General features: G+C 46.3%; 1 protein-coding gene across 2 annotated transcripts; it reads right to left on the reverse strand.

Annotated features, from left to right (window-relative positions):
• Nucleotides 1-9436: 9436 nt before the first annotated feature.
• LOC309547832 (uncharacterized protein) lies at nucleotides 9437-39236 on the reverse strand. 2 transcript variants are annotated; one of them, XM_082247838.1, is made up of 9 exons: nucleotides 39106-39236; nucleotides 36600-36785; nucleotides 35376-35484; nucleotides 35163-35260; nucleotides 29019-29069; nucleotides 27155-27215; nucleotides 22294-22394; nucleotides 21755-21821; nucleotides 9437-10131 (listed from the first exon to the last, which is right to left on the reverse strand). In XM_082247838.1, exons 1-9 carry the CDS (start codon nucleotides 39223-39225, stop codon nucleotides 9683-9685), a joined length of 1242 nt encoding a protein of 413 aa, XP_082103964.1. In that variant the 5' UTR covers nucleotides 39226-39236; the 3' UTR covers nucleotides 9437-9682. The 2 variants fall into 2 exon arrangements, with proteins under 2 accessions (XP_082103964.1, XP_082103963.1); XM_082247837.1 differs by having other exon boundaries at nucleotides 29019-29072.
• Between the last annotated feature and the right edge of the window lie 32853 nt (nucleotides 39237-72089).

Consider the following 72089-nt stretch of genomic DNA (forward strand, 5'->3'; position numbering starts at 1 on the left):
TTAAAGAGGTCCTGTCATGCTTATTTCTATTACAAGGGATGTTTACATTCCTTGTAATAAGAATGAAAGTGATTAAAACATTTTTTTTAAGGGACAGTGTAAAAATAAAAGGTAAAATAAATTAAAAAAATAAAAAACAATTTAATGCGCCCCGTCCCTCCGAGCTTGCGTGCAGAAGCAAACGCATACGCAAGTTGCGCCCACATATGTAAAAACGGTGTTCAAACCACACATGTGAGGTATCGCTGTGATCGATAGAGCGAGAGAAATAATTCTAGCCCTAGACCTCCTCTGTAACTCTAAGCTGATAACCTGGAGACATTTTTAAAACGTCGCCTATGGAGATTTTTTTAAGTCCCAATGTTTGTTGCCATTCCACGAGCGTACGCAATTTTGAAGCATGACATGTTGGGTATCTATTTACTCGGCGTAACATTATCTTTCACATTATAGAAAAAAATTGGGCTAACTTTACTGTTTAGTTTTTTTTTTTTAAATGCAGTGAAATGTATTTTTTCCCAAAAAATTGCCTTTGAAAGACCACTGCACAAATACCCTGTGACAAAAAGTATTGCAACGACCGCCATTGTATTCTCAAGAATCTTTGCTAAAAAATAAATATATATATATATATATATATATATATATATATATAATGTTTGGGAGTTCTAAGTCATTTTCTAGCAAAAAATACTGATTTTAACTTGTAAACAACAATAGGCTTGGTTCTTAAGTGGTCAATTTGCAGGGATTTCCTCTCACTTCCTGTTTGGCTTTGGGACAGGAAATTAAGGGAAATCTCAATGGGACACAGATGGCGAAAAAAAATCTGATAGGGGTTGTAATCCTCCCTCTATCCAAACTGAAAAGAAAAAGTTTTGCCTAAAGTTCTACTTTAATCCCACAATTACCTGTGGATCCTGCTAGTGAAGACCACCTAATGCAGCTTCCTGTGATGGTGTGACAACCATGCTGCGCTGTTCCTGAGAGCCGAGCTGTGGAGATGAGAAGATGCATGGCTTTCAGCATTGTCCTTTCTGATTTATAAGCCTGTAGCTTGTCAATTAGCACCCGGCCACACCTAGTCCTGCCCACTGCTTTCTGGATTGGCTGCACTGAGACCCGCCCATTGTGAGCTGCAGTGTCTGGGAGGGAGAGAATGTGAGACACAAATGGAGGATTTGGCTCAGTCGGGGAAGGTAGAGGAAGATTTTTGTGTACATTGTGCAGCTTATGCATCACATAGTAACTGGTGTAGGGACTGCTTTGGACTTCCCAAAACATGCAAAGTGGGCGCTATGGAGTCTAGAACCGCTAGCACAAAAAGGCAAATATATAACCTCCTACAACATAAATAAAATGTGTGCAGCACTAAAGTAGATTTTATTTTTACTGTTTTGGACTGCCATCTCGGATCCTTTAGATGTAATTTAAAGTGGTTCTAAAGCCTAAACATTTTTTTACCCCAATGCATTAAAGCGATTGTAATGTCTCGTTTTTTTTTCCTATAAAAATAACATACTTACCTGCTCTGCTGCCCCAGATTTGAACAGGGCAGCCTAGATCCCCCTCTTCTCAGGTCTCTCGTTGCTGCTCCTGGCGCCTCCCCTCTCCTATCGAGTGACCCCACAGCAAGCAGCTTGCTATGGGGGCACCCGAGCCGAGTCACAGCTCCCTGTGTCCATTCAGACACGATGCCCTCCCCCCTCTCCCATAATTGGCTAGCTGACTTTGGCGGCAGCCAATGGTACCACTGCTGTGTCTCAGCCATTCAGGAGGGAGAATCTCGGACAGCTGAGACACTCGTGGACATCGCTGGACAGAGAGGGACCTCAGGTAAGTGTTAGGGGGCCTGGAGCACACCAAAGTCTTTTATCTTAAAGCATAGAATGAATTAAGATAAAAAAAAACTTCTGACTCTACAACTCCTTTAAGTTAAAATGTTTAGGCATCAGCATCCCCCTTCAACCCCCCCCCCATACTTACATGAGCCCTCATTCGATCCAGCACTGTTTTACCACTTGCCGACTGCTCACTGAGCTGGTACTGCGGCAAAGTGGCTCGATTCCGTCCAGCGACGTAGACCTACATCGCTGGACTCCTCCCCTTGTGGGCGCTGGAGGCTCGCTCCCGCTGTATTCAGTCACAGCGGGAGTCGGGCCAGGGGAGGAGCAGTGGTGATCTGCGCTGCTCTTCCCTGATCGTCGGGGATCTAGTGTGGAGATCCGCCCGCTTGTGTAAACAAAGCGGGCGGATCTCCTAAGTGACAAACAGTGACAGATTGCAGGGTTCAGCATAGCTCAACATCCGATCTGTCCTTGTCTCACTCAGTCACCTCCCCCCACACACGTCAGTAAGCACCAGGCATACATTAACCCCTTGATCACCAAGTTAACCCCTTCCCTGCCAGTGTCATTTTTACAGTAACAGTGCATATGTATAGCACTGATTACTGTAGTAATGTCACTGGTACCCCCAAAAGTGTCAAAAATGTCAGTCAAGGGTCCGATCTGTCCGCCGAAATGTCGCAGTCCCGCAAAAAAAAAAAAAAAAAAAAATCGCAGATCGCCGCCATTACTAGTTAAAAAAAAAATGACATAAATTTCCCGTAGTTAGTAGCTGCGATAACTTTTGCGCAAACCAATCAAAATACGCTTATTGTGATTTTTTTTTTTACCAAAAATATGTAGCAGAAAACAAATTGGCCTAAAATGTTGAAAAATTTTATTTTTACATTTTTTGGGGGGGAATTTCATATAAAAAATGTGAAAAATATTGTTATTTTTTTCAAAATTGTCGCTATTTTTTGTATATAGCGCAAAAAGTAAAAATCGCACAGGTGATCAAATACCACCAAAAGAAAGCTCTGTTTGTGGGGAAAAAAACACATACATTTCATTTGGGTACAGCGTCGCACGACCGCGCAATTGTCCGTTAAAGTAAAGCAGTGCCGAATCGCAAAATAGGGCCTGGTCAGGAATGGGGTAAAATCTTCCGGTCTTAAAATACACTCATTGAGAATTTTTTTGACAAAGACATGTAGCTAAATACATTTTGGCCTAAATATATGATAAAAATTGAATATATTGGATATTTTTTAACTGTCAAACTAGAAAAATATTGTTATTTTTTCAAAATTGACACATTTTTTATTAATATCGCAAAAAAAGAAAAGCGCAGAGGTGATCAAATACCACCAAAAGAAAGCTCTGTTTGTGGGAAAAAAAGAACGTAAATTTTGTTTGGGCACGACCGTGCAATTGTCAGTTAAAGTCGCACAGTGCCGAATCGCAAAAAGTGGCCTGGACGTAAAGCAGGAAGATCCTCCGGTCCTAAAGTACTTAATTTGCAGCTCTTCTTTTTTCTCACTGGCTTTGCTGGGCACCAGGAGCCATTGGCTCCCAGTGCTGTCAAACAAATCCAGCAAGGGGGGGGGGGTCCTGCTGTCTGTATCGATGGAAGCAGCAGTGGGGCTTGGGAGTGAGCATGCACAAGTGCCCCAATGGCACTGCTTCCCATGGGGGGCACTGTACAGACAGGAGGGGCCAGGAGTGCCAGCGGGGGGACTCTAGAAGAGGAGGTTCGCAGCTGCTCTGTGCAATTCTATTGCACAGAGTGGGTAAGTATAGAGATAATTGTTATTTAAAAAAAAAACAAAAAAAAAAACCTTTACAATAGCTTTTGGTTAAAGCTAATAATCAATAAAAAGCCATCTTATACACGCAATACAAACAATGCATCATCATATTGGAATGTCTTTTCTAAGTAGAAAGCTGCACTGGATGTTAATAAACAGATGATGGCAAACAATGTAGTTTAGCTCCTCTCATTTGTTTCACCTGGAGCACAGTCATACTTCAGGGCTGCTGTAAAACCCAACTCTGGGTTAAACTTGCCTTATGTTAAAATGTTCCCCCAGTATTGGTAAATAAAGAAGGTGTAAGGCTGCAATGCTCACCTTTAGCCCCCTTTAACACAGGGCAGATCAGTCTTGACAGACTCTGCTTTCTCAGTGGGGATCGCTCCGTTGATCCCCGCTGAGCAGGTGGATGACAGGTCCATCTCCACTCACTGTGCAGAGACAGACCTGTCAAGAGTCCCGCTGCCCTCTATGGGGAGATCAGATGATTTAATCCGATCCGACCCGCTGGACAGATGGCAAATGCAGGGCTGCCATCGGGGGAGGGCGGGGTTGACAACCCATACACATGCAGGGGGCCCAGGCCCAACTAACGAGAAAAAGTTGTTGCTGATGTAGTAACCAGCAATTGCTAAAGCAGGGTGGCTGCAGAGTAAGCTGATGCAGCCGAAGAGATGTCTCTGCTGGATTGGGATGTCTCTTTGCTGGAATAGATTCATTTTCATATATTAAGTTGTAAGAGTGTTAAAATAAAATTGGGTGCACTGAAGGACTCGGTGGGATGGCCAGTGGGTGGGCCCTGGGGAATGTTGATTGTCAGGCCTGGAGGGACCCAGGCTTAAAGCTGTGCAAGGGGCCCTAAAAAAAAAAAAAAAAAAAAATCATGCCCACCAAAAGGCCCCACATCCATTATTTTAGATAAATGTAAAATGTAGAAAATATTATATATAATGTCATCTTCTTCCATAACTCACCAACAGACCAGTCCACCAAACACCCGCTGTCTGTCCTCCTGTCACTCCTGTGTCTGCTGCGGCCACTGCCCCCTAGAGGATCCAGCCTGCCCTGCATGAGATGGAGTGCGCTGATGTCTGACATCTGTCATTGCGCACACTACGATTACGTGAGAGACGTTTCCAGGAGGAGACGCTCTGCCTCCTCATACTCATCAGTTTGCACTACAGGCCGCAGTATGAGATGGGGAAATGCACCACACGATGACACAAAAAACTGCTGAAAAAAAAAAAATCTTGGGCGTCAAAATTTGCTGCCCCTCTCAAAGTTCTGCCTGGGTCCAATGGACCCAGCTGGACCCATTATAGGGCCGGCACCTGGCTCAGCTTGTCAGTTTTTCTGGCAGACCCAATTGGATCCTCCATTCTCCTCTATGGAGCGGCAGGTATAAAACAGACATGTGCCCATTTACATCCAACCCAATCCGCTAAAAACAGACAGATGGGGATCCGTTTCCCATCTGTCTGGTGGGTCAGATTGGATTGCAGTCAGGTGTAAATAGACAGGTGGTCCGTTTACATCTGACCGCCCATAGAGGAGAACAGGCTGTGTCCATGTCTGCTTTGCATAAGCAAAGGGGACCAGCCATCCGCCTGCTCAGCGGGGATCAGCGGACAGATTCTCCGCTGAGCAGGTGGACTACTGGCAGAGCCCAACCTAGGGGCCTTAGGGATAAGAAAAGAGTCAATAGGTTGGGGTCTAGGTTAGAGATCGACCAATTATCGGCAAAGCCGATATATCGAGGGCCGATCTGCACTTTCCCCGATATATCGGAATCGGCCCCTGAGGTTACCAATATTGCCGATATTTCAGAAAGTGCTGTACCAGAGTGATGCTTGCAACTAGAGGCATCACCCCGCTACCGGCGTCCATAGCCGACGGTCAGCTGTCTTGTAATGACAACCGCTGCGGCTGAGAAGCCGCTCGGCTGTCATTACAAGGAGTGGGAGGGGATGCCCCCCTCCCCTTCCGCGGCTCGCCCGCATCTCCCGTCCCACCGGGAGACCCAGGCAACCAGCCTGCATGGCCGCCAAAGACCTGATCAAAGCAGCATTCGGCTCTGATCGGGTCTCCATGCAAAAACCCGGAAGTGATGTCATGAGTGGCATCACTTCTGGGTACTCGGCACCAGATTCAAAAGGGACGTGTGTAGTGCAGATTTTTGGGTGGTAAAGCAGATCGAGGAGAATGGGAAGGGATAAAGTGAACAGGGAAAAAGGTCAGGGGACTGCTGACTTACTGCATGGTTGTGCAGGGAAGGTGGAGAAAAGTGTAGATCACTGGAGAAGATGAGCTGGAACCAAGTGAGACCAAGGAAGAAGAAGGTGAGTGTACAAAGGCAAGCAGCCACTACCAGCGCTATGAGGTCTTCTGTAGTGTAGAACAGCAAGGACAACGGTAATTCCACAAACTGAGCTGATGCTGCCCTCCTCAGACAGGTTAATCCGATTGATACTACAAAAACAAAATAAAATGGAAAGCACACGCAACTAGTGCCTTACCAAAAGATATTTATTCAATGAGAAGATCAATAAAAAATGAATACTCACAAGGTGGAAAATAATAGTAAGCCATAAAAACATACAATGCTGAGCAGTGTGGACACACATGTGCCATATTCACCTCAGGGGGATATACAGCTGACGCGTTTCAGGGGCACACCCCCCTCCCTCAGAGCTAGGGGAGTAGTGTGGCTCTAAGGAAGGGGGTGAGGACCCGAAATGTGTCAACTGTAAACCCTGTGATGCGACAAATACTAGTGAGCCATAAAAACACACAATGCTGAGCAGTGTGGACATATGTGCCATATTCACATCAAGGGGTATACAGCTGATGCATTTCAGGGGCGCACCCCCCTCCCTCAGAGCTAGGGGAGTAGTTTGGCTCTGAGGAAAGGGGTGCGGACCCGAAACCTGTCAACTGTAAACCCTTGTGATGTGACAAATACTAGTGAGCCATAAAAACACACAATGCTGAGCAGTGTGGACATATGTGCCATATTCACATCACAGGGTTTACAGTTGACACATTTTGGGTCCTCACCCCCTTTCTCAGAGCAAAACTTCTCCCTTAGCTCTGAGGGAGGGGGGTGCGCCCCTGAAATGCATCAGCTGTATACCCCTTGATGGGAATATGGCACATATGTCCACAGTGCTCAGCATTGTGTGTTTTTATGGCTCACTAGTATTTGTCACCTAGTGAATATCCATTTTTTTTTATTGCTCTTATCATTGAATAAATGTCTTTTGGTAATGCACTAGGTGCGTTGCCTTCTATTCTATTTTGTTTATAGAAGAAGGTGAAGTAACACGGGAAGGAGAACATGCTGATGGCGGGAGAGGAGTAATTAATTGGTGCAGGAAGAAGGAGAGATAAGACAAGGTTCGAGTGACTGGAACTGCAGTATTGGGGAATCATTGTGCATATGTGGGATAAGATCAGTCTCTCCTGTCAGGCAGGAGAAGCGGCAGAAGCTCCCTGTGCATCCCTCCATCTCCTCCCCCTCACCCCACAGCTCAAGAGCGTCGGGGGAAGGCTCTTCACTGAGCGTCCATGCTGCCCTTCTTGCCGTCTTGGGGCTCCGCCCACAGTGGCGGAATGCAAGGGTCCGGTCACAAGTGCGACTGATGTGACCCTGGTAGTTCCGCCACTGGTTCATGGCCTATAATACACTGCAAGTTCACTGTTGTGCAGTAAGAGAAGAAATACAAGGGGCTGTTCAGAGGTTAAAAAAACACATTTATCTTTATTAAAACATACTTAATAGAAAGAAATTAAAAGAAAGAAACATTTCATTGTCAATAAAAGACAATTACCGCCGCCCAGAATGTAACAAAGTGGACATACGCTTCAGTCTTTCTGACTTTAATAACTAGGAAACTAAGAAAACTCACACAGGTTCTTACTCTTTAACCACTTCTGGACCGGAAGATTTTCCCCCCTTAATGACCAGGCCCTAATTTTGTGTTTCGGCACTGCGTTATTTTAACTGACAATTGCGCGGTCGTGCGACGCTGTACCCAAAAAAAATTTGTTCTTTTTTTCCCCACAAATAGCGCTTTCTTTTGGTGGTATTTGATCATCTGTGCGATTTTTATTGTTTGCGCTATAAACAAAAAAGAGCGACAATTCTAAAAAAAAAAAAAAAAATATTTTTCACATTCTGCTATTATGAAATTCTCAAAAAAAAAAAAAAAGTAAAAATCTAAATTTAACATTTTAGGCCAATTTGTTTTCTGCTACATTTTTTTTTTTTTTTGATTGGTTTGCACAAAAGTTATCGCATCTACGAACTAGGGGAAAGATTTATGTCATTGTTAGGTTTTTTTTTTTACTAGTAATGGCGGCAATCTGCGATTTTTAGCGGGACTGCGACATTGCGGTGGACAGATCGGACCCGACTGACATTTTTCACACTTTTGGGGGTACCAGTCACATTACTACAGTAATCAGTGCTAAAAATATGCAGTTACTGTAATAATGACACTGGCAGGGAAGGGGTTAACACTGAGTGATCAAGGGGTTAAATGTGAGCCTAGGGGAGTTATTCTAACTGGGGGGGGGGGCATGGCTTCTGAAATGACCATAGAGACATGTGATCTTACATAGAAGGATCACAGGTGCTCTGTGATCATTCCAGAGAGAAGAACGGTCAGCTGTGTTTACAACATCCGACCGTCCTCTCTCAGCAGGGAACGATTGCGGGTGGCCGGCGGCAATCGGAGCCGCCTGCCCCAGGCATTGGAGTCCCAGCTGCTGAGTTAAGGATTTACTGCTGCAGGCAGCCCCTCCTGCGCGAAACGACGTAGACCTACCAGAGCGTGACCAACGTAGGTCTACATCTTTTCGCGCAGGAGGGGCTGCCTGCCGCAGTAAATCGGCGGTGGGCGGTCCGGAAACGGTTAAGAAAATGGTTTGGCCAGAGTTCCACTTTCATATTGGAGGTTGGTACCATACCACTTAGGCCCCTTTCATGCGATCGGTTCCGATTGGGTCTGGCTGTCAGTTTTTCATCCAGACCCGATCAGATCCTCTATGAGGGCTCCCAGAATGCACCACTGTATAGCAGATGTGAACTATGCCAAGGCAAAAGGTAAACAACACCTGATTAAGAAAGGAGGCAAAAGATGAAATTAAAAAAATGCATTTTTAATTACAGCTCCAATAATCCAACAGGTAGTCCATGTACTCCAAATAAAGTGGCTCTAAAACCAAAAATAAAAAAACAAAAAAATGCTGGATGGAGTGAGAGAGATTTCCACTCATTTCCTGTTGTCAGTGCAAAAAAAAAAAAAAGAAGAGGAAATTTTTAATGATTAATTTTTAATGTTCTAATGACAGTTGAGGAGAGATTTCCACTCATTTCCTGTTGTCAGTCCAAAAGAAAAAAAAAATGGACATTTTTCTATGGGAACACCTGTTCTAATGACAGCTGAGGAGAGATGTCTGCTCACTTCCTGTTGTCACTGGCATAGAAACAGAGTGGAAATGTCCTGATGGGGACACCTGTACTTGTGACAGCTAAGGAGAGAACTCTATTTATTTTCCAGTTATGACAGGAAGCGAGTAGAGGGGAAATATTCCAATGGCGATACCTATTCCTATAGTGGTGGATTGATTTTGACTCACTTCCTGTTGTCACTGAAAAAGAAATAGGAGGGGAAATTTTCCTACGGGGACACCTGTTCTTATAAACGGCTAAGGAAATTTTTCCCCTCTGTTGTGTCTCTGAAACAGGAAGTCCAATGATGACAAACACAAAAAAATGGCAGTGGCTTTATTCTTCCCCCACTCTATTCATAGGTTTTGGTTGGGGTGCCATTGTAAAAGTCCAGTAGTGAAGGTAGGAGCCTCTCACAGTGACCAGTGCAGGTGTGCAGACCTGAGAATCCAACAACCCAGATCTCACAACAGGAGTCTCCGAGGGATTTCCGAACCCATCTTATTTACCTATCAGTAATGGAGGTTAGGCTGCATGCCCTGAGTAGGCCGAAATACAGAATCTTCATTTCTGAGCGGAGCAAGCCGCTAATTCAGACTTAAAGTCATTTTGGCAGCGGTGCAGCGTCTCTGATGACGCAGGAGGTTGCAACTCTGGGAGAAGGAGCGCCCACACTTGCCGCACACGAACGGCCTCTCTCCCGTGTGGACGCGCTGGTGTTTGACCAGTGTGGACTTCAGGGCGAAGCAACGTCCGCACTCTGTGCACTGGAACGGCTTCTCTCCGGAGTATCGGACGATGGTAGACCTGACCACGAAGCTCTGTTCCCCCATGCAGGGACTGGATGGCCTGTCCAGGTGACAGTGCTGGTGCTTAAGGAACGTTGACTCCGACTTGAAGGAGAGGCGGCAGATGGCACAGGAGAAGTGGTGGTTGGCACTGTGTGCTTTCTGGTGGAAGGAGAAGTCTGAGGGGTCGGTGAAGCATTCATCACACTCCGTGCAGTGATACAACTTTACTTCCACTTCTGACCGGTCTGTCAGAGATAAAATGTACAAAAGGTCACCAGATTAAATGGTTTAGATCAGTGGTTCCCAATTGCCATGCCCCCCCCCCCCCCCCCCTCTTCTCAGGATAGCGCACACATGCAAAAGCAATAACTATCAAATATAACAAGGCAACTAAGACCTGATCAAAAGAGTAAAAATGGGGATTTTGTCCCACCATATGGCCATATCGTGCTCAAGCCCACCACTACGTCAAAGTACCCCATTATCAGTGGGTCCTACACTATCCAAAAAATGAGGGATAAATCCAACCTCTCTAAACCATTGGAGATAATTACTCCTTACAACGGATTTATCCCTCATTTTATGGATAATGCAGGACCCACTGATAATAGGGTACTTTGACGTAGTGGTGGACTTGAGCATGATATGGCCATATGGTGGACTAAATCCCCATTTTTACTCATTTTGATCAGGTCTTAGTTGCCTTGTTATATTCGATAGTTATTTCTTTTGCATGTGTGCGCTATCAAATATAACAAGGCAACTAAGACCTGATCAAAATGAGTAAAAATGGGGGATTTAGTCCCCCCATATGGCCATATCGTGCTGAAGCCCACCACTACGTCAAAGTACCCCATTGTCAGTGGGTCCTACACTATCCATAAAATGAGGGATAAATCCGTTGTAAGGAGTAAGTATCTCCAATGGTTTAGAGAGGTTGGATTTATCCCTCATTTTATGGATAGTGTAGGACCCACTGATAATGGGGTACTTTGAGATAGTGGTGGGCTTGAGCACGATATGGCCATATATATAAATCCCCATTTTTACTCATTTTGATCAGGTCTTAGTAGCCTTGTTATATTTGATAGTTATTTCTTTTGCATGTGTGCGCTATCCTCTGTAGTTATATATGTATATTGGTTTTCATAGCACCACCAGCTTTAGAGATGCATGTTCAGGGTGTGCCCCCCCCCAACCCTTTGTTTGTTACCCCCTCTTCTCAGGCCTCCAGCTAGCTGCAGATTCCCTAACCTCCTACAAAGCCTCCCAGATTCTGTAGGGCTGCCCAACCTCCCATAGTGGCTTGGAGTACCCCTCAACCTCTCACAGTGCCCCCCAGGCCTCATAAGAGCCCTCAGTCCCTAACAATCTCACACAGTGCCCCCAATATGCAGTCTTGCCCCCCCAACCCTTTGTTTGTTTGTTTGCTACCTCCTCTTCTCAGGCCTCCAGCTAGCAGCAGATTCCATAACCTCCTACAAAGCCTCCCAGATTCTATAGGGCTTCCCAACCTCCCATAGTGGCTCGCAGTACCCCTCAACCCCTCACAGTGCCCCCCAGGCCTCATAAGAGCCCTCAGTCCCCAACAATCTCACACAGTGCCCCCAATATGCAGTCTTGTGCCGCCCCCCCCCCCCAATCCTTTGTTTGCTCCCCTCTCTTCTCAGGTCTCCAGCTAGCTGCAGATTCCCTAACCTCCTACAAAGCCTCCCAGATTCTATAGGAGCTTCCCAACCTCCCATAGTGGCTCGCAGTACCCCTCACAGTGCCCCCCAGGCCTCATAAGAGCCCTCAGTCCCCACAGTGCCCAACAATCACACACAGTACCCCCAATATGCAGTCTTGTGCCCCCCCCAACCCTTTGTATGTTTGTTTGTTTGCTACCTCCTCTTCTCAGGCCTCCAGCTAGCTGCAGATTCCCCAACCACCTCTACAAAGCCTCCCAGATTCTATAGGGCTACCCAACCTCCCATAGTGGCTCGCAGTGCCCCCCCAGGCCCCATAAGAGCCCTCAGTCCCCACAGTGCCCAACAATCTCACACAGTACCCGCAATATGCAGTCTTGTGCCCCCCCAACCCTTTGTTTGTTTGCTACCTCCTCTTCTCAGGCCTCCAGCTAGCTGCAGATTCCCCAACCTCCTACAAAGCCTCCCAGATTCTATAGAAGCCTCCCAACCTCCCATAGTGGCTCTCAGTGCCCCCCAGGCCTCATAAGAGCCCTTAGTCCCCACAGTGCCCAACAATCTCACACAGTGCCCCCAATATGCAGAGTCTCGTGCCCTCTAGTCTCCCCATTGCCCCAGACTTCTATGGACACCAGCTTCCTCCAGAAACCCCATCCACCAGAGATGTCCACAGCTTCCTCCAGAAAGCTCATCCCCTACAGGGCCACCAAATCTGCTGCAGAGCTCCCTAGCCCTCTTCAGAATCTTGAAAGAAAATGACACCTTCATCATAGGAACACTGCTCAATGACAGTGTATGGATGACTGCATGTGCAGCTGCTATTCCCCGTTCTAGACAACGTGGTCTTTTAATATTTTAACTGGTGTGGTGAAGGTCAATATACCAGATTAAATGGTTTAGATCAGTGGTTCCCAATTACCATGCCCCCCCCCCCTCTTCTCAGCATAGCGCACACATGCAAAAGAATTAACTATCAAATATAACAAGGCAACTAAGACCTGATCAAAATGGGGATTTAGTCCCCCCATATGGCCATATCGTGCTCAAGCCCACCACTACGCCAAAGTACCCCATTGTCAGTGGGTCCTACACTATCCATAAAAATGAGGGATAAATCCGTTGTAAGGAGTAATTATCTCCAATGGTTTAGAGAGGTTGGATTTATCCCTCATTTTATGGATAGTGTAGGACCCACTGACAATGGGGTACTTTGACGTAGTGGTGGGCTTGAGCACGATATGGCCATATGGTGGGACTAAATCCCCATTTTTACTCATTTTGATCAGGTCTTAGTTGCCTTGTTATATTTGATAGTTATTTATTTTGCATGTGTGCGTTATCCTCTATAGTTATATATGTATATTGGTTTTCATAGCAACACCAGCTTTAGAGATGCATGTTCAGGGTGTGCCCCCCCTCCCCAAACCTTTGTTTGTTACCCCCTCTTCTCAGGCCTCCAGCTAGCTGCAGATTCCCTAACCTCCTACAAAGCCTCCCAGATTCTATAGGGCTTCCCAACCTCCCATAGTGGCTCGCAGTACCCCTCAACCCCTCAGTGCCCCCCAGGCCTCATAAGAGCCCTCAGTCCCCACAGTGCCCAACAATCTCACACAGTGCCCCCAATATGCAGTCTTGTGCCCCCCCCACCCTTTCTTTGTTTGTTTGCTACCTCCTCTTCTCAGGCCTCCAGCTACCTGCAGATTCCCCAACCTCCTACAAAGCCTCCCAGATTCTATAGGGCTTCCCAACCTCCCATAGTGGCTCGCAGTACCCCTCAACCTCTTACAGTGCCCCCCAGGCCTCATAAGAGCCCTCAGTCCCCAACAATCTCACACAGTGCCCCCAATATGCAGTCTTGTGCCGCCCCCCCCCCCCACCAACCCTTTGTTTGCTCCCCTCTCTTCTCAGGTCTCCAGCTAGCTGAAGATTCCATAACCTCCTACAAAGCCTCCCAGATTCTATAGGGCTTCCCAACCTCCCATAGTGGCTCGCAGTACCCCTCACAGTGCCCCCCAGGCCTCATAAGAGCCCTCAGTCCCCACAGTGCCCACCAATCTCACACAGTACCCCCAATATGCAGTCTTGTGCCCCCCCAACCCTTTGTATGTTTGTTTGTTTGCTACCTCCTCTTCTCAGGCCTCCAGCTAGCTGCAGATTCCCCAACCACCTCTACAAAGCCTCCCAGATTCTATAGGGCTACCCAACCTCCCATAGTGGCTCGCAGTACCCCTAAACCTCTCACAGTTCCCCCAGTCCTCATAAGAGCCCTCAGTCCCCACAGTGCCCAACAATCTCACACAGTACCCGCAATATGCAGTCTTGTGCGCCCCCAACCCTTTGTTTGTTTGCTACCTCCTCTTCTCAGGCCTCCAGCTAGCTGCAGATTCCCCAACCTCCTACAAAGCCTCCCAGATTCTATAGGAGCTTCCCAACCTCCCATAGTGGCTCGCAGTACCCCTCAACCTCTTACAGTGCCCCCCAGGCCTCATAAGAGCCCTCAGTCCCCACAGTGCCCAACAAGCTCACACAGTACCCCCAATATGCAGAGTCTCGTGCCTTCCCAGTGCCCTCTAGTCTCCCCATTGCCCCAGACTTCTATGGACACCGGCTTCCTCCAGAAACCCCATCCTCCAGAAAGCTCATCCCCTACAGGGCCACCAAATCTGCTGCAGAGCTCCCTAGCCCTCTTCAGAATCTTGAAAGAAATGACACCTTCATCATAGGAACACTGCTCAATGACAGTGTATGGATGACTGCATGTGCAGCTGCTATTCCCCGTTCTAGACAACGTGGTCTTTTAATATTTTAACTGGTGTGGTGAAGGTCAATATACCAGATTAAATGGTTTAGATCAGTGGTTCCCAATTACCATGCCCCCCCCTCTTCTCAGCATAGCGCACAAATGCAAAAGAAATAACTATCAAATATAACAAGGCAACTAAGACCTGATCAAAATGAGTAAAAATGGGGGTTTGGTCCCACCATATGGCCATATCGTGCTCAAGCCCACCACTACGTCAAAGTACCCCATTGTCAGTGGGTCCTACACTATCCATAAAATGAGGGATAAATCCGTTGTAAGGAGTAAGCATCATGGTTTAGAGAGGTTGGATTTATCCCTCATTTTATGGATAGTGTAGGACCCACTGACAATGGGGTACTTTGACGTAGTGGTGGGCTTGAGCATGATATGGCCATATGGTGGGACCAAACCCCCATTTTTACTGATTTTGATCAGGTCTTAGTTGCCTTGTTATATTTGATAGTTATTTATTTTGCATGTGTGCGTTATCCTCTATAGTTATATATGTATATTGGTTTTCATAGCAACACCAGCTTTAGAGATGCATGTTCGGGGTGTGCCCCCCCTCCCCAAACCTTTGTTTGTTACCCCCTCTTCTCAGGCCTCCAGCTAGCTGCAGATTCCCTAACCTCCTACAAAGCCTCCCAGATTCTATAGGGCTTCCCAACCACCCATAGTGGCTCGCAGTACCCCTCAACCCCTCAGTGCCCCCCAGGCCTCATAAGAGCCCTAAGCCCCCACAGTGCCCAACAATCTCACACAGTGCCCCCAATATGCAGTCTTGTGCCCCCCCCACCCTTTGTTTGTTTGCTACCTCCTCTTCTCAGGCCTCCAGCTACCTGCAGATTCCCCAACCTCCTACAAAGCCTCCCAGATTCTATAGGGCTTCCCAACCTCCCATAGTGGCTCGCAGTACTCCTCAACCTCTCACAGTGCCCCCCAGGCCTCATAAGAGCCCTCAGTCCCCAACAATCTCACACAGTGCCCCCAATATGCAGTCTTGTGCCGCCCCCCCCCCCCAACCCTTTGTTTGCTCCCCTCTCTTCTCAGGTCTCCAGCTAGCTGCAGATTCCATAACCTCCTACAAAGCCTCCCAGATTCTATAGGGCTTCCCAACCTCCCATAGTGGCTCGCAGTACCCCTCACAGTGCCCCCCAGGCCTCATAAGAGCCCTCAGTCCCCACCAATCTCACACAGTACCCCCAATATGCAGTCTTGTGCCCCCCCAACCCTTTGTTTGTTTGCTACCTCCTCTTCTCAAGCCTCCAGCTAGCTGCAGATTCCCCAACCTCCTACAAAGCCTCCCAGATTCTATAGGAGCTTCCCAACCTCCCATAGTGGCTCGCAGTACTCCTCAACCTCTTACAGTGCCCCCCAGGCCTCATAAGAGCCCTCAGTCCCCACAGTGCCCAACAAGCTCACACAGTGCCCCCAATATGCAGAGTCTTGTGCCTTCCCAGTGCCCTCTAGTCTCCCCATTGCCCCAGACTTCTATGGACACCGGCTTCCTCCAGAAACCCCATCCACCAGAGATGTCCACAGCTTCCTCCAGAAAGCTCGTCCCCTACAGGGCCACCAAATCTGCTGCAGAGCTCCCTAGCCCCCCCTTCAGAATCTTGAAAGAAAAATAATTTTGAAAGAAAATTATACCTTCATCATAGGAACACTGCTCAAGATTATGTTGAATGACTGAGTGTATGGATGACTGCATGAGCAGCTGCGATTCCCCGTTCTAGACAACGTGGTCTTTTAATATTTTAACTGGTGTGGTGAAGGTCAATATACCAGATTGTATTTACTTCTACTTGTGATGTGGATTTTTTAATAAAGTTGTTTTTTTACACCAACCGTTCTGTCCTATCAGAGTGGCCTATTTGTGAGAGAACGTTTCTTCCATTATTTTATGCCTGGTCTCACTAAGGTTGGCCTAAATCCCATGGGACACAGGGCAGCTGGCCACACACACACACACACCACAATCTCATTGACTGTAGCACGAGGGCCCTCCTGGCTGTACAAAAAGGCTTTGCCTGGCGATAATTCTCCAATGAGCATGGAGCATGAGATTTAATATTCAGAGAGAGCTGGCTCTGACTCAACAGGGGGCATGTTGGACCTCTGCAGAGAGACCACTGCTTACACACAGGGAGCAAGGTTTCTTCTCTACAGCATGCTGGCAGGGAGCAGGCTTTTCTATTTATGCTGTGGCTGCTATCTAAAGAAAATGGACTGTAAGATTTTGCCTTTTCTTTTGATGGGCCTAAAATGTATTTAACTAAATTTACAGTGCCTTGAAAATGTATTCAAAATTCCCACATTTTGTCATGTTACAACAAAAAACAGAAATGTATTTTATTGGGATTTTATTTGATAGACCGACACAAAGTGGCACATAATTGTGAAGTGGGAGGAAAATGATAAATGGTTTTCAAATTTTTAAAAAAATAAATATGTGAAAAGTGTGGCATGCATTTGTATTCACCCCCGAGTCAACACTTTGTAGAACCGCCTTTCCCTGCAATTACAGCTGCAAGTCTTTTTGGGGATGGCTCTACCAGCTTTGCACATCTAGAGAGGGACAGTTTTGCCCATTCATCTTTGCAAAATAGCTCAAGCTCTGTCAGATTGGATGGAGAGTGTCTGTGAACAGCAATTTTCAAGTCTTGCAACAGATCTTCAATTGGATTTAGGTCTGGATTTTGTCTGGCCCATGCTAACACATGAATATGCTTTGATCTAAACCATTCCATTGTTTAGGGTCGTTGTCCTGCTGGAAGGTGAAGGAAACTTGAAATTATATTCCTGGTCTATGTTTAGTTATTAACTATAAAAGGTATATATATATATATATATATATATATATACATATATATATATATATAGAAGTAAAGTAGATCCTGCACACATATATATATATATATATATATATATATATATATGCGCGCAGGATCTACTTTGCTTCGTGCATTGTAGTGCACAGTACTATGTGTTCTGTTCCAATCCCTAAACTTACCCTCTACCCCCTGTGCCTATCCCAGCCCCTAACCTCAACCCTGGACCATAGCCAAACCCCTAACCAAGCCTAACCCCTATGCTTGACCTCTAACCCCATCTCAACTCCTAATCTCTAACTTCTGACCCTACCCCTTAACCTTATTCCAACTCCTACACCTAACATCTAACCCCTGTGCCTATCACAACCATTAACCTTAAATCCCTGACCCTATCTATACCCCTAACCTTAACCTCCAACCCTCAAACCTATCCCAACTTTAACTTCTAACCACTGATCCTATGCTGACCCCTAACCTTAACCTCTAACCTCTGAGTTTATCTTAACCCCTAACCTTACCCTGTATCCCCTGAGTCTATCCCAACCCCTTACCGTACCCTCTAATTCCTGACCCTATCCCAAATCCTAAACCTTAACCTCTACCCCCTAACCTTACCCTCTATCCCCTGAGTCTATCCCAACCCCTTACCGTACCCTCTAATTCCTGACCCTATCCCAAATCCTAAACCTTAACCTCTACCCCCTAACCTTACCCTCTATCCCCCGAGTCTATCCCAACCCCTTACCGTACCCTCTAATTCTTGACCCTATCCCAAATCCTAAACCTTAACCTCTACCCCCTAACCTTACCCTCTATCCCCTGAGTCTATCCCAACCCCTTACCGTACCCTCTAATTCCTGACCCTATCCCAAATCCTAAACCTTAACCTCTACCCCCTAACCTTACCCTCTATCCCCTGAGTCTATCCCAACCCCTTACCGTACCCTCTAATTCCTGACCCTATCCCAAATCCCAAACCTTAACCTCTACCCCCTAACCTTACCCTCTATCCCCTGAGTCTATCCCAACCCCTTACCGTACCCTCTAATTCCTGACCCTATCCCAAATCCTAAACCTTAACCTCTATCCCCTAACCTTACCCTCTATCCCCTGAGTCTATCCCAACCCCTTACCGTACCCTCTAATTCCTCACCCTATCCCAAATCCTAAACCTTAACCTCTAACCCCCAACTCACAACTCCAAACCTTCTAATCCTGACCCTACTCTAAACCTTAACCCCTTATCCTGTTCTTACTTTAAAAGGTATAGTTCACCTTTACCAAAAACAAATGACTATGCAGGTAAGGAACTCCTGAAGATAAAAACAAGCTATTGGATGCACGGTTCATTTACAGTATATTGTATTGCATATAGTACATACACATTTACCACCCTCTATGTTCACTTTCTCACCAAACTACCAATTTATTTATTTCATTGTGTACCTTTCAAGCGATTTGTCCTTACCTAACATTCTACTAGCAGTTCTGCCTGATGTGTGAGCCTCCTATGTAATATTGTACTATCTATTGTGTGCTGGTCGTATAACCACTTAAGCCCCAGAAGATTTTACCCCCTTTCTGACCATGGGGTATTTTGCGATTCGGCACTGCGTGACTTTAACGGACAATTGCGCGGTCGTGCGACGCTAAACCTAAACTAATTTGACGCTGTTTTTTTCCCACAAACAGAGCTTTCTTTTGGTGGTATTTGATTACCTGTGCGATTTTTTGATCATGCGCTATAAACAAAAAAAGAGCGTCAATTTTGCAAAAATAACAATATTTTTCACATTTTTTTATATGAAATTCCCCCCCCAAAAAAAAAAAGTAAAAATCAAATTTTTTTAAAATTTTTGGCCAATTTGTTTTCTGCTACCTATGTTTGGTAAAAAAAAAAAAAATCACAATAAGCGTATTTTGATTGGTTTGCGCAAAAGTTATTGCGTTCACTAAGGGAAAGATTTTTGTCATTTTTGTTGTTTTTTTTTTTAAACGAGTAATGGCGGCGATCTGCGATTTTTTTTTTTTGCGGGACTGCGACATTGCGGCGGACAGATCGGACCCTTGACTGACATTTTTGACACTTTTGGGGGGACCAGTGACATTTCTACAGTAATCAGTGCTATACGTATGCACTGTTACTGTAAAATTTCACTGGCAGTGAAGGGGTTAACTTTTTTTTGAGAGGGAGGGGTTATGTGTGTCCCTAGGGGCGTGATTCTAACTGTGATTGGCTGTGGCTTGAGGTGTAGAACAGTGATCAACGGTCCTACATAGTAGAACAGTATGATCACCATTCCTACACAGGGAAGAATGACAGGCGGCTTTGTTTACATTAGCCGCCTGCCTTTCTTCCGGTGTAACGGAAGATCGCGAGTGACCGGCGGACATCGGGTCCGCCGGGCACACGCGCGGGGGGGGGGGGGGGGTCTGTGACCGCACGGGAGCGCGCCTCCGGCGGCTCGCTCCCTAGTGCCTCACAGGCTAGCGACTAGCCCTACGTTGCTTTGCCTGTGAGGGGCTGACCGCCGCAGTAAATAGTCGTGCGGCAGTCGGAAAGCGGTTAAAGTCGCCCCTTTTCACGAAGAATGCCTACAAAGCTCTGTCTATACCCAACCAGTATGTCAAGTCATGTATTTGTATTTTGATGCATTCCAATAAGAATAAAACAAAAACAAACGAGCTGTGCAGCTTTGACCTAAACTGAATGATGCCCTTGGTGTAGGCAGTGCCGGGAGGAGGTCATCGAGCGCCCAGGGCAAAGATGCCAAACTGCACCCCCCCATTCCTGCCTTAGGGTTAGGGTCAGGAGCCCCCATCCCTGCAATAAACCATTGCTCCCAGGGCAGCCGCCCCTCCTGCCCACCCCTGGTTATAGGAGTAGGCCATTTCCATAATAAAGAAGGGACTACATCGCTACTTTAAAAAGGGGTAAATGGGAGGTAAGGCACAAGTAGAGGAAGCTCTTTTGGGAGAGAAGTCCTGAAAACCTATATGAAATAAGTGCAAGTGGAGAGAGAGGGCGCCAACATTCTGGGGGTAAGGAACGAATATGGATAGGCCATTCACATACCTCATGAAGTCTGACTGGAAAACTCCCAGGACGTTGTTCAGACATGTCCAGCTGTTCCTGCTCACCTCCACCATTACAGGAGCAAGTACTTTCTCAGATTCAAATCCCCTCACATGGGCGCTCTCTTCCCTGACGCAGTAGCTCCGAGCTCAGCGTTTGAGAGACCACTCCTGTGATGGTGAGGGGAACAGTAATGATTGGGCCTCACTTAGAAAAGTCCTTAGCAACATCCTGGAAGTATTCCAGTTCGGTTTCATGAGGTACATACATAGCCTATGCCTATAGCAAAGGTAATATCCAATTTCGGTCAAAGCTGCACATGGCTTTTTTTTTTTTTTAATCTACAAATGCCCCTTATCTGCATTGCCAGTTTTTTGGTTAACATGAACTAACCCTTAAACTTATAACTCCTGACTGATCCTAACCCCTAACCCTATTGGAACCTGAACCTCCAACCATCCCAACCCCCAATCAGCAACACTCCCCTAAAAGCAATTCTAATCCATATATACAGTGGGTACGGAAAGTATTCAGACCCCCTTAAATTTTTCACTCTTTGTTATATTGCAGCCATTTGCTAAAATCATTTAAGTTCATTCTTCTTCCTCATGAATGTACACATAGCACCCCATACTGACAGAAAAACACAGAATTGTTGCAGATTTATTAAAAAAGAAAAACTAAAATATCACATGGTCCTAAGTATTCAGACCCTTTGCTGTGACACTCATATATTTAACTCAGGTGCTTTGCATTTCTTCTGATCATCCTTGAGATGGTTCTACACCTTCATTTGAGTCCAGCTGTGTTTGATTATACTGATTGGACTTGATTAGGAAAGCCACACAACTGTCTATATAAGACCTTCCAGATCACAATGCATGTCAGAGCAAATGAGAATCATGAGGTCAAAGGAACTGCCTGAAGAGCTCAGAGACAGAATTGTGGCAAGGCACAGATCTGGCCAAGGTTACAAAAAGATTTCTGCTGCACTTAAGGTTCCTAAGAGCACAGTGGCCTCCATAATCCTCAAATGGAAGACGTTTGGGACGACCAGAACCTTTCCTAGAGCTGGCCGTCCGGCCAAACTGAGCTATCGGGGGAGAAGAGCCTTGGTGAGAGAGGTAAAGAAGAACCCAAAGATCACTGTGGCTGAGCTCCAGAGATGCAGTCAGGAGATGGGAGAAAGTTGTAGAAAGTCAACCATCACTGCAATATAACAAAGAGTGAAAAATTTAAGGGGGTCTGAATACTTTCCGTACCCACTGTATATAGATTTCCCTTGCAAAACTTGAGGATGTTTCTGCATCAAGAAAAGCCCTGAAAATCATGCCAACATGGACACCAGCAGCAAGAAAAACCCATTAGAGATCCACACTCTTCAACAATACAAATACCAATTGGCTGGAGTTGTGCTTCAATAAACTGGTGCTGCAGATACAAAGTTCTCTATTAGTTCAGTCTCACCTTTTGTGATGTGATCTGGTTCAATCTCTTCCTCCTTACACCGGATTATTACATCTTCAGCCTCCACCTATCACATAAGAACACATTGTGCTGAGCTGATCATGAAATGTCACATGGAGTCCGGACAGGGCTGCCATCGGGGGGGGGGTAAAGCCCATGCATATGTAGGGGGCCCAGGCGTCTCGAGGGGCCCAGTCCTGAGGGATACCCGGGCTCCAAGTTGACACCTCCACTTTTTTCCATCCCTCCACCACACTGGCAACTAGTCCCGACTCTCGCTGGTGCCACCCGCTGCACTGGCTCCTGACTCCCAGCCTCCCGCTGGCCACCTCTGTCAAAATTATTGGTGGCAAGGACCCCCTGGTGTCCTAGCATTCAATCATATGCATTCACAGACCTGGGCAGAGAAGGAGAATGTAACTTGGTGGTCAGGCCCAGGGGGCCCAGGCCTAAAGCTGTGTAAGGGGCCCCAAAATGTCTGATGGCTGCCCTGAGTCTGGAATGGACAGAGAAGATGATCCAAGAAAGGATAGCTGTACCTGGTAATCCTCTCTATCTGTTCTGTTCTCCCTCTCCGTGCAATCCTGAAGATAGGGGACACTCCCACAGCTTTCTGCCCGAATTCTCTTACTGTAGCCACCTAGATAGAGAAGTATGAAGACAGAAGTGTCAGTTCAGCTTGAGAAAGTGAATCTAGGGGAAGCGTTATACTCCAGTTTTGTATGCTTGCAGCCCAAAGCAACCTGGGGATGCAAGCTCTAAGGAGCAGGGCCCTCTGATTCCTCCTGTATTGAATTGTATTGTAACTGTATTGTCTTCCCTCACATTGTAAAGCGCTGCGCAAACGGTTGGCGCTATATAAATCCTGTATAATAATAATAATACTGAAAAATAATAAGAACCAAGTGAATGATAAACTGACAGTCACCGGCTCTCTCCTGACGGCAGTGCAAGAACTGAACAATTAGCAGTCTTTGATTGCTCAGTTCTCGGTGTAGAGGCAGCGGGGAAAAGATGCACCATTGGGTTAATGCTGCATCCACCTAGGTGAGTATAAGGCCCCTTTCACACATGGGGACCATACAGATCCGCCTGTCAGTTTTTTAACCACTTAAGCCCCGGAAGATTTTACCCCCATTCCGACCAGGGTTTTTTTTGCGATTCCACACTGCGTGACTTTAACGGACAATTGCGCGGTCATGCGATGCTGTACCTAAACAAATTTGACGTCCTTTTTTCCCCACAAACAGAGCTTTCTTTTGGTGGTATTTGATCACCTGTGCGATTTTTACTTTTTGCGCTATAAACAAAAAAAAGCGTAAAGTTTGCAAAAATAACAATATTTTTTACGTTTTTTTATATGAAATTCCCCCCAAAAAAATGTAAAAATCTAATTTTTTTTAACATTTTAGGCCAATTTGTTTTATGCTACATATGTTTGGTAAAAAAAAAAAAAATATTGCAAAAAGCGTATTTTGATTGGTTTGCGTTTACTAAGGGAAAGATTTTTGTAATTTTTGGTGTTTTTTAACGAGTAATGGCGGCGATCTGCGATTTTTTTTGCGGGACTGCAACATTGCGGCGGACAGATCGGACCCTTGACTGACATTTTTGACACTTTTGGGGGTACCAGTGACATTACTGCAGTAATCAGTGCTATATATATGCACTATTACGGTAAAAAGGACACTGGCAGGGAAGGGGTTCATTTTATTGGAGAGGGAGGGGTTAATGTATGCCTGGTGCTTACTAACGTGTGGGGGGGGAGGTGACTGAGTGACACAGGGACAGATCTCAGGTTCAGCTATGCTGAACCCTGCAATCGGTCACTGTCTGTCACTTAGGAGATCCGCCCGCTCTGTTTACACAAGCGGGCGGATCTCCACACTCGATTCCCCGGCGATCGGGGAAGAGCGGCGGCGATCGCCGCTGCTCCTCCCCTAGCCCGACTCCCGTTGTGACTGAAAACAGCGGGAGCGAGCCTCCGGCGGTGCGTGAGCGCCGCCCACAAGGGGAGGAGTCCAGCGACGTAGGTCTACGTCGCTGGACGAAATCGAGCCACTTTGCCGCAGTAGAGGCACAGTGACTGGTCGGCAAGTGGTTAAAGCGGAGTTCCAGCCATTTGACTCACCTGTCCAACGGTCCAGCGATGCGGCCGCCCGAAGCCTCGATCCTCTCCCCCGGCATCACTGCTGTGGGCACCCGGCTGTTACAGTTTGCGGCTTCACAGCCGGGTACCCACTGCGCATGCGCGAGTCGCGCTGCGCGCCGTGATTGGCCGGCAATCTTCTGGGACCTCTGACGTGTCCCAGAAGATTGCAGGGAGGGAGGGGGAGAGGAGAACTTCCGCTCAAGGGCGCCGCGGCGCTCCGAGCGGAAGTGGGAGCGGGTACCTGTCAAAACTAGGTACCCGCTCCCCCCCCAAAAAAATGACATGCCAAATGTGGCATGTCGGGGGGGGGTAGGAACACCTAAAGCGGAAGTTCCACTTTTGGGTGGAACTCCGCTTTAAGGCGGATCTGAACGGATGCCCCATGCATCTCTATGGGGCAGTGGATGTCAGCGGAGACATGTCCGCTGACATCCGATCCTGTCCGTCAAATCCAGACGGATGGAAATCCTATTTTCCATCCGTCTGGCGGATCGGATCGAATGGGATCGGATGAGAACGGACAGGCGGTCTGTTCTCATCCGATTCCCCCATAGAGGACAGCGGGGACCTGACAGCTCAGTCTCCGCTCTGTGTGCGTGACTTACCATCCGCCTGCTCAGTGGGGGATCCGCAGATCGATCCCCCACTGAGAAAGGGAGCGGACAGTGTGAAAGGGGCCTAAATGTTTTTTTTTGGTTCAAAACGCACACTTCTCTTAATGGTTATGGCACTTTTGTCGAAATTAATAAAAGTCAGTTTAAAAAAAAAAAAAAAAAAAACAAACACATTATAAAACATTGGCCATTGAACTCAGAATCCAGGCTGTCCAGAGAAGGATGATCGCAGTCTCGAGTCATGGAAGGGAGAAAGCTTACTGCTTATTTTAGATTGTAAGCTCCATGAGCAGGGCCCTCCTATTCCTTTTGTATTGAATTGTATTGTAAATTGTGCTGCCCCCCTTTCCTATTGTAAAGCGCTGCGCTAACTGTTGGTGCTATATAAATCCTGTATAATAATAAATAATACTGCAGTCTCACTCCACATCTGTCTCTAAAGCAGGCCATACATGATGCAAATTTTGTGGTTGCAGGAAAGAATTTGTTCGATTACCCCATCAACACAGACAGTGTTACGGGGAAATCCCTCCTGCTGAGTCATTGTATTCTCCCAGCAGGGGGGGGGGCAGGGGAAGCTGTCCCCGCCACGAGAAGACAGTGATTATTGCTAGCGGCTAAACCAGCCACTAGCGATAATCACATGTAAGGTCCGGCAGGCTGTTTGTACCCAAGTTGATCGATCAAACAACTAGGTACAATCAGCCTGCCCATAGACAGTTAGAATCTCGGCGAACTCCTCCTAAACCGGCCAAGATTCAAACCATCTATGGCCGGCCTAAGAGCAGTGACCCGGGCAGTCTCGCTGCCAACTTGTCTGACCCCGCCCACTTCCTGGTCATGATTTATTTTGGGGAAGCGCCCCCCCCCCCTCCAGCTGACCTAGGCACACTGCACCCCAATAAAGAGCTAACAGTGAATAGAGCTGAGCTTTACTATTTCTAAATGGCCATTAGATTTCTAATAAAACTGACACTGCTTATAAAACACATACATTTAAAGCAAAATATCCTTTAAAACCACTTCCCGTCTGCTCACTAGAGCTCTACTGCGGCAAAGTGGTCTGTTATCATCTGGCAATGTAGACCTACGTCGCCAAACACTCCCCTTTCTTGGCGGCGCACGTGCGCCGCCGGAGGCTCGCTCCCGTTGTATTCAGTCACAGCGGGAGTCGGGCCAGGGGAGGAGCGGCGGCGATCGCCGCTGCTCTTCCCCGATCGTCGGAGAATCGAGTGTGGAGATCCGCCCGCTTGTGTAAACAGAGCGGGCGGATCTCCTAAGTGACAGGCAGGGTCAGATTGCAGGGTTCAGCATAGCTGAACCTGCGATCTGTCCTTGTGTCACATAGTCACCTCCCCCCACACACGTTAGTAAGCACCAGGCATACATTAACCCCTCCCTCTCCAATAAAATTAACCCCTTCCCTGTCAGTGTCATTTTTACAGTAACAGTGCATATGTATAGCACTGATTACTGCAGTAATGTCACTGGTACCCCCAAAAGTGTCAAAAATGTCAGTCAAGGGTCCGATCTAGTCGCAGTCCCGCAAAAAAAAAAAAAAATCGCAGATCGCCGCCATTACTCGTTAACAAAAAAAAACACCAAAAATGACAGAAATCTTTCCCTTAGTAAACGCAATAACTTTTGCGCAAACTAATCAAAATACGCTTATTGTTATTTTTTTTTTTACCAAACATTGGTAGCAGAAAACAAATTGGCCAAAAATTTTAAAAAATTTTGATTTTTACATTTTTTTGGGGGGAATTTCATATAAAAAAATGTGAAAAATATTGTTATTTTTTCAAAATTTACGCTTTTTTTTGTTTATAGCGCAAAAAGTAAAAATCGCACAGGTGATCAAATACCACCAAAAGAAAGCTCTGTTTGTGGGGAAAAAAAGGACGTCAATTTAGTTTGGGTACGGCGTCGCACGACCGCGCAATTGTCACAGTGCCGAATCGCAAAAAGTGGCCTGGACGTAAGACAGCAAAATCCTCCGGTGGTAAAGTGGTTAACTGACTCCTTAATCTAGGATTTCTTTTTTATTATAAAAGATCTCCCCCCCATATCTAAATCTTGTCTCCCTTTTATTACCTCTTTCCAGTTTGCTGTGCAGTTTAATTTTTACCCATTTTCCTGCTGCTGCCATCCCATGTCTGGGATGGATGGTGCCCAGTGTTATCTAACCTCTTCATGAGCGGTTACCTTCTTCAGTAACATAGGTTGCAGGTCCTATACTTTTTGCACCACCATCCTGCTAAAGCAACCCAGGTTGATGCTTCTTCATCCTACCCCCCTAATCTATTTTCCTAGCACCAACATGGTTACATGTTACATGTGGTTAGTATGCTGCTGTGGATTGGCACCAGGAAAGGAAAATTACGGTAGGTATTTAATGCAATTTTTCAATTTCCTGGTGTCAACATGGCAGCATACCAACCACATGTATGCTGCCATGGATTGGCACTAGGAAAGGAAAACTACTGTAGGTATTTAAAACAATTTTCCATTTTAGGCATTACTACAAAGAGTGATGAGCAGACAGTTATCCCCCAACAGTAGCGGACAGCGCCATCAATGAGAAATAACGAACGTTCATTAGCAAGACCATTCTAGAAAGATTACACATCTCACCTGAGGTCATGTGATCAGCTTCCTCCTGCTTACACTGCTGGGGATACAACCAAGCCCCCTCCTGTACAAAACACAGCACATCAATTCTTCACTCCTATAGAACAGCAGAACGGGCAATACAATACAACACAATACAATGGCTACATAATTGTGAGAGCAATCATAGAAAAATTATTTTTTCTTTTTCTACTTAAACAAAAATACAGCCAAAACTTTTTTGGCTGTACTTCTCCAATGGATTACAGGAGCAAAGTTCGTTCTGCACTTCTGTGACCCGTTTTCAGCCAACAGTAGGCTAAAGCACGCTGGCGGCTGATGTCACAGAGCCAGATCTGTAAAGATCCTGACAATATAGTCAGGATCCGCCCAGAAGTATCAACCTCTCAGTGAGCCGCTGGAAGACTGAGCCAGCTGCTCCCTCCCCTCCACAGCCTGGCACTCCAGTGAGCACTGGAGGGGCTGAGCAGAGAGCCGGTGGCTGACACTCCCAGCTCTCTGCTCAGAGCAGAGGGGAGAACTGAGCGATTAGTGGTGTTTGATTGTTCAGTTCTCAGCGTAGAGGCAGTGGGGGGACAGATGCAGCATTGGATCAATACTGCAGCCACCTAGGTGAGTATTTTTTTTTCTTTTGAAATCCCCATACTTCTCTTTTAAAGTGGAACTGTGTATGGATATTGTTATCTATTGATCCTGCCAGTAGTTCCATTAACAGTAACAGGCTGACAACTCTGTTTGTTCTGCAGTGAAATCACACAACAGTGTTGTCACACTGTGATCGGGGTGGTCTTAGATGGACATGTAGTTTAAAATGGACTTAACCTCCCTGGCGGTATGATTCTTTTGGATTTTAGGTGCTGAAAGCGGTACCATTATTTTGCATGTAATTCTTGTGAATGAGCAGCCCAAACCAACTGTATACATATATTATATTTATTATGTATACAGTTGTTTGGGCTGCTCATTCACAAGAATTATATATATATATATATATATATATATATATATATATATATATATATATATATATATATATATATATATATATATATACACACACACACACACACACACACATATATATATATTTACATAAAAAGTACAGTAAAACTGCAAGAAAGGGCACTGGGGGGCAATGTAATGTGATTTTTTTTTATTTTGAACGGTATCAGTGTGTTTGGTGTGTTTTACATTCGAATTTGCCGCCGGTTCCACCTCCCGGTGGACGTCACGTCGCCGGAGACGGAAGCCGGGGCTCGCAGACGATCGGGAGAGAGCTCCGCCGCCGCATACCGCTCGCAGTCTTCGCTGGATCCCGGAGAAAAGGTAAGTTAAACCTCTTCCAGCATCCAGCGATCTTCCTAGCGCTACCCCGAGTGTGACTTGGGGTTACCGCTTTTGGCTCTAAAATCTTACCCCGAGTCACACTCGGGAATACCGTTAGGAAGGTTAATATACTATTAAAGGGTCTTTTTTCCCAATAGCAAACATGTTATACTTACCTGCTCTGTGCAATGGTTTTGCACACAGCAACCCTGATCCTCCTCCTTTGGGGTCCCCTGCAGGCGCTCCCGGCTTCTCTAGCCTTCGAAACCCCCCCCCCAATCGTTTCCCCCAGCAAGCCAGGGGAGGGGGGCAATACTTGTGTGGCCTGTGTCCATAAACTTCTCTTTGCCTAAATCACGGGGTCTGTACTTTTTATTTCCAAATCTGACAAGGAGCCAGGGTGGGAGGTGGGTGTAGTAGTAACAGTCTAAATGTTTAGGGTTTCAGGCAACACTTTGCTTCTTTGCCTTCCTTAGCCATTTACTGCATTGCCATTACACACAATGCAGTTCCAGCCAGCAGTAAGTAATCAGACACTTACCCTCCGCTGCTGGGAGTTGATCTGTAAATTATAACCTTCCGTGTTGAAGTACTGCTGCCATAGAAAAATAAGAAGCCAAAGATTGGTAAGTCTACAACAGTAAGTGAATTAACATGAGAAAGTAATATAAATGTTTTACACAAGCTGAGGATGTAAGTATGATATAAACTTAAAGCCCAACGCCAGGCAAAAAAACAAAAGTTTTACCATGCAGTGGGGCTGCACGTTTTTGTCTAAGGGATTGGAGAACAGAGATATACATTAACCTGATCTTCTTATCCACCACGCAAAAGATCGATCCCTGTGGCTACCGCCCCCCCCACCCCCATGTCATCACACCCACAGACCTGCTCTGGACCTGAGGACATCAGAACAGTCCACTGCCCGATTGTGGAGGAAGGCCATTTGCTGGTGGAGCAGAGGATTTATTGGGTAGGTTTTATAGCATAAAGTAAAAAAATATATATTTTTTTTCAAAATTTTCAGTCTTTTTTGTTTTTAGCGCAAAAAAATACCACCAATAGAAAGCTCTATATGAAGGGAAAAAAAGGCATCACGTTAATTTGGGTACAGCGTCGCACGACTGCGTAATTGTCCATTAAAGTAATGCAGGGCCGTATCGGAAAAAAAGGGCCTGGTCATGAAGGGGGTTAAACCTTCCGAAGCTGAAGTAGTTAAGATTGGCTTTTTTTTTTTTTTGCTAGAAAATTACTTAAGAGCCCCAAAGCATGATCTAGTTTCTGAAAGCACAGGGCCTGGAGAATAAAATGGTGGCTACTGCAAAAATGTTTCCAGCTGTTTTCAGAGCCCTCAGATTCCTCCTGCATTGAATTGTATTGTGACTGTACTGTCTGCCTTCATGTTGTAAGGCGCTGTGTAAACTGTTGGCACTATAAAGATCCTGTATAATAATAATAATACATTAAAGCGGAGTTCCATCCAAAAGTGGAACTTCTGCTCATCTGCTTCCTCCCCCCCTCCGGTGCCACATTTGGCACCTTTCGGGGGGGGGGGGGGGGACAAGTACCCTTCCCCACTTCTGAGAGACAGTGCCGCGGCGCCATACCCTTGGAAGTTCCGTCCCCTTTCTCCTTCCCCCGCCGCCGAGCCAATGAGAACAAGCAGCGCGCTTCGCGCATGCGCAGTAGGGAACCAGCTGTGAAGCCGAAAGGTTTCATTGCCAATTTCCCTTAGAGTGAATGGCGGGAGCGGCTAACCCGAAAATCGTCTGAGGTTCTGACATCGCAGTCTCCCTGGACAGGTAAGTTTCTATATATTAAAAGTCAGCAGCTACAGGATTTATACAGTAAATGTAAAAGGGGGAAACCTCGCACTTATGGGTCAAAAATATGTATTATGTACTTATTAAAAGTGACCAAAATGGCCAAATGAATGACCAAAATAAATAAAAAGCTGCTGCTGAAAGAAAGGGGTGTGTGCCTTTAAATAATGAAAAAACCCTGGGAATCAGCGCTGCTTAGTAAATAAACACTGTGTAATAGCAAACGCTTATATCCAATAGCATACAAAGTGCTCCGTGCATCCAAAAAGTGACCATGTGCAACAAAAATTCATATACATAAAAAATGTCCACAGATTATAAATTCATCAAGTGCTGCTGTGATATTCCGAAAAGTGCTGAAGTGCTTCAATAAATAGTGTTCAAAACGTGCTTACGTTGTATTCCGTCTTCCCATAATGTGTCCCCACTCACCACAATAACTTTGGGTTAAGTTAAACACACCTCCATGATGACCACTGCCTTGCTAAAGAAGCTGAGGGTAAGGGTGATGGACTGGCCAAGCATGTATCCAGACCTGGTGGAGGAGTGCAAGGTCTCTAACATCCACCAGCTCCGTGATGTTATCATGGAGGAGTGGAAGAGAACTCCAGTGGCAACCTGTGAAGCTCTGGTGAACTCCATGCCCAAGAGGGCTAAGGCAGTGCTGGAAAATAATGGTGGCCACACAAAATATTGACACTTTGGGCCCAATTTGGAGATTGTCACTTAGGGGTGTACTCACTTTTGTTGCCAGCGGTTTAGACATTAACCACTTCTGGACCTGAAGGATTTGCCCCCTTAATGACCAGGCCATTTTTTGCTATTTGGCACTGCGTTACTTTAACGGACAATAGGGCGGTCGTGCGACGCTGTACCCAAATACAATTGATGTCCTTTTTTTCCCACAAATAGAGCTTTCTTTTGGGGGTATTTGATCACCTCTGCGATTTTTATTTTTTGCGCTATAAACAAAAATATAGGCTGGCCCCCTGCTGTGGGTGGTTTTCTGGCACCCTGCTGTGGGGCGGTTGTCTGGCACCCTGCTGTGGGGCGGTTGTCTGGCACCCTGCTGTGGGGCGGTTGTCTGGCACCCTGCTGTGGGGCGGTTGTCTGGCACCCTGCTGTGGGGCGGTTGTCTGGCACCCTGCTGTGGGGCGGTTGTCTGGCACCCTGCTGTGGGGCGCGTCTCCTTCTGGTCCAGCCGTTCTGTGGCGTACACTGTCTGAGGCGAGGGAGGCGGCGGCCTTTGCCATATCCGGGTAGAAGCCAGGACTCCGATTGTCCGAACATTTGCAGGCCTAGTGCGGGGATGCGCACGAAGCAACATGGGTCCTGGCTTCTTCTACCTTGGCTGATGACATAGCGGGCTCCAAACAGATGAGTGGCTGGCTGGCACCCTGCTGTGGGTGGCTGTCTGGCACCCTGCTGTGGGTAGCTGCCTGGCACCCTGCTGTGGCTGGCTGGCGTGTCTCCTTCTGGTCCAGCCGTTCTGTGGCGTACACTGTCTGAGGCGAGGGAGGCGGCGGCCTTTGCCCTATGCGTGTAGAAGAAGCCAGGACTCAGACTGTCAGAACATTTGCAGGCCTAGTGCGGAGATGCGCACGACGCAACATGGGTCCTGGCTTCTTATACCTGGGCTGATGACATAGTGGGTCCCAAAGAGATGAGTGGCTGTCTGGCACCCTGCTGTGGCCAGCTGGTGTGTCCTCTCCTTCTGGTCCAGCCGTTCTGTGGCGTACACTGTCTGAGGCGAGGGAGGCGGTGGCCTTTGCCCTATCTGGGTAGAAGAAGTCAGGACTCCCACTGTCAGAACATTTGGAGGCCCAGTGCTGGAATGCCCACGATGCAACGTGGGTCCTGGCTTCTTCTACCTGGGCTGATAACATAGTGGGCCCCAAAGAGATGAGTGGCTGTCTGGCACCCTGCCGTGGGCGGCTGTCTGGCACCCTGTCGTGGGCGGCTGTCTGGCACCCTGCCGTGGGCGGCTGGTGTGTCCTCTCCTTCTGGTCCAGCCGTTCTGTGGCGTACACTGTCTGAGGCGAGGGAGGCGGTGGCCTTTGCCCTATCTGGGTAGAAGAAGTCAGGACTCCCACTGTCAGAACATTTGGAGGCCCAGTGCGGGAATGCGCACGATGCAACATGGGTCCTGGCTTCTTCTACCCGATGACATAGTGGACCCCAAAAAGATGCCTGCCACCGCAGAAGGGAGACCAATATCATTAATATCGGTAAGTTTGTGACCAATACTGAATATCAGCCCCTAATAATCGGTTGACCCCTTATCTACACCCCTCAGTCTCTCCAAACTATGGAGGCTTTGCATTGAATGTAGGTGGGGTGCATGCAAAATACAGCCTGCCTAGGAACACCCACTGCCCCAGACTTACATCCACCCATCGAGGTGATATTGGTCTAACTCTCAAGAGCCAGCCCACTGCTTGCATCAGGGCTCTTGATAGGAGTACGGAGGCAGAGTATATAGGTGTGATATTTTCAGGAAGCTATGTACAGCACCCTGCCAGCCCCTCCCACTAGCTATGATCTGTCTGCATTGCATAGAGCATCACAGGGCCTAACATAAGGTATGTAAAAAAATGGAAAGGTTAGTCATTATCGTGTTTATGACGGGAAAGGAGGAAGCAGGCAAGGCAAAATATAAGCAGATTAAATGACAGCTGTTCACACCCTATGATAAACACATCAGCCAGCAGACAGAGTATCCTCTATACAAAATAATTACAGGCATACCCCTTTTTTTTTTTTTTTTTTTAAATATGGAACGCTTCACGAATTTGCGTGTCATCCTTTGCGCAGGGGCCATGCTAATCTTCTCTGTATCGTTCCAATTTTAGTATATGTCCTGCCGAAGCGAGGACACAGGCATACCCCATTTTTAAGTATACAATGGGACCGGAGCATGTATGTTAAACAAAAATGTTCTTAAAGTGGAGCAATACCTTTTTTCACTTCTCAATGCATGTAAATACACTAGCTCTAGGGGAAATCTTGGTCAGCTTGGCATGCCACTCCTCCCGGTTTTTAACAATAGCATCTATGGGAAACCTTGGTCAAATTGACATGGCACTGCTCCCGAACCATAAGTGACAGGGACACTAAACTTGGGGAGCATGTTAAGGGGACCCAGGACTATGACATGGTAGATTACCTAGGCAAGCAGGCTGACCCCAAAATCATTCTAATGTTGTAGACCCGGGTCCCCTCTCGGTGCTCCCCAAGTTTGTTGTCTCTGTCACTTCTGTTTCGGGAGCAGTGCCATGCCAAGCTGACCAAGATTTCCCATAGACACCAATATGTCTGTACTCGCGAGTGTATGTAAAGAGAGGGTAAGAAAAGCGGGGTATACCTGTACATAAATGTTAAAAACAGGAATCCTGCAAACATAAAAGATCCATAAAAATGTACTTTCTGGTAAGGTAACTAAAACAACATGTGTATAGGCTGAAAACAGACTATATTTACCTCTTTGACCACTTTCCGCAAAATCATGTACCTGTACGGCATTTTGAGGAATTGGTTGTACCGGGGTGACCCTGCAGCTAGGAGGTATCACCCCGGTATCGCTTTTTAGAGTGGACGGTCCACTTTTAATGTGAGAACAACCGATGCAGCTAAGCAGCCGCTCGACCGTTATCACACGCAGCGGGAGGGGACGTCGCACCGCTCCTGCTGCCCAGGTCTCCCGTTCCATCGGGAGACCCGAGCGACCAGCCGGCACATCCGTCAGCTGTCCGGAGACCCAAACAAAGCTAGGATCAGCTTCAACCGAGTCTCCTATGTAGTAACCTGGAAGCAACGTCACTTTCGGTTTACTCAGCAACCAACTACGCCGATTTAAAAAAAAATCCAAAGTATTCAAAAATGCAGATTTTGGCGTTTTGAATACAAATACTACTACTAATAAAACTAGTACTAATACTAGTGCGGAGGAGGGGCTTGGTGTCTTTTAGACCCCAGATCCCTCTATAAAAGAAGAGTACCTATCACTGCCTATATTACTGGCACAAGGGATGTTTACATTCCTTTTGACAGCAATAAAAGCGATCCTATTTTTTTTTTTTTTAAGGAACATTGTAAAAAAAAAAAAAATATATACAATAATATGTTTAAAAGCATTACTGCGTACTCGCATGCCAAAAAAGATGCATTCGTAATTCGCACCCGCAAATTAAAACAAGTGTTCAAACCACAGGAGAGGTATTGCCACGATCGTTAGAGCGAGCGCAATAATTTTAGCAAATTAACTCTGTAACGTAATCGTTAACATTTTTAAAAGCATCGCCTATGGAGATTTTTTTAAGTACTGTAGTTTGTCGCCATTCCATGAGTGCGTGCAATTTTAAAGGGTAACATGTTAGGTATCGATTTACTGTACTTGGCGTCACATCATCTTTCACATTATACAAAAAAGTTGGGCTAACGTTACTGTTTAGTTTTTTTAATTCAGGGAAGTTTATTTTTTCCAAAAAAATTGTGTTTTAAAAGACCGCTGCGCAAACACCGTGCGACATAAAATATTGTAACGACCGCCATTTTATTCTCCAGAGTCTCTGCTAAAAAAAAAAAAAATTATATATGTATGTATGTATATATATATATATATATATATATATATATATATATATATATATATATATATATTTATATTAGAGGGCTCTAAGTAATTTTCTAGCAAAAAATACTGATTTTAACTTGTAGGCAATGAATGTCAGAAGTAGACTCTGTCTTTAGGTGGTTAGTGAAGATGAGACCAATACTCTGATTCTAAGAATTTAGAGACGATACAAGAAAAGTCTGGGAACACAGCTAACCAGAATACCAGATATCATCGCACTGTCCTGTACCTCATAATCCTGAGCCATCACACGGTTATCTCCTGCCATACGGTCCTGAGGATAGGGGGCGCTCCCACAGCTTTCTATGGTCTTCTCACTGCTGTCACCTGCAGGAGATACATAGAAAGGCAGGTTTAGAAAACCCAACAATTATTTTAATGCCCATTTATTAAATCTGTGCCTCTATATAAACGTGACTGCACAGGAAGACATAACTCTTACCCACTGAGCGGGGAGTCTGTGGGGTATCCATGTCGCTGTCCTTATGTAACCCTAAATAAGCCCACTCTGTCAGGGACAAGCTGGACACACCTTCACGCTTTACTGAGACCTGCAATGTAGAAGTGAGGTTTAAAGAGAGCCGGTCACCACTAACGCAATATCTGTCTAATCAGTCTTTAACTACTGTACATCTGGGGGTGTGTAGGGAAAGGGTTATTGAGAGATGTCGTTCTGGGGGCGGGGGGATAGGGAGTGTAGGGAAGGGTTCTTGGGAGATGTAGCTCTGGTGTCATGTAGGGAAGGGGTACTTGGTGATGTAGCTGTAGGGGTGAGTATGGAAGGACTCTTGGGAGATGGAACTCTGGGGATGTATATGGAAGGGGCTCTTGGGTAATGTAGTTCTGGGGGTGTGTAGGGAAGAGATTCTTGAGAGATGTTGCTCTGGTGGCATGTAGGGAAGGGGTTCTTGAGAGATGTAGCTCTAGTGGCATATCGGGAAGGGGTTCTTGAGAGATGTAGCTCTGGTGGCATGTAGGGAAGGGGGTTCTTGAGAGATGTAGCTCTGGTGGCATGTAGGGAAGGGGGTTCTTGAGAGATGTAGCTCTGGTGGCATGTAGGGAAGGGGTTCTTGAGAGATGTAGCTCTGGTGGCATGTAGGGAAGGGGGTTCTTGAGAGATGTAGCTCTGGTGGCATGTAGGGAAGGGGTTCTTGAGAGATGTAGCTCTGGTGGCATGTAGGGAAGGGGGTTCTTGAGAGATGTAGCTCTGGTGGCATGTAGGGAAGGGGGTTCTTGAGAGATGTAGCTCTGGTGGCATGTAGGGAAGGGGTTCTTGAGAGATGTAGCTCTGGTGGCATGTAGGGAAGGGGTTCTTGAGAGATGTAGCTCTAGTGGCATATCGGGAAGGGGTTCTTGAGAGATGTAGCTCTGGTGGCATATCGGGAAGGGGTTCTTGAGAGATGTAGCTCTGGTGGCATGTAGGGAAGGGGGTTCTTGAGAGATGTAGCTCTGGTGGCATGTAGGTAAGGGGTTCTTGAGAGATGTAGCTCTGGTGGCATGTAGGGAAGGGGGTTCTTGAGAGATGTAGCTCTAGTGGCATATCGGGAAGGGGTTCTTGAGAGATGTAGCTCTGGTGGCATATCGGGAAGTGGTTCTTGAGAGATGTAGCTCTGGTGGCATGTAGGGAAGGGGGTTCTTGAGCATGATTCTTAAAAAAAATAATCACCTTTTTGGTTTCCTTCTGAGGGGTCACCATGGGTTGCAAGTCCATTTGGTCATAGCTGCTATCCTCTGTCCCAGAGTGAGGAGAAGACTCCGGCATGGGGCTCGCGGTCTTACTTCCTCTATCCGGCGCGGAAGGGGCGCTGCCATCTTTGAGGTGATCACATGACTTCCTCACGACAACAAAATCCTACACAATAACCCACAGCAAAATACAAATCAAAATAATAATAATACAAAACACTTACCGGGGAACACATGCAAAGTGGAAAAAATCTTTTGGACACAGACAAAATCTATCACCATTACCCAAAGCAGATATTTTTTAAACACCTTTTCAATACTAATTTTAATATATTAATATTGTATTTTTATTTTTTTTTAAATAAAAAATGGCGCCTCCCTGTGATGTGGTGAACATGAATATTAGATGAGATATAAAGATGCGGCTGCCATCAAATTTTGGATAACCAGAAGAACAGATAGAAGTTATAATATGAAGCGCCGAATCAAAAAGTGCTAAATAGATAAATGGTGTTAATAAAGTGATAAATAAATAATTTAACCACTTCCATACCGGGCGATTTCTGGCACTCCGCTCCCACATGTAAAAATCTTATTTTTTTGCTAGAAAATTACTCGGAACCCCCAAACATTATATTATATATTTATTCATTTTTTTTTTTTTTGCAGAGACCCTAGGGAATAAAATGGCAACTTTTTATGTCCCACCAGTATTTGCGGAGAAATTTTTCAAATGCGTTTTTTTGGAAAAAAAATTGTTTTGTGAATTAAAAATAAAAAAAAAAAACACTAAAGTTAGCCCAATTTTTTTGTACAATGTGAAAGAAAGATGTGAAAGATGATGTTACGCCGAGTAGATACCTAACATGTCACGCTTTAAAACTGCGGACACTCGTGGAATGACGCCAAACTTCGGTACTTTAAAATCTCCATAAGTGACGCTTTAAAAATTGTTACAAGTTACCAGTTTAGAGTTACAGAGGAGGTCTTGAGCTACAATTGTTGCTCTCACTCCAACGTTCGCGGTGATACCTCACATGTATGGATTAAAAATAGTTTACATATGTGGTCGCAACGTACGCATGTGTTCGCTCCTGCGTGCGAGCTCGTGGGAAGGGGGCACTTTAATTTATTTTTTTATTGTTTATTTTATTTTTACACTTTCCCTTTTAAATCTTTTTTTTTTTTATCACTTTTATTCCTATTACAAGGAATTTAAACATCCCTTGTAATAGGAATAGTGAATGACAGGTCCTCTGTATAGAGAGATCTGGGGTCAATAAGACCTCAGATCGCTCCTACAGGCTAGAAAGCCTGAAATAAAAAAAAAACGTCACGTCGCGCCCGGGCCTCCGAGAGTCATAGAGACTGCCGGGGACCATCTAGGCAACAATATCCTGATTGAGGGGATAAGTATACAGCAATCCACAGTGAACACAGGGAGACCATCCGTCCATTATACATCTAAGGAGCCTGCTAAATGATTTAGAGCAAGCTGGGTCCTGGAGGCCGTCTGATCTCTGGTGAGTTACCCTCACACTAACGGGTGAAGGAACCTTTCAAGCACTTTTCCTAAATAAGATATTTTCAGCACCTTATGTCACTTTTTTGTAGTGGAATTTTTTTGCACGAAAAAATACTGCTGCACTTTATGAATTTATGGACTGGATGTATATTTATATGTACAGTAGTTTTTTATTGGATGGCATTTTTTTGCACTTCATGAATTATTGGGATTTATATATTTAATATTATGAATTATTGGGATTTATATATTTAATATTTATTATTTATCACCTTATTAACACAATTTGTGTATTTAGCACTTTTTGATTTGGCGCCTCTTATTGTTACTTCTATCTGTTCTTTTGGTTATCCAAAAATGGATAGATCTCATCAAATATTCATGTTTACCACATCACAGGGAGGCGCCATTTTTTAGTTTTTTTTTTAATATAAAATAAATAATACAATATTAATATATTAAAATAAAACTAGTATTGAAAGGGTGTTTAAAAAAAATCTGTTTTGGGTAATGGTGATAGATTTTGTCTGTGTCCAAAAGGTCTTTTTTTTTTTATTTATTATTATAGTTATATATTTATTATTTTTTTTATCACTTTATTTTTTAACACTATTTATCGATTTAGCACTTAGCACTTTTTGATTCAAGCCTCATATTGTTACTTCTATTATTTATTTTAATTTTAATTATTTTCCTTTTAAAATTCTACTAATTATCATCGGCCATGCGTGTTATCATAAAGTGAGGGCTTGATGGAATGTGATTTTTTTTATTGGACTACAACTGCATGGTACAATTATTATAAAAATAATTTTTTTATGGATGTCATATTGTTTTGTGTACTGCCAGCAGATAAATCACAAGTTATAAGCCCTATAGGCATCAGTGGCAAACAGAGATAATCCACCATGCGATATTGTGACTGCCCCCCTCCTCCCATATCAGCACACGGTGCCCTTACCTCCTTGGTCAGCAGGTGGATGATCTCCAGGGTGAAGTTCAGGAGTTTCTCTATGAGTAGATCTTTGTTCCTGTCCAGAGTCAGCGTGTGCCGTATGTGTTCCATCAACTGGACCTCCATGTCTGCTGGCAATGTCTGAGGAGAGAACAGAGTGATTGGAACTTAGTATGAGATCAATGTCCCTGTTTTTAAAATAGGATGTTATTGTTCACAAAGGAGGTCACTAACCACATGGAGAGGTCACGGAACCCACTGGTGAAGACGTCAGGGAACCTGCATAGAGAGGTTGCAGGACCCACACAGAGAGAGGTCATAGAACCCACATAGAAGGGTGGGTTCAAATAAAGCACAGTGGGAGGGATCAAAAAACTTGCATTGAGGGATCACAAAACCCACACACAGAAAGGCCACGGAGCCCACAAGTGAAGAGGGTCGCGGAACCCACACAAGGGAAGAGGGTCGCGGAACCCACACAAGGGAAGAGGGTCGCGGAACCCACACAAGGGAAGAGGGTCGCGGAACCCACACAAGGGAAGAGGGTCGCGGAACCCACACAAGGGAAGAGGGTCGCGGAACCCACACAGGGCTGGATACCAAGAATCCACAATGGAAAATATCACAGAACTCACATAGAGGGGTCAGGAACCCACAAGAAGGGGCTCAAAGAATTTGCTAAGAGGGGTCACAAAACCCACACACAGAATGGTCACGGAGCGCACAGGGGGAAGTGGTTAAAAAACCTGCATGGAGAGGTCACAGAACCCGCACAGGGGGCAGTAACAGAAACTGAAATGGGAAGAGGGCACAGAGCCCTTGCAGGGAGAGGACACGGAACCCACACACAGAAAGGTTACAAAGCCCACAAGGAAAGTGGTCAAAAAACCTGCAAACAGAATCACAGAACCCACACAGGGGGCAGTCATGCAAACCCACATTGGGGAGGACATGTACCCACACAGGGATAGATAACAGAACCCACACAGGGAAGAGGGTCGTGGAACCCACACAGGGAAGAGGGTCGCGGAACCCACACAAGGGAAGAGGGCCGCGGAACCCACACAAGGGAAGAGGGCCGCGGAACCCACACAAGGGAAGAGGGCCGCGGAACCCACACAAGGGAAGAGGGCCGCGGAACCCACACAAGGGAAGAGGGTCGCGGAACCCACACAAGGGAAGAGGGTCGCGGAACCCACACAAGGGAAGAGGGTCGCGGAACCCACACAAGGGAAGAGGGTCGCGGAACCCACACAAGGGAAGAGGGTCGCGGAACCCACACAAGGGAAGAGGGTCGCGGAACCCACACAAGGGAAGAGGGTCGCGGAACCCACACAAGGGAAGAGGGTCGCGGAACCCACACAAGGGAAGAGGGTCGCGGAACCCACACAAGGGAAGAGGGTCGCGGAACCCACACAAGGGAAGAGGGTCGCGGAACCCACACAAGGGAAGAGGGTCGCGGAACCCACACAAGGGAAGAGGGTCGCGGAACCCACACAAGGGAAGAGGGTCGCGGAACCCACACAAGGGAAGAGGGTCGCAGAACCCACACAAGGGAAGAGGGTCGCAGAACCCACACAAGGGAAGAGGGTCGCAGAACCCACACAAGGGAAGAGGGTCGCGGAACCCACACAAGGGAAGAGGGTCGCGGAACCCACACAAGGGAAGAGGGTCGCGGAACCCACACAAGGGAAGAGGGTCGCGGAACCCACACAGGGAAGAGGGTCGCGGAACCCACACAGGGAAGAGGGTCGCGGAACCCACATAAAGGGGTGGGGGCCAAAGAATCCACAGTGGAAGAGGTACCAGAACTCACATAGAAGGGTCATGAACCCACAAGAAAGGTCACAGCATCCACACGGAAAAGGAGAGGCTCAAGGAACTTAACTTGCTTAGTGGGGTTACAAACCCACACACAGGAAGGTCACAGAACCCACAAGAGAAGTGGTCAAAAAGCCTGCATGGAGAGGTCACAGAACCCACATGAAGGTGCGAAGTAAAAAAAATCCACAGTGGAACAGATCACAGAACTCCCATAGAGGGGTCATAAACCTTCAAGAAGGGTCTCCAAGAAGTTGCTTAGAAGGGCAACAGAACCCACACACAGAAAGGTCACGTAGCAAACAAGGGAAGTAGTCAAAAAACCTGCAAACAGAAGTCATGGAAACCCACACAGGGAGGGGTCACGGAAACCCACACAGGGAGGGGTCACGGAAACCCACACAGGGAGGGGTCACGGAAACCCACACAGGAAGGGGTCACGGAAACCCACACAGGGAGGGGTCACGGAAACCCACACAGGGAGGGGTCACGGAAACCCACACAGGGAGGGGTCATGGAAACCCACATAAAGGGGTGGGGGTAGAAAATACACAGTGGAAGAGATCACAGAACTCGCATAGAGGAGTCATGAACTCACAATAGAGGTCACAGCATCCACACTAGAAGAGATCACGGAACCCACAAGGAGGGGCTCAAAGATTGTGCTTAGAGGGGTCACAGCACCCACACACAGAAAGGTCAAATAGCCCACAAGTGGTCAGAAAACCTGCAGGGAGAGGTCGCAGAAGCCCGCGCGGGGCAGAGGTCGCAGAAGCCCGCGCGGGGCAGAGGTCGCAGAAGCCCGCGCGGGGCAGAGGTCGCAGAAGCCCGCGCGGGGCAGAGGTCGCAGAAGCCCGCGCGGGGCAGAGGTCGCAGAAGCCCGCGCGGGGGAGAGTGGATAATGTATATTTGATATAATTTTATTTGATTTATTATGCTGTGAGGCACATATGGATATGAGTGAATATTATATTGAGAAGCACTAAGGCACTTTTCACAGTATATTTTATATGTTTTAAATAAGTTTGCATCATGCACCTTTAAAGCGCGGTACTCCCCCCAACTTTAACTATATAGAGGTCGCAGAAGCTTGCATGGGGAGAGGTCACAGAAGACAGCATGGGGAAGAGGTCACAGAAGCCCGCATGGGGAGAGGTCGCAGAAGCCCGCACGGGGAAGAGGTCGCAGAAGCCCGCATGGGGAGAGGTCACAGAAGCCCGCATGGGGAAGAGGTCACAGAAGCCCGCATGGGGAGAGGTCACAGAAGCTTGAATAGGGAGAGGTCACAGAAGCCCGCATGGGGAGAGGTCACAGAAGCCCGCATGGGGAGAGGTCACAGAAGCCCGCATGGGGAGAGGTCACAGAAGCCCGCATGGGGAGAGGTCACAGAAGCCCGCATGGGGAGAGGTCACAGAAGCCCACATGGGGAGAGGTCACAGAAGCTCACATGGGGGAGAGGTCACAGAAGCTCACATGGGGGAGAGGTCACAGAAGCCCACATGGGGGAGAGGTCACAGAAGCCCACATGGGGGAGAGGTCACAGAAGCCCGCATGGGGGAGAGGTCACAGAAGCCCGCATGGGGAGAGGTCACAGAAGCCCGCATGGGGAGAGGTTGCAGAAGCCCGCATGGGGAGAGGTTGCAGAAGCTCACATGGGGGAGAGGTCACAGAAGCCCACATGGGGGAGAGGTCACAGAAGCCCGCATGGGGAGAGGTCACAGAAGCCCACATGGGGGAGAGGTCACAGAAGCTCACATGGGGGAGAGGTCACAGAAGCCCGCATGGGGGAGAGGTCACAGAAGCCCGCATGGGGAGAGGTCACAGAAGCCCGCATGGGGAGAGGTCACAGAAGCCCGCATGGGGAGAGGTTGCAGAAGCTCACATGGGGGAGAGGTCACAGAAGCCCACATGGGGGAGAGGTCACAGAAGCCCGCATGGGGAGAGGTCACAGAAGCCCACATGGGGGAGAGGTCACAGAAGCTCACATGGGGGAGAGGTCACAGAAGCCCACATGGGGGAGAGGTCACAGAAGCCCACATGGGGGAGAGGTCACAGAAGCCCGCATGGGGAGAGGTCGCAGAAGCTCACATGGGGGAGAGGTCACAGAAGCCCACATGGGGGAGAGGTCACAGAAGCCCACATGGGGGAGAGGTCACAGAAGCCCGCATGGGGAGAGGTCACAGAAGCCCGCATGGGGAGAGGTCACAGAAGCCCGCATGGGGAGAGGTCACAGAAGCCCGCATGGGGAGAGGTTGCAGAAGCTCACATGGGGGAGAGGTCACAGAAGCCCACATGGGGGAGAGGTCACAGAAGCCCGCATGGGGAGAGGTCACAGAAGCCCACATGGGGGAGAGGTCACAGAAGCTCACATGGGGGAGAGGTCACAGAAGCCCACATGGGGGAGAGGTCACAGAAGCCCACATGGGGGAGAGGTCACAGAAGCCCACATGGGGGAGAGGTCACAGAAGCCCGCATGGGGAGAGGTCGCAGAAGCTCACATGGGGGAGAGGTCACAGAAGCCCGCATGGGGAGAGGTCGCAGAAGCCCGCATGGGGAGAGGTCGCAGAAGCTCACATGGGGGAGAGGTCACAGAAGCCCGCATGGGGAGAGGTCGCAGAAGCTCACATGGGGGAGAGGTCACAGAAGCCCGCATGGGGAAGAGGTTGCAGAAGCCCGCATGGGGAAGAGGTTGCAGAAGCCCGCATGGGGAAGAGGTTGCAGAAGCTTGCATGGGGAGAGGTCACAGAAGCTCGCATGGGGAGAGGTCACAGAAGCCCGCATGGGGGGGGGGAAGATCACAGAAACCACACACAGAAAGGTGAAGGAGGCCACAAGGGAAGTGGACACAACCTGCATGGAGAGGTCACAGGACCCACACAGAGATATTACAGAATTCTGAAAATGCAAGTTGCCCATCCGACCAGCCTGGGCATTTTATAATTGTGTGGTTATCACCCTCTCATGCTTTCTCTTTCTCCTTCTCTCATGTCGGGCTCACCGGTCCCCCTCTCAGGTTTCCCTATGGTATAACCCCCGAGCTCAGGTGACTTGTGTGGACCAATGGCCCCCAGCGTGTGGTCGTCTAGTGGAAATTCTGCCACCATTAAATGTGCAGGCTCCTGCTTCCTGCTCTGTACTTCACTTAGCCATCATTACATGTGCATGCTCTGCTTCCTGCTCTTTAGTGCAACCTAGCCACCATTAAATGTGCATGCTCTGCTTCCTGCTCTGTAGTGCTTCTAGCCAATAATAAATGTGCATGCTCTGCTTCCTGCTCTGTATTGCTTCTAGACACCATTACATGTGCAGGCTCTGCTTCCTGCTCTGTAGTGCAACCTAGCCACCATTAAATGTGCAGGCTCTGCATCCTGCTCTTTAGTGCAACCTAGCCACCATTAAATGTGCAGGCTCTGCTTCTTGCTCTGTAGTGCAACCTAGCCACCATTAAATGTGCAGGCTCTGCTTCTTGCTCTGTAGTGCAACCTAGCCACCATTAAATGTGCAGGCTCTGCTTCCTGCTCTGTAGTGCACCTGGCCACCATTAAATGTGCAGGCTCTGCTTACTGCTCTGTAGTGCACCTGGCCAACATTGCATGTGCATGCTCTGCTTCCTGCTCTGTAGTGCTTCTAGCCACCATTACATGTGCAGGCTCTGCTTCCTGCTTTGTAGTGTACTTCGCTAACATTACATGTGCAGGCTCTGCTTCCTGCTCTGTAGTGCACCTAGCCATCATTAAATGTGCAGGCACTGCTTCCAGCTCTGTAGTTCACTTAGCCCCCATTAAATGTGCAGGCTCTGCTTCCTGCTCTGCAGTGCACTTGGCCATCATTAAATGCGCAGGCTCTACTTCTTGCTCTGTAGTGCTCCTAACCACCATTGCATGTGCAGGCTCTGCTTCCTGCTCTGTAATTCATATAGCCACAATTAAATGTGCAGGCTCTGCTTCCTGCTCTGCAGTGCACCTACCCACCATTAAATGTGCATTCTCTGCTTCCTGCTCTTAGTTCGCCTGGCCATCATTACATGTGCAGGCTCTGCTTCCTGCACTGTAGTGCACTTCAATAACATTGCATATGCATGCTCTGCTTCCTGCTCTGTAGTGCACCTGGCCATCATTACATGTGCAGGCTCTTCTTCCTGCTCTATAGTGCACCCAGCTATCATTACATGTGCAGGCTCTGCTTCCTGCACTGTAGTGCACTTCAATAACATTGCATATGCATGCTCTGCTTCCTGCTCTGTAGTGCACCTGGCCATCATTACATGTGCAGGCTCTTCTTCCTGCTCTATAGTGCACCCAGCTATCATTACATGTGCAGGCTCAGCTTCCTGCTCTGTAGTGCACTTAGCCACCATGAAATGTTCCAGCTCTGCTTACTGCTCTGTAGTGCACCTGGCAATCATTACATGTGCAGGCTCTGCTTCCTGCGCTGTAGTGCACTTCACTAACATTGCATATGCATGCGCTGCTTCCTGCTCTATATTGCTTCTAGGCACTAATAAATGTGCATGCTCTGCTTCCTGCTCTGTAGTGCACCTAGCCATCATTAAATGTGCAGGCACTGCTTCCAGCTCTGTAGTTCACTTAGCCATCTTTACATGTGCATGCTCTGCTTCCTGCTCTGTACTTCACTTAGCCATCATTACATGTGCATGCTCTGCTTCCTGCTCTGTACTTCACTTAGCCATCATTACATGTGCATGCTCTGCTTCCTGCTCTGTAGTGCACCTGGCCACCATTAAATGTGCATGCTCTGCTTCCTGCTCTGTAGTGCTTCTAGCCACCATTACATGTGCATGCTCTGTTTCCTGCTTTGTAGTGTACTTAGCTAACATTACATGTGCAGGCACTGCTTCCTGCTCTGCAGTGCACCTGGCCACCATTAATGTGCAGGCTCTGCTTCCTGCTCTGTACTTCACTTAGCCATCATTACATGTGCATGCTCTGCTTCCTGATCTGTACTTCACTTAGCCATCATTACATGTGCATGCTCTGCTTCCTGCTCTGTACTTCACTTAGCCATCATTACATGTGCATGCTCTGCTTCCTGATCTGTACTTCACTTAGCCATCATTACATGTGCATGCTCTGCTTCCTGCTCTGTAGTGCACCTGGCCACCATTAAATGTGCAGGCTCTGCTTCCTGCTCTGTAGTGCTTCTAGCCACCATTACATGTGCATGCTCCGTTTCCTGCTTTGTAGTGTACTTAGCTAACATTACATGTGCAGGCTCTGCTTCCTGCTCTGTAGTGCACCTGGCCACCATTAAATGCTCAGGCTCTGCTTCCTGCTCTGCAGTGCATCCAACCACCAATAAATGTGAGCCTGAGATCCGTCTAATGACCGGCAGTCATTCCCAGGAAAGCGGTGCTGATAGAAATACACATTCTAATGGGAATGCTATGTGCCTGGCTGTCATGCTAATCCTCTGGCTTCAATATTCAGAGTAAGAGAAGTCAGGACTCCTGACAAAGTCAAAATACTCAGGCAAGGGGGGTTGTGACAGCCAGGCAACTAGCATTTCCCAGGTTCCTTACAGTGCACAGACAGATATATATACAGCCCCTAAAGGGGAGGGTTTAGTTTTTTTGGATGTGATATAATAATGGAAATATGGCACAGCAAACACGTGAAGAATCACTTTAAGGGGAATCTTCCAGGGATAATATGGAGTTCCTGAAGGCTCTCCTATATAATGTTAGCAATGGCAGCCAGTATTCCTCCAGGAGGTCCTCCTAAATCCCTGGAAAACGAAGAGCAGAGGACAGACATAACACAGCACCCCATCCCCCCATCATACCTCTGTATCCCGGTGAATGTATCACAGTGACCGAACACGGTGTGACCAAGCGCCGCGCCGCAGCATCATGGGAACTGTAGTCCACCTCCATTGTAAGACAGGGGCTTCCCATCACGTGGGAACTACAATACCCACAATCCTCTCCGCGGCTCCGTCAGCGTCTGATTAAAACGTAAACAAACACAGCTGTCCCTAACACAGTGCACACAGGCGGATGAGAGAGACCCGAGGGGGGGGCGGCAGCCATGTTTATGTAGACTGATCATTCTGAAGCAGTAGCCATCTTTCTGTAGACCAACCGTGAAGGCAATAAAAAAACAGCAATGTTTACCACATAATAGATACCTAGATGTAGGTGGCCGTCACCCCAAAGACAAATATATCCAAAAAGGAGATTCCCTTGGGGGGGGTGGGACTATGTAGGCGAACCAAACATCCAAATCAATATAAAATATAAAGGTTTGAATAAAATTATCATTTCATTGCACAAACATTAAAAACTGTATACAAGAAATGTACATACAATACACAACTGAATGGTAAAACGTAACAAATCACGGCTATCAACAATAGGTCATGTGACTGAAAAAGCGCATACGTTCCAAAAAGAGCCAACGCATTTCGAGTATACCAATAAGGCCTCTTGCACACGATACTCCTATTTGAGCAGCTTGAAAAGCTCAGTACAGATTTTGTTTTTCTGAGCTAAAATACAGCCCATTAACCACTTTAAGACCGGAAGATTTTCCTGCTTTAACGTCCCGGCCACTTTTTTAAACTTGGCACTGCGCGATTTTAACTGACAATTGCGCGGTCATGCAACGCCGTACCCAAACGTCCTTTTGTTTCCAACAAACAGAGCTTTCTTTTGGTGGTATTTGATCACCTCTGCGCTTTTCATTTTTTGCGATATTAATAAAAAAAGAGCAAACATTTTGCTAAAAATTGACATTTTCTACTTTGACAGTTAAAAAATATCCAACATATTCAATGTTTGTCATATATTTAGGCCAAAATGTATTTAGCTACATGTCTTTGACAAAAAAATCCTCAATGAGTGTATTTTTAACCGCTTTAAGAACAAAAGATTTTACCCCGTTCCTGACCAGGCCATATTTTGCGATTCGGCACTGCGTTACTTAAACGGACAATTGCGTGGTCGTGCGACGCTGTACCCAAATTAAATTTATGTCCTTTTTTTCCCCCCTACAAATAAAGCTTTCTTTTGGTGGTATTTAACCACTTGCCTACTGTGCACTTAAACACCCTTCCCATCCAGGCCAATTTTCAGCTTTCAGCGCTGTCACACTTTGAATGACAATTGCGCGGTCATGCTACACTGTACCCATATGAAATTTTTATCATTTTTTTCACACAAATAGAGCTTTCTTTTGGTGGTATTTAATCATCTCTGGGTTTTTTATTTTTTACAAAAAAAAAGAATAAAGACAGAAAATTTTGAAAAAAAAAAAAAAGTTTTTCTTATTTTCTGCGAGTAAATTTTCAAAATAAATTTTTCTCCTTCACTGATGTGCGCTGATAGGCTGCACTGATGGGCACTGATGAGGTGGCACTTATGGGCACTGATGAGGAGGTACTAATATGCCGCACTGATGAGCACTGATAGGCGGCATTGATAGGCGGCACTGATAGGCGGCACTGATGAGCACTGATAGGCAGCACTGCTGGGCACTGAGAGGTGGCACTGCTGGGCACTGAGAGGTGGCACTGAGAGGTGGCACTGCACTGCTGGGCACTGAGAGGCGGCACTGACGGGCGGCACTGATGGGCACTGAGAGGCGGCACTGATGGGCACTGGCGGATGGCACTGATGGACACTGACGGGTGGCACTGATGAGCACTGATGGGCGGCACTGATGAGCACTGATGGGCAGCACCATCAGTGCCCACACTCAGTGCCCATAGTGCTGCCAGTCAGTACTCATCAGTGCCTAGATGAGCAGGCACTGATGGGCACTGACTGGCAGCACTATGGGCACTGATTGTGGGCATTGATGGGGGACACTGATGGCGGGCACTGTGGGCACTGTTGGGGGCAATTTGTATGTTTTTTTACCTTTTAGTAATCAGGGCACTGGTGATCAGTGCCCTAATTACATGTCTCTGTGTCCCCGGCGGCTGACGGCTCCCCCTCCTTCCTCGCACTGCAGGCTCCGTGTGAGGAAGGAGCGCCGGCGATGAGAGATGATCTCATATGTTTACATATGAGATCATCTCTCATTGGACGATCCGATCACGTGGTGAATGGCCGCTGTGATTGGCCATTCACCACGATCTGTGATCGGCTGTGTCCAAGGGACACGGCCGACACAGATTCTCCCCGATGCGCGCTCGCGGGAGCGCGCGGGGAGCCTGCTTCTGGGAAATTTCGAGTCCGCGCTGCAGCCGTATATAGGCTGTAGCGCGGATGCGAGGAAGTTAATCACCTGTGCGATTTTTAATTTTTGAAAAAAAGAGCGACAATTTTGAAAAAAAAAAAACAATATTTTTCACATTCTGATATAGAACATTCCCCAAAAAAATTTACAAATCAAAATTTTTTAACATTTTAGGCCAATTTGTTTTCTGATACATATTTTTGGTGGAAAAAAAAATCGCAATAAGCGTATTTTAATTGGTTTGCGCAAAAGTTACTAACTACCGGAAAGATTTGTCATTTTATTTGTTTGGTTTTTTTTTTACTAGTAATGGCGGCGATCTGCAATTTTTTGCGGGACTGCGACATTGCGGCGGACAGATCGGACCCCTAACTGACATTTTTGACACTTTTGGGGATACCAGTGACATTACTGCAGTGATCAGTGCTAAAAATATGCACTCTTACTGTAATAATGACACTGGCAGGGAAGGGGTTAACACTGTGGGTGATCAAGGAGTTAAATGTGTGCCTCATGCTTACTGACGTGTGTGGGGGGGAGGGGGTTCTGTGACACAGACACAGATCGCAGGTTCAGCTATGCTGAATCCTGTGATCTGTCCCTGCCTGTCACAGAGGAGATCCGCCTGCTTTGTTTACACAAGCGGGCGGATTTTCTCAGTCTTTCCCCGACGATCGGGGAAGAGCGGTGGTGATCACCGCATCTCCTGCCCTGGCCCGACTCCCACTGTGTCTAAACATAGCGGGAAGCAAGCCTCTGGCGGCGCACGTGCGCCGCCGAGACAGCAGGGAATCTAATGACGTAAGTCTACATCGCTAGACCCCGGACTGCCACCTTGTTGCAGTAACAGCAATGTGAGCAGTCCTAAAGTGGTTAATTGTAATGTGCGTGTGCGCACAGGCGCGTAAAAAAGTGCTGTGCATTCTTCAGTAAAAACAAAATAGAAAAATCTGCATTTTTGGTCAGTAATTTAAGCCTCAATGCACGCAAATACGCACGAATGCACGCAAATACATACGGAAAAAAAAAACGTCTGGAAAAAGTAGATGCTCAAACAGGAGTATTGTGTGCAAGAGGCCTACAATACAAAGGTGGCTGTAGCTACTTCAAAATTAATATTTTTTTCAAGTTTTTTTATTCATTTTTAGGTGATAAATTAAATAAGGCAAGAAAATGACCACCTACAAATTGTGAAAGTGAAAGAATTTGCAGTGGTCACCAGAAGAGGAATAGAGTGGAAATCTCCCAAAAAGGGGACACTGGCTCTGGTAACAGAATAGCGCTACCTATCAGATTCTGCTACCGGAAGTGACGTACGGACTAGAATAACTTACTGCGCATTCGCCATGCGTTCCAACATGGCCGCTATGCGTTCCAACATGGCCGCTATGCACCCCATTAGATTGTAAGCTCTTCTGAGCAGGGCCCTCAAAATCCTCTTGTATTTTATTGTATTGTATATGTACTGTCTCCCTCTATTATTGTAAAGCCCTGCGTAAATTGCTGGCGCTATAGAAATCCTTAAGGCTGCATTCACATGTCAGCGTTTGGATCGCGGGCAGAACCACCACGGTTCCGCCCGCAATCCGGAGATTATTGCAAATCGCGGGACGCATGTGCGTTGCCCGTTGATTTGCAATAGCCCCCCCAAACGCTGAGCGATGTTGCAGCGATTTCCGCCTGCCGAATCGCGGTAACATCGCGCAAAAAAAAAATCGCGGGACGCATTACGCCCAAAAAAGTACAAGAGCTTCTTTGGAGCGTATTGCGTCCCGCGATTTTTTTTGCACGATGTTACCGCGATTCGGCGGGCGGAAATCACGGCAACATCGCTCAGCGTTTCGGGGCTATTGCAAATCAACAGGCAACGCACAGGCGTCCCGCGATTTGCAATAATCTCCGGATCGCGGGCGGAACCGCGGCGGTTCTGCCCGCGATCCAAACGCTGACATGTGAATGCAGCCTAATAATAATAATAATTCCAATAGCTTTCCTAATGTGATAGAATACGAAGCAGCGGCGGAAATCTTCTTACACCCACGCAAGTCTTGAATTTTACATTTATTTTAGCAGTAAACTCACCTTATATACTGAATCATAGTATTACATTTGTATTATTATTGTATTCTAGTAAGTATAGCGAGAAATCTGCAGGTAGAAGGCGGCGACGGCCATCTTGGTACACCCAGCACTGCTCAGCGACAAACTGATTATATAGTGAAATAGACCAGGGCTTCCCAATTTTTTTGGGCCGAGACCCACTTCTGAATACAGTTATTTTTTTGAACCTACTTTCTTGTAATTGAATATTGTAAAGTGCTACAGAATTTGTTGGCGCTATATAACTGCTAATAATAATAATGCATATTTTAAAGGGAGGGGGATGTTAAATTAAAAATATCAATTTACTACTTTTCAATTTATTATTGAATACAATTGCCAGATGTTCTAAGTGAGGGGTCAGAAACCTGTGGCATGTGTGGCATATAAGCAGAGTTGTAAGTAGGGATCGACCGATTATCGGCAAAGCCGATATATCGGGGGCCGATATGCACTTTCCCCGATATATCGGAATTTGCCCCGGAGGTTGCCGATATTTCGGGAAAGTGCTGTACCGGAGTGATGGCTGCAGCTAGAGGCATCACCCCGGTACCGGCGTCCATAGCCGATGGTCGGCTGTCTTGTAATGACAACCGATGCGGCTGAAAAACAATTCATCATCATATTGGAATATCTTTTTTAAGTAGAAAGCTGTACTGGATGTTAATAAACAGATGATGGCAAACAATGTAGTTTAGCTCCTCTCATTTGTTTCACCTGGAGCACAGTCATACTTCAGGGCTGCTGTAAAACTCAACTCTGGGTCACACTTTCCTTATGTTGAAATTAGGGATCGACTGATTATCGGCACCACCGATATATCGGGGGCCGACATGCACTTTCCCCGATATATCGGAATCGGCCCCGGAGGTTACCGATATTGCCGATATTTCGGGAAAGTGCTGTACCGGAGTGATGGCTGCAGCTAGAGGCCTCACCCCGGTACCGGCGTTCATAGACGACTGTCGGCTGTCTTGTAATGACAACAGATGCGGCTGAGAAGCCGCTCGGCTGTCATTACAAGGAGTGGGACGGGATGTCCCCCTCCCCCTGCCATCACCTTCCGCGGCTCGCCCGGGTCGCCTGTCCCACCGGGAGACCCGGGCAACCAGCCTGAAAGGCCGCCGAAGACCCGATCAAAGCCACATTCGGCTCTGATTGGGTCTCCATGTAAAAACCCGGAAGTCATGACATCCCTTCCAGGTACTCGGCGCCAGATTTAAAAAAAATGACAACATTCAAAACAGACAAACTTGGCGTTTTGAATGCTTTTAAGTGCAGAGGAGGGGTTTGGGGTCTTTTAGACCCCCAGATCCCTCCACAAGAGTACCTGTCAATTGATAAAAAAATAAAAAATGTTTTTAAATGTACAAAAATATCGGCCAATATCGGTATCGGCAACAAAAAAACAATATCGGTCGATCACTAGTTGTAAGTAATCAGCACCCTCATAGACAGTATAAGGCAGGCAGAGGACAGACATCAACCACCCCAGGACAGTGATCAGCAGGCTATATGGCACTCACCCTCCTTCCTCTCCCAGTGGTCCACAGAGAAGGTGAAGCCCCTGTTTGCCCTCTCCAGGGCCCAGCACACCTCACCCAAACTGACTCATCAGATGGTAAAGTTATAAACCAGCTAGTGCGCCTTTTGATGATCGACTTGTGTACAACCAGACTGTCAGGTTTTTCCTGAACGATCAGTGCCACCGGCTATAGCTGGCAACAATGATCCTTGTATTGTGATGGTGGTGAAGGCTCCTCGCTGGCAGAATGCAATAGCTCAGCTGGAGTGATTCCTCCTTTTACACTGAATGTGTGGATTGAGGAATTGGTTCATTTTTTTTTTTTTTTTAATCTGCTGGCTGAAAAAAATAAATAAATGAATCACATATGGCCTGCCTTAGTCCGCTATAAGGCTTCTTCCAGACATGCGGTAATGCTAACCCCCCTCTAAAAGGCAATCTGTGGTGAATTTCTATTCAGAGGGCAGTATAGCAATGTCTGACAGGCATTTAGAAGGGGCTACTGCCGCATCCTGACGCCTGTTTTTGGGCGGATTTTTTCAGATTTTTCTTTTTTTTTTTCTGAAAGGTAATTTTAAATTGCAGGACCATGCTGCAACTGGGAGCAGAGATGTATAGTAACTAAGTAGAACTACTTCACTACTGTACTTAAGTACCGAAAGGCAGTATCTGTACTTTCCTAGAGTAGAATTTTTTTCTCCTACTTCCACTTTTACTTCACTACATTTTTTCAATGATTTCAATACTTCTACTCCGATATTTTTTTTTGTGCTGCATAGTTACTCGTTACAATTATAAAAATTACCACTGCCAGAACAGTAGATGGCAGGTTTCATGAAGCTAAAAACATGTGTATTATCAGCGCATATGAAAATAAATGCTACTGTATGTATAAATAAAAGCTGCATTTGAAATAATAAAAAACAATATGATGTTCAAACTTTTGACTTCTTTCTTTAATAACTACATAACACAGTACTTGTACTTTTACTTTCAGTACTTGAGTAGCAAAATTAAAAAAAAACTACTTGCAATACTTAAAGCGGAGTTCCACCCAAAAGTGGAACTTCCGCTTTAGGGAGTCCTGACCCCCTGACATGCCACATTTGGCATGTCATTTTTTGGGGGGGGGGAGCGGGTACCTAGTTTTGACAGGTACCCGCTCCCACTTCCGCTCGGATCGCCGAGGCGCCCTGAGCGGAAGTTCTCCTCTCCCCCTCCCTCCCTGCAATCTTCTGAGACATGTCAAAGGTCCCAGAAGATTGCCGGCCAATCACGGCGCGCAGCGCAACTCGCGCATGCGCAGTGGGTACCCGGCTGTGAAGCCGCAAACTATCACAGCCAGGTGCCCACAGCAGTGATGCCGGCGCCGAGTGAGAGGATCGAGGCTTCGGGCGGCCGCATCGCTGGACCGTTGGACAGGTGAGTGAATGGCTGGAACTCCGCTTTAAGTACAAAAAATGTTGAATACTTTAGTACTTCTACTTAAGTCACTTTTTGATCGAGCACTCCCACTTCTACTCAAGTCATTTTTTGATCGAGCACTTGTACTTTTACTCAAGTATGGGTTTCGAGTACTTTATACAACTCTGACTGGGAGACAAGGCATTCAGGTTGCGGTGCGGCCCCGTAGATCTCAAAGGCCAATTTTGATAGGCAGCTTGTCACCTGACAAACTCTGCAGCCTGAGTTAAAAATGCCATGGGCACGACATGTGTACAGCCTAAAGTTGCCAAACCCGAATACTTTACCAACGTACAGCAATTTTATTTTGTTTGTAGCATGCACCATGGGATGGTAAAACACATGAGGCACTTTTGGTTGACCCAAGGAAAATAGTAACGTGGCACGCTAATCGCGCTGTGGTGCACAGCGGGTGTGGCCAAATTGCAATAACAGTCTGTCACCCAGTACAGCCCATAAGGTCAGTCTGTCCCTAATATAATCCCCTCCAGGTCAGTCTCTCTCCAGTGCAATTTCCCCCAGGTCAGTCTGTCCCCAGTACAATTCTCCCCCCAGGTCAGTCTGTCCCCAGTACAATTCACCCCCCAGGTCAGTCTGTCCCCAGTACAATTCTCCCCCCAGGTCAGTCTGTCCCCAGTACAATTCTCCCCCCAGGTCAGTCTGTCTCCAGTACAATTCTCCCCCCAGGTCAGTCTGTCTCCAGTACAATTCTCCCACCAGGTCAGTCTGTCCCCAGTACAATTCTTCCCCCCAGGTCCGTCTGTGCCCAGGACAATTCTCCCCCCAGGTCAGTCTTTCCCCAGTACAATTCTCCCCCCAGGTCAGTCTTTCCCCAGTACAATTATCCCCCCAGGTCAGTCTTTCCCCAGTACAATTCCCCCCCCAGGTCAGTCTTTCCCCAGTACAATTCTCCCCCCAGGTCAGTCTGTCCCCAGTACAATTCTCCCCCCAGGTCAGTCTGTCCCCAGTACAATTCTCCCCCAGGTCAGTCTGTCCCCAGTACAATTCTCCCCCCAGGTCAGTCTGTCCCCAGTACAATTCTCCCCCCAGGTCAGTCTGTCCCCAGTACAATTCCCCCCCCCCAAGTCAGTCTGTCCCCAATACAATTCCCCCCCCCAGGTCAGACTGTCTCAAGTACAATTTCTCCCCCCCCCCCCCAGGTCAGTCTGTCCCAAATACAATTCTCCCCCAGGTCAGTCTTTCCCCAGTACAATTCTCCCCCAGGTCAGTCTGTCCCCAGTACAATTCTTCCCCCCAGGTCAGTCTGTGCCCAGTACAATGCTCCCCCCAGGTCAGTCTTTCCCCAGTACAATTCCTCCCCCAGGTCAGTTTGTCCCCAGTACAATTCTTCCCCGAGGTCAGTCTGTGCCCAGTACAATTCTCCCCCCAGGTCAGTCTTTCCCCAGTACAATTCTCCCCCCAGGTCAGTCTGTCCCCAGTACAATTCCTCCCCCCGGTCAGTTTGTCCCCAGTACAATTCTTCCCCAAGGTCAGTCTGTGCCCAGTACAATTCTCCCCCCATGTCAGTCTTTCCCCAGTACAATTATCCCCCCAGGTCAGTCTTTCCCCAGTACAATTCTCCCCCCAGGTCAATCTTTTCCCAGTACAATTCTCCCCCCAGGTCAGTCTGTCCCCAGTACAATTCTCCCCCCAGGTCAGTCTGTCCCCAGTACAATTCTCCCCAGGTCAGTCTGTCCCAAGTACAATTCTCCACAGGTCAGTCTGTCCCAAGTACAATTCTCCCCCAGGTCAGTCTGTCCCCAGTACAATTCTCCCCCCAGGTCAGTCTGTCCCCAGTACAATTCTCCCCCCAGGTCAGTCTGTCCCCAGTACAATTCTCCCCCCAGGTCAGTCTGTCCCCAGTACAACCCCCCCCTCAAGTCAGTCTGTCCCCAGTACCATTCCCCCCCCCCAGGTCAGTCTGTCCCAAATACAATTCTCCCCCAGGTCAGTCTTTCCCCAGTACAATTCTTTCCCCCCCCCCCAGGTCAGTCTGTGCCCAGTACAATGCTCCCCCCAGGTCAGTCTTTCCCCAGTACAATTCTTCCCCCAGGTCAGTCTTTCCCCAGTACAATTCTCCCCCCAGGTCAGTCTGTCCCCAGTACAATTCTCCCCCCCAGGTCAGTCTGTCCACAGTACAATTCTCCCCCAGGTCAGTCTGTCCCAAGTACAATTTTCCCCAGGTCAGTCTGTCCCAAGTACAATTCTCCCCCAGGTCAGTCTGTCCCCAGTACAATTCTCCCCCCAGGTCAGTCTGTCCACAGTACAATTCTCCCCCCAGGTCAATCTTTCCCTAGTACAATTCTCCCCCCAGGTCAGTCTTTCCCCAGTACAATTCTGCCCCCAGGCCAGTCTTTCCCCAGTACAATTCTCCCCCCAGGTCAGTCTGTCCCAAGTACAATTTTCCCCAGGTCAGTCTGTCCCCAGTACAATTCTCCCCCCCAGGTCAGTCTGTCCACAGTACAATTCTCCCCCAGGTCAGTCTGTCCCAAGTACAATTTTCCCCAGGTCAGTCTGTCCCAAGTACAATTCTCCCCCAGGTCAGTCTGTCCACAGTACAATTCTCCCCCCAGGTCAGTCTGTCCACAGTACAATTCTCCCCCCAGGTCAATCTTTCCCTAGTACAATTCTCCCCCCAGGTCAGTCTTTCCCCAGTACAATTCTGCCCCCAGGTCAGTCTTTCCCCAGTACAATTCTCCCCCCAGGTCAGTCTGTCCCCAGTACAATTCTGCCCCCAGGTCAGTCTGTCCCCAGTACAATTCTCCCCCCGGTCAGTCTGTCCCCAGTACAATTCTCCCCCCAGGTCAGTCTGTCCCCAGTACAATTCTCCCCCCAGGTCAGTCTGTCCCCAGTACAATTCTCCCCCCGGTCAGTATTCCCCAGTACAATTCTCCCCCCGGTCAGTATTCCCCAGTACAATTCTCCCCCCAGGTCAGTCTGTCCCAAGTACAATTCCCCCCCCCCCCCCCCAGGTAAGGGGGAAGTGAGTGTTTGGAGCTGCTAAGGTAGCATAAAAGTTCATAATTGTGCAAAATGATTAAACAGATATAAATGTAAAAACAAATAAATAAATATTAAACAGATATAAATATAAAATGGGTGTACCACGGCCTGTGTGGCAAAAAAGTGATATGTGCTATTTAAAGTGAATACAATTTATATAAAAAAATATTGAAACATACGCAGAAGGAATGATAAAAAATATATATCAAAAAAATATTGAAACATACACAGAAGGTATGATAAAAAAAAAAGAAAAATGAACGCATAATGCATAGTGCTATAATGAAATCAGTCAATGGGTGAAATCAAACATAAGTGACAAGTGCCAAAGTCTATAAGTGAATTAGGTGAGTGAGAGTTGATGCAAACTTCACATAATCAAGCAGTGCTTGTGTTTCACCCGTGCTCCCCTCTTGCCGTTGCACTCACCAGAATAAATTCCCCACACAGGGGGTAACCCCCATTCACAGCTACACAGGCTGTCTGTAGATCTTTAAAAGATGGATGTCTGTATCTCCTTAATGGTATATAATCCCTCAGTGGTGACATGTAAAAGCAATGAAAGCCTCCACAATGTAAATCCGCAAACCGTTTTTATTAAAAAAGGTAAAATATTGCACTTACAGTGCCTTGCGAAAGTATTAGGCCCCCTTGAACTTTTTGACCTTTTGTCACATTTCAGACTTCAAACATAAAGATATAAAACTGTACATTTTTGTGAAGAATCAACAACAATCATAAAGTGGAATTAAATTTATTGGATATTTCAAACTTTTTAACAAATAAAAAACAGAAAAATTGGGCGTGCAAAATTATTTAGCCCCCTTAAGTTAATACTTTGTAGCGCCACCTTTTGCTGCGATTACAGCTGTAAGTCGCTTGGGGTATGTCTCTATCAGTTTTGCACATCGAGAGACTGAAATTTTTGCCCATTCCTCCTTGCAAAACAGCTCAAGCTCAGTGAGGTTGGATGGAGAGAGTTTGTGAACAGCAGTTTTCAGTTCTTTCCACAGATTCTCGATTGGATTCAGGTCTGGACTTTGACTTGGCCATTCTAACACCTGGATATGTTTATTTGTGAACCATTCTATTGTAGATTTTGCTTTATGTTTTGGATCATTGTCTTGTTGGAAGACAAATCTCCGTCCCAGTCTCAGGTCTTTTGCAGACTCCATCAGGTTTTCTTCCAGAATGGTCCTGTATTTGGCTCCATCCATCTTCCCATCAATTTTAACCATCTTCCCTGTCCCTGCTGAAGAAAAGCAGGCCCAAACCATGATGCTGCCACCACCATGTTTGACAGTGGGGATGGTGTGTTCAGGGTGATGAGCGGTGTTGCTTTTACGCCAAACACCGGCGTGTTCTGACAGATCCCGTATCGCAGTGTGAAGGCAGCTGCAGTGGCAGCTCCTTCAGTCCGTGCTGCTAGCGGGGGGCGGAGCCGCGGCGGGAATAAGGGGACAGAGCCTCGGCGGGAAGAAGGGGGCGGAGCCTTGGCGGGAAGAAGGTGAGTGCGTGCCCATTGCCTAAGTGTGTGTGCTGGATAGGAGGGGGATGGGGAAGCTGCATATAGAGGAATTCATCTTTCCCTATTCTTCCTGCAGCTGCTGAATAACTGATTCTCCTCCTCTCCCTCCTGCAGGAAAAATAGGTGCTTTTCATCTCCCTCCCCCCTATGCTCCCTGTCCCCCCCCCCAGTGCTCTCCACCCCCCTGGTTTTCCCTGCCCGCCCCCCAAGTGCTCCCTGTCCCCCCCAGTGCTCTCCACCCCCTGCGCCTTCCAACCCCCCTACAATGCTTTCCAAACCCCCTCTTAATTCTCTCCAGTCCCCCCCCCCCATCGTGCCCTTCAGCTCCTCCAGTGCTCTCTGCTTCCCCTGTGCTCTCTGGCCCCCCTAGTGCTCTTCTATCTTCTATCATGTCCTCAGTCTCTGAGCATCTCCTGTATCACGTCCTCAGTCTCTGAGCATCTCCTGTATCATGTCTGCAGTCTCTGAGCATCTCCTGTATCATGTCTGCAGTCTCTGAGCATCTCCTGTATCATGTCTGCAGTCTCTGACCATCTCCTGTATCATATCTGCAGTCTCTGACCATCTCCTGTATCATGTCTGCAGTCTCTGACCATCTCTTGTATCATGTCTGCAGTCTCTGACCATCTCCTGTATCATGTCTGTAGTCTCTGACCATCTCCTGTATCATGTCTGCAGTCTCTGACCATCTACTGTATCATGTCCTCAGTCTCTGAACATCTCCTGTATCATGTCTGCAGTCTCTGACCATCTCCTGTATCATGTCTGCAGTCTCTGACCATCTCCTGTATCACGTCTGCAGTCTCTGACCATCTCCTGTATCATGTCTGCAGTCTCTGACCATCTCTTGTATCATGTCCTCAGTCTCTGAGCATCTCCTGTATCACGTCCTCAGTCTCTGAGCATCTCCTGTATCATGTCTGCAGTCTCTGAGCATCTCCTGTATCATAAGACAGGTACATATACACAACGTTCGACCTGCGCCAGTGAAAGAGTCAAGTACATTCGATCTTATGAAAAAAGTTTCAACTGTGGCTGTAGTTAGTCTTTTTAGGAAGTATGCAGGATAGTTCAATCCCTCGGGTTAGTGGAGATGGATGGTGGAGGTGGCTGCAGGCTTCATACAGAGCTAGAGGGACTCTGCAACAGACAAAAAGGGGTAGGAGAAGAAAAGCAGCGCCACCTCAGTGTAGATTAAAAGGTTATTTATTACATAAAAACAACGTAGTAACTCACACAGAGGAAATCGTTGATCAGCAAATGGTAATAGTTCTTCTGCAACACTGCAGGGATGTTCGGGAAGTACACTGTGGCGGCCGTGGTCCTGGCTGTGCCGGTGGAGTCCGACACTTCCTGTGGTTCTGGCAGCGTTCAGTATCCAGGCTTACATCCAATAGTGGCAGGGGGGTGCTCGCGTTCGGAGCATGCGTGCTCCTTCCTCAGGCAATGCTGATTTGTGTGACAGACTGGGAGTTTTATAGCTGAGGGACTCAGGGGGCGAGAGCTTGTTGCTGTGGAGATGCGATATATACAATGAGTCATCAGGTCAGAACAGGAAGTCATATGACAGAAAGTCTCCGGGGTGGGGGCCTGTTGCTGTGGGGATGCGGTATACACAATGAGTAATCTGGCCAAAAAAGGAAGTCATGTGACAGAGAGTCTCCGGGGGTGGGGGCCTGTTGCTGTGGAGATGTGGTGTATACAATCAGTTGTAAAAAAAAAAAAAAAAAAAAAAATATATAATAATAAAAATGAAAATAAAAATAGAGGTAAAGAAAAAAAAAAAAAAATATTATGAAAAAACTGATAATATTTAACCTAGAAAAAATAATAAGAAATAATGCATATATACTACTATGTATAGGCGTGTAAAGATGGGAATGAAATAAGTCCATGACGGAGAGGGGCTTCTCATAGTTAATTGAGATGAGGGTGGTAGTATTTAAAGGTAGAGGGAAAAGCAGAATATGAAGTATTCTGGAGAAATAATGCAGGATGTGAAGTATTGCTATATTTAGGATACTCAGTAGTAGTTTTAAAGTAGTGGGTTCACCTCAATTTCTTCGTTTAAGCCCCCCGGTGTCAGGGAGTCCAGGCGATATATCCAATAGGATTCTCGAGCACACAGGCGTTTAAACCTTTCTGCTGGAGGAAGATTTTTCAGTATGGATTCAATAATCCACACTTTTAGGTCCGCTGAAGATTGGTGGTGGTGCTGCAGGAAGTGTTTGGGGACGCTGCGTTTGTCGTTGCCAGCTTCAACAAACCTTCTGTGTTCCCCAAATCTTTTGCGTAGAGTGCGGATGGTGCGGCCTACGTAAAGTAGGCCGCATGGACATGACATACAGTATATTACGAACTCCGTGGAACAGTTGAAAAAATCTGGAATGGTATATTTTTGTCCTTTTGTAGAAAATTCTTTTAGGCCGTGTGTAACATGCTTGCAGGTGAGACATAATTTTTTGCGGCATTGGAACATGCCTTTGATGTTTAGAAAGGTTAGGGGTGCACTTGGTGTAGTGGGAGATTTTTGGATTTTACTTGGAGCGATATTGTTCTTTAGATTCCGAGCTCTTCTGTATGACACCAAAGGGCGGTCAGGGATACTGGCTTTTAAATGTGGATCGGCTTGGAGAATGGGCCAATGTTTCTTGAGAATGTGTTCCATTTGTTTGTACCGGTTATGAAATTTGGTGGTGAATCTCAGTGGTTGTGTATGTGGATCGAGGAGGTTTCCTTCTTTTGTGTTGTTTCTTGGTTCATTTTTTTGATAGAACGTGAAGGCGTCATCTATGAGTTTTGGTGGATATCCCTTTTCTAAAAATTTTTTTGTCAGGTGATTGCCATGAGTGGTGAAATCCTCGGTTCGTGTGCAGTTGTGTCTGAGTCGGCAAAATTGACTTTTTGGGATGTTGTTTATCCAGCGGGGGTGATGGCAGCTTTTGAAGTGCAAATAGGAATTGCCCGCTGTAGGTTTGGTATAATTTTCAGTGAATATTGTTTGTTGGTCGTGGCAGAGTAGGAGGTCCAGGAAGGCTAAAGATTATAATCATGTCTGCAGTCTCTGAGCATCTCCTGTATCATGTCTGCAGTCTCTGACCATCTCCTGTATCATATCTGCAGTCTCTGACCATCTCCTGTATCATGTCTGCAGTCTCTGACCATCTCTTGTATCATGTCTGCAGTCTCTGACCATCTCCTGTATCATGTCTGTAGTCTCTGACCATCTCCTGTATCATGTCTGCAGTCTCTGACCATCTACTGTATCATGTCCTCAGTCTCTGAACATCTCCTGTATCATGTCTGCAGTCTCTGACCATCTCCTGTATCATGTCTGCAGTCTCTGACCATCTCCTGTATCACGTCTGCAGTCTCTGACCATCTCCTGTATCATGTCTGCAGTCTCTGACCATCTCTTGTATCATGTCCTCAGTCTCTGACCATCTCTTGTATCATGTCCTCAGTCTCTGACCATTTCCTGTATCATGTCTGCAGTCTCTGACCATCTCTTGTGTCATGTCTGCAGTCTCTGACCATCTTCTGTATCATGTCCTCAGTCTCTGGCCATCTCTTGTATCGTGTCCTCAGTCTCTGACCATCTCTTGTATCGTGTCCTGAGTCTCTGACCATCTCTTGTATCATGTTCTCAGTCTCTGAACATCTCCTGTATCATGTCCTCAGTCTCTGACCATCTTCTGTATCATGTCTGCAGTCTCTGACCATCTCCTGTATCATGTTCTCAGTCTCTGACCATCTCTTGTATCATGTCTGTAGTCTCTGACCATCTCCTGTACCATGTCTGCAGTCTCGGACCATCTCCTGTATCATGTCTGCAGTCTCTGAATATCCCCTTTAGCAAGTCTCCAATCTCTTACTCAAACTTAAACACATTGCTAATAGTATTAGCTATCTATTTATGCTGAAGGTAGGACTGTGCAGGGGAGGCAGAGAGTGCAAAAGGGGGAACTGTGATTAGAGAGACAGAGGGGAGACTGGAAGGGGCACTGTGATAGGGGGGCTGTGAATTTTGTGCAATAAATATTCTTGAAAACATTACAAAATGTTGTCAGTGTTTTTACATTTTAAAGTGGGGGGGGGGGGGGGTGCCAGATATAGGATCCGCCCCGGGTGCCAAATGCTCTAGGTACGCCACTGGACCAGAGCACCTTCTTCCACATGTTTGGTGTGTCTCCCAGGTGGCTTGTGGCAAACTTTAAACAACACTTTTTATGGATATCTTTAAGAAATGGCTTTCTTTTTGCCACTCTTCCATAAAGGGCAGATTTGTGCAGTATACGACTGATTGTTGTCCTATGGACAGAGTCTCCCACCTCAGCTGTAGATCTCTGCAGTTCATCCAGAGTGATCATGGGCCTCTTGGCTGCATCTCTGATCAGTCTTCTCCTTGTATGAGCTGAAAGTTTAGAGGGACGGCCAGGTCTTCGTAGATTTGCAGTGGTCTGATACTCCTTCCATTTCAATATTATCGCTTGCACAGTGCTCCTTGGGATGTTTAATGCTTGGGAAATCTTTTTGTATCCAAATCCGGCTTTAAACTTCTCCACAACAGTATCTCGGACCTGCCTGGTGTGTTCCTTGTTCTTCATGATGCTCTCTGCGCTTTAAACGGACCTCTGAGACTATCACAGTGCAGGTGCATTTATACGGAGACTTGATTACACACAGGTGGATTCTATTTATCATCATTAGTCATTTAGGTCAACATTGGATCATTCAGAGATCCTCACTGAACTTCTGGAGAGAGTTTGCTGCACTGAAAGTAAAGGGGCTGAATAATTTTGCACGCCCAATTTTTCATTTGTTAAAAAAGTTTCTAATATCCAATAAATTTCGTTCCACTTCATGATTGTGTCCCACTTGTTGTTGATTCTTCACAAAAAATTACAGTTTTATATCTTTATGTTTGAAGCCTGAAATGTGGCAAAAGGTCGAAAAGTTCAAGGGGGCCGAATACTTTCACAAGGCACTGTATATCATTGTAGATAATATCTGGCGATTGTAAAATAAAAAAAAAACAGGAAGTCCAGAGCCCCCTGCGCTCCATGTGACGTAATGACGCTCCAGCTCCGACTTACGCGTTTCATCCCTAAGACATCATGAGATGTCTTTTTACATTTATATCCGTTTAATATTTTTGAACATGTAGCACTGCCCTCATGGGAGCTGCTTAGAGTGGATTCCCTTGCGTTGCCCATAGCAACAGTCCGTTAAATCTTGACACTTGGCTCAGTCAATAAACAGTCAAGGGGATTTGTTTTTTTGTGTTTTATTTGAACTTGGATAGGAGAAGGGATGAGTGGGATACTCCAACTTGATAACTATGCACAATCATGAGGACCTCTATCTGCATTTGAATGCAGCAAGGCCACTGCTTCACCCTGCCACTGAAGTGAAGTTTTGAAAGGCGAACTATTCACTAGATTACTCTTCAGGGTCTAACTTGGCACCCCCTTTCTCGCTGACTGTGTGTGCTGACCTTCTGTACACTGACCCTACTGGAGTTTGTTCTTGGGCAGACCCTTGGCAAGCTCCCTGGTACTCACGGACACGGAGAGACAGCCGTCACCCTCTTCCTGGGACCTGGCTATCTGCCCCAAAGATGTCCTGTCACGTGTGCCCTCAGCTTTTATGGTCAATCCCAGGATGCACTGTGGTTTTGTGGGAGGCACTGGGACTGCCACAAAAGCCTGTGTGTCACTGGCTGGGTTTCCTCACTGTCCAACAGGCTCCCCTATTGGATACAATGGGGACACTCCCTCAGACCAAGTGAATCACACCTGGACACATGTAACAGGCATAACTAACAATCCTGCTCCCTGATAAGCAGAAGAGAAAACAAATGCTTTTTCCTAGCACCCATCTAGAAGGATCCTACATACATTTATACACTTAAGTTAGGTTAGCAGCGCTAGACCCACTTTTTTTTCCCTTTAATTTACATGTGTCATTTTTACTAGCCCCTTTCCTGAATAAAAACAGTCAGTGATTGGTACCAATCTCTCATGTGTCCATTCATCACTAAAGCATAGTAAACCCTGTTTACTACGCTTCAGTATTTGAATATCAACAGCTGCTCGCTGAATGGAGAAAGTATTTGAATGAACAGGAAGCCTCAGAGCACTTCCATTCACTGTCCAGTGCAGCCGAGGCCACAAAGAAAGGGACTGCTGAATCGAAGTCCTCAGTCTCTTTCTCCATTTCAAATGTGAGACTTTTTTGGTCTTTTTAGACCCCCTGATATTTAACCACTTTACCACTAGAGCATTTTGCTGTCTTACGTCTGGGCCACTTTTTGCGATTCGGCGCTGTGCGAATTTAACTGACAATTGCGCGGTCATGCGACGCCGTACCCAAACGAAATTTACGTCCTTTTTTTCCCCACAAACAGAGCTTTCTTTTGGTGGTGTTTGATCACCTGTGCGATTTTTACTTTTTGCGCTATAAACAAAAAAAGAGCGTTTATTTTGAAAAAATAACAATATTTTTAAAAAATTTTTATATGACATTCCCCCCAAAAAAGATATAAAAACCAATTTTTTTTTACATTTTTGGCCAATTTGTTTTCTGCTACCCATGTTTGGTAAAAAAAAAATCGCAATAAGCGTATTTTGATTGGTTTGCGCAAAAGTTATTGCGTTTACTAACTAAGGGAAAGATTTATGTCATTTTTGGTGTTTTTTTTTTTAACGAGTAATGGCGGCGATCTGCGATTTTTTTTTGAGGGGACTGCGACATTGCGGCGGACAGATCGGACCCTTGACTGACATTTTTGACACTTTTGGGGGTACCAGTGACATTACTCCAGTAATCAGTGCTATAAATATGCACTGTTACTGTAAAAATGACACTGGCAGGGAAGCGGTTAATTTTATTGGAGAGGGAGGGGTTAATGTATGCCTGGTGCTTACTAACGTGTGGGGGGGAGGTGTTTACACAGGCGGGCGGATCTCCAAACTGGATTCCCCAACGATCGGGGCAGAGCAGCGGCGATCGCCGCTGCTCCTCCCCTGGCCCGACTCCCGCTGTGAATCAAAACAGCGGGAGCGCCGCCTACAGGGGGAGGAGTCTGGCGACGTAGGTCTACGTCGTCAGACCTACAAGAGCCACTTTGCCGCAGTAGTACTACGGTACTCAGCGGTAAAGTGGTTAATCAAAGCCAGTTATAAACCCTGCTGACGAAGTCCCTTTGGACGTAACGCACACGAGAGGTTGAGTTCTGCATGTGACATCACCCGCTGCTATCCCGGTGTTCTAAAATTTAATCGGACCCGTGAAAATTCCGGACCCTCGTTACTTCCGGTGACGCTACGTCACCACCAGCTGGTGCGACAGCTGGTGCTAGCCCCGGTGCGCATGCGCACAAGACATTTTCCAGGTCCGATGAAATTTAAGACTTAGCGAAAAGCTGACTGAGAGGAGCGGGGCTGAGGCACCGGGTATGTGCGGTCCACCAACTCCACTTCCGGGTCTATGCGTTCCAGACATAGATCTCTTTTTTGTTGTTTTCTTTTCTATCATTCCACACATTTACACACATTCCCTTACACACATCGAGAGAAATAATAAAATGTTTAATATTCATCGTAATCATAATTAGTATTTATATTAACCACTTAAGCCCCGGAAGGTTTTACCCCCTTCCTGACCAGGGCCTATTTTGCGATTCGGCACTGCGTGACTTTAACGGACAATTGCGCGGTCGTGCGGGGCTGTACCTAAAAGAATTTGGCGTCCTTTTTTTCCCACAAACAGAGCTTTCTTTTGGTGGTATTTGATCACCTGTGCGATTTTTTGATCATGCGCTATAAACAAAAAAAGAGCGACAATTTTGCAAAAATAACAATATTTTTCACATTTTTTTATATGAAATTCCCCAAAAAAATAATGTAAAATTTTTTTTAACATTTTAGGCCAATTTTTTTTTTTTACCATATGTTTGGTAAAAAAAAATCACAAAAAGCGTATTTTGATTGGTTTGCGCAAAAGTTATTGCGTTTACTAACTAAGGGAAAGATTTTTGTCAATTTTCACGGGTCCGATAAAATTTTAGAACACCGGCTCGCACAAGAGCGATACTACCAATCTGTTACAGGCGTTTTATCAAGTGGACACTTTGTGAGTGATATCATTAAAGTCATCATTTTAGCAGTGAGCACTATTAGTCTGCTTTATTCTTTCATATCGCGGATACACCTTCCTTACTGGAGCCCAATTCCTCTTATCATGCAGACCCTATGGTGGGATGAGTGCATTTGACCATCCTGATAGTTCAGGGGTCAATACCCTGAGGTGTGCAGGCAGTCTTACTGTGGTTGGTGGGGGTTGTCACCCTAAGGTGATTGGTGAACATCTTTTTACTGCTCACAAGGAACCTTTTTACTATATGGACTTCTTTTAATTATTTTGGGATTCTGTTCAAAAGACATTATTGTGATCTAGTTGCGCTGCACTATTTGTTTGTGCAGTTATACACAGTTAAAAAAAAAAAATATATAGATATACAAACCCGTTGGGGCACTGTACAAATTGTGAATAAAAACAGAATGCAATGATGTGGACGTTTAGAATTTCAATATTTTATTCAGAATACAACATAGATGACATATCAAATGTTTAAACTGAGAAAAAGTATAATTTTAAGGGAAAAATAAGTTGATTTTAAATTTCATGGCATCAACACATCTCAAAAATGTTGGGACAAGGCCATGTTTACCACTGTGTGGCATCCCCTCTTTTTATAACAGTCTGCAAATGTCTGGGGACTGAGGAGACAAGTTGCTCAAGTTTAGGAATAGGAATGTTGTCCCATTCTTGTCTAATACAGGCTTCTAGTTGCTCAACTGTCTTAGGTCTTCTTTGTGGCATCTTCCTCTTTATGATGCGCCAAATGTTTTCTATGGGTGAAAGGTCTGGACTGCAGGCTGGCCATTTCAGTACCCGGATCCTTCTTCTACGCAGCCATGATGTTGTAATTGATGCAGTATGTGTTCTGGCATTGTCATGTTGGAAAATGCAAGGTCTTCCCTGAAAGAGACGACGTCTGGATGGGAGCATATGTTGTTCTAGAACTTGGATATACCTTTCAGCATTGATGGCGCCTTTCCAGATGTGTAAGCTGCCCATGCCACACGCACTCATGCCACCCCATACCATCAGAGATGCAGGCTTCTGAACTGAGCGCTGATAGCAACTTGGGTTGTCCTTGTCCTCTTTAGTCCGGATGACATGGCATCCCAGTTTTCCGCAAATAACTTCAAATTTTGATTCATCTGACCACAGAACAGTTTTCCACTTTGCCACAGTCCATTGTAAATGAGCCTTGGCCCAGAGAAAACGCCTGCGCTTCTGGATCATGTTTAGATATGGCTTCTTTTTAGGCCTATAGAGTTTTAGCCGGCAACGGTGAATGGCACGGTGGATTGTGTTCACCGACAATGTTTTCTGGAAGTATTCCTGAGCCCATGTTGTGATTTCCATTACAGTAGCATTCCTGTATGTGATGCAGTGCCGTCTAAGGGCCCTAAGATCACTGCCATCCAGTATGATTTTCCGGCCTTGACCCTTACCCACAGAGATTGTTCCAGATTCTCTGAATCTTTGGATGATATTATGCACTGTAGATGATGATAACTTCAAACTCTTTGCAATTTTTCTCTGAGAAACCCCTTTCTGATATTGCTCAACTATTTTTCGCCGCAGCATTGGGGGAATTGGTGATCCTCTGCCCATCTTGACTTCTAAGGGACACTGCCAGTCTGAGAGGCTCTTTTTATACCCAATCATGTTGCCAATTGACCTAATAAGTTGCAAATTGGTCCTCCAGCTGTTCCTTATATGTACATTTAACTTTTCCTGGCCTCTTATTACTACCCATCCCAACTTTTTTGGAATGTGTAGCTCTCATGAAATCCAAAATGAGCCAATATTTGGCATGAAATTTCAAAATGTCTCACTTTCAACATTTGATATGTTATCTATATTATATTGTGAATAAAATATAAGATTATGAGATTTGTAAATTAGTCCATTCCTTTTTTACTCACAATTTGTACAGTGTCCCAACTTTTTTTGGAATTGGGTTTGTATATATATATATAGATATATCTATATATATATATATATATATATATCTATATCTATATATATATATATATATATATATATATATATATATGTAGCACCCTCCTAGGTAGGTGCTAGGAAAACCATAAGGGAAGCCCTGTCTGCTTATCAGGGCGGCCTGATTGTTCAGCTAGGCTGTCATGTTTTTCCAGGTGTGCCTGTTGAGCCTGGGGAGTCTCCCCACTATGTCCAATGAGGGCTGTTATTGGACAGTGGAGGAAACCTGGCCAATAGCACACTAGGGCTTGTATCTATCCCAGAGGGCAGAATCTGCCGCAATGCATCCTGGGAGAGGGTATAAGTCTGAGGGGGGGGGGGCACATGACGGAGTGTCTCTGGCGGGAAGCAGAGTCCCAGGAGGAGGGTGATGGCTGTCTCTCCTCCTGTCAGCATGAGGAAAGTGTCCTGGGCAGCCGGCCTAGAGGACGGAAGGTTGAGCTGAGCTGCAGAGAGGGATCCGGTGGTGCTGTGGACCGAGTAGAGCTGCTGGGCAGAGATTTCCAGGAAAGCAGTGTCATGAATACTGTAAACTGCCCAGGCATCTGCCTAGGATAGGGGACCACTCCAGAAGGTCAGAGGGATCCGGGAGCCAGCTAACCAGTAGAGAAGAAAAGGGGGTGCCAGTGTCTAAGCCCTGAAGATAAGTGTGTGAGAGAGGGTGCCGGTGCGGGCCCTGAAGCTTACAAGTGTTCAGCAGTGCAGCAGTGATAAAGTAGCTACCTCAGCAAGGAGTGCCAAAGGGAGCTTCAAAAGGACTTTGAGTCACAAGGAGGCGATCAGAAGTCAGTGCAGTTCACAAGGAGGTGATCAGAAGTCAGTTCAGTGTTAATAGGCAGCAGGCCAGCGTTAACCGGCATTGACAGGCATCAAGCCAGCATCAAGTCAGCACCAACAGGCAATTTTCAGTTGTCTCCAGCAAATTGTGCATAGTTGAGCCAAAGGAGTATCCCACTCATCCCTTCTCCTATAAAAGTTCCCAATAAATATAAAAACCCAAAGGTACTGGACTGGTCATTGTCTCAGTGCTCACACTTGGAGAACATGCTTAAATGTGCTGTTATTGTTAGCGGTAACCTAGGCGGACCCACATCCAGCAAAATGGCTGGGAATCTTGCTACATTTGGGGGCTCGTCCGGGATTTTACCATGGGTTACTGGGTCGGTTGCCCTTGGCATTGGCCAAAGAAAACGTCTATATATATATATATATATATATATATATATATATATATATATATATATATATATATATATATATATTATGTGACAGGAAGTCAGGTAAATCTGTGGATGTTGTCACAGACAGGGGATACACATGTCTGCTTGGTTTAGACAATTCACCAATTACTATAGGGTGTCGGCTGCAGAGGTAGCCAGCAGGAAGGTTTAAGGAAGTTTAAAAACCTTCAGCTCTTTAGAATGAGGAAATTAAGGCCTCTATAATTTGTCCAGAGGAAGTCTATTGAGGGCTGCCTCCTGACGCTGTGTGAGCATAGGAGAGGAATGCCTCCTAAAGCGATGTGCGCTGAGGAGGGTAAAAAGACTGAAGACTACTCAAGGTGAGGTCTTGGATTGTTTTCTATGTGAAGAGAAAAACAAACGGATGTTTTCTATGTGAAGAGAAAATTTACATTTTCTGTGTGAAGAGAAAATAAATGGACTATTGATGGTCTGCTGTAGGATCAGCAAAGTCTGCCCAACAGTAGGTTGGAGACAGACTCCTTAGGTAGGTTCCTGTGTGTGAGAAGGTAGCCGCCCACAGTGGCAAGGATTTATTTTGTGTTTTATTTTATTTTTGATGTTTTGATGCTTGCACTTGTGTGAAGAAAATTGCAAGAATAAAAACCATACACTGTTGTTTGCAACCACTTCTCGGCAATCTCCCTGTGTAACAAACCCCCAAGGGGTCATCCACACCCGCCACCGAGCTAATCACTGTATATAATTAAGGTGGTTGTAAAGGCAGAAGGTTTTTTTATCCTATTGCATTTCCTACATTAACCACTTCTGGACCGGAAAGTTTTACCCCCTTAATGATCAGGCCATTTTTTCAGATTCGGCACTGCGTTATTTTAATGGACAATTGCGAGGTCATGCGACGATGTACCCAAACAAAATTGATGTCCTTTTTTCCCCACAAATAGAGCTTTCTTTAAATGGTATTTGATTACCTGTGCGATTTTTATTTTTTGCACTATAAACTAAAAGAGAGCGACAATTCTGGAAAAAAACAATATTTTTCACATTCTGCTATATAACATTACCAAAAAAAAAAAAAATTTAAAAATCAAAATGTTTTATAATTTTAGGCCAATTTGTTGTCTGCTACATATTTTTTGTAAAAAAAAAAAAAAAAAAAAAAAAAACTTTTTTTTGAGATGGGAACGAGGGACACCTATTGTAAAAGTATGTAGGCATAAAACACACCCCCGGCCACGCAACCTTAAAGGAGAATTATTTAAAAAAAATGATTAGGTAAACCAACAAGTGCTTTTTTTTTAACCACTACTATTCCTTTATATTGGCTTTTTAAATTTACAAATGCAGCAATTTAGAAATTGGATGAAAAGTTTAGCACTGGGAAAAACTTTTTAACCACTTGCCTACTGTGCACGCCCCCTTCCTGTCCAGGCCAATTTTCAGCTTTCAGCGCTCTCACGCTTTGAATGACAATTGCGCGGTCATGCTACACTGTACCCATATGACATTTTTATCATTTTTTTCACACAAATAGAGCTTTCTTTTGGTGGTATTTAATCACCTCTGGGTTTTTTATTTCTTACAAAAAAAAAAGAAAAAAGACAGAGAATTTTGAAAAACAAAAAGTTTTTCTTATTTTCTGTGAGTAAATTTTGAAACTAAATAAATTTTTCTCCTTCACTGATGTGCGCTGATGAGGCGGCACTGATGGGCACTGATAGGCTGCACTGATGGGCACTGATGAGGTGGCACTTATGGGCACTGATGAGGTGGCACTTATGGGCACTGATGAAGTGGCACTGATGAGGAGGTACTAATATGCCGCACTGATGAGCACTGATAGGTGGCACTGATAGGCGGCACTGATGAGCACTGATAGGCGGCACTGATGAGCACTGATAGGTGGCACTGCTGGACACTGAGAGGTGGCACTGCTGGGCACTGACTGAAAGGCGGCACTGATGGACACTGATGGGTGGCACTGACGGGTGGCACTGATGAGCACT

This window comes from Pelophylax lessonae (assembly GCF_965119305.1).
Source record: "Pelophylax lessonae genome assembly, chromosome: 2".
Lineage (NCBI taxonomy): Eukaryota > Metazoa > Chordata > Amphibia > Anura > Ranidae > Pelophylax > Pelophylax lessonae.

Excerpts from the sequence above, each read along its gene's own strand:
- LOC309547832 (XM_082247837.1), bottom strand. The coding sequence starts at position 39,225 with ATGGAGGTCCAGTTGATGGAACACATACGGCACACGCTGACTCTGGAC. Across the intron at positions 35,261-35,375 it reads ACAGACTCCCCGCTCAGTGG|GTGACAGCAGTGAGAAGACC; the intron begins GTAAGAGTTATG and ends TATCTCCTGCAG. Across the intron at positions 10,132-21,754 it reads ACCAGATCACATCACAAAAG|ACCGGTCAGAAGTGGAAGTA; the intron begins GTGAGACTGAAC and ends TATCTCTGACAG.